Here is a 60948-nt window from a genome sequence, read left to right as displayed (position 1 = left end):
TTGCTGTATATTTGACAGTATTATTTTGTTGAGACCATGTTGCAAATCCAGATGATACTGTATATACGATGTTGGTGATATGCCCAGGAGTAACTCCAGTGGGGACGTTAATCAAACTGGTTTTGTTAACGATCTCAGGAATCCCCGCTACGATGTTTTGCTGTGTTTGTTTGATCGTGTCAATGTTATTTTGTATTATCTGGATTTGATCTGAAATACTTCTATCTGTTCTGACTACACCTAACCGGGCATTAATCGCGTTGACTTCGCTGGCGTTACCAGTAAGTTTTTCTTTGATATCAGAAAGTTTCATGTCGATGACGGGAGGAACCCCAAAGAACTTATCCACGGCCTCATCAGTTTTTGCGAAGTTTCTTCGAAGTCTTGTGAACGCGTTTACGTGAACATCATACTCTGCCCGCAACGTGGTTAGTTTACTGTCAATGGCGCTAGCGCTTGCGTCAACATATTGTTTGTTAGTGGCATCTTCCGGGGAAGTTGGATCTCTTAAAATCACTATTTTGTTACCGTTCATGCTGAGTTCACCTGTCATTGTATCACCGGTCTTCGCTACACGTCCCCCTGCGGCTTTTTGTGCATCATCTCGCAGCATCGCAATTGATATCGACGAATCTCTGAATCCGCCGCTGTCAGCGAATACAACGATGTTGTCCTTGGTAGCTCCAAGGACCCTGCGAATTATGTCATTCCACTTAATGTTACTGGTTTTTAGCTTGCCATGTCGATCTTGAAAAATTACAACCTCATCTGGGTCTATCCAGGTTAACGTTAAAAGATTATCGATTTCATCTTTGGTCGCAAATTTTGATAAATCCACATCGGCGCGTTTTTTTGTCTTTGTTTCGATGAGAGATCTTCCGTAAATATCAACCATTATTTGATAGGAAACTGTTTAAATCGACCCATAGTATACTTGTGCACGATTGTGTGAGGAGAAATCTTTGATTTCGAGATCGCATCAAGAATATTTAATACTTCACGGCCACATATCGGAGGATCGGTTAGTGTTTGTGTTGGTAACGTTGAATACCAAAACTTTGTCTTTGACTTTGTCAGGGGGATGTTTTTGGTATATCGGAGGAATTCAAATGGTGGTGCTAACCCATACAAATCAAAATAGATAATTCCACGTGGGTCGATCGCGTAAGCAACCCAGTGAGTTCCTGGACCATCGCTGTTATCAAGATTAATAATTCCGGTTTCTGGATTATTCGGTTGTTGTGGTAATTGATCTCGCATAAAGACGCCTCTGAAATTTTTTATATTTAATTGTTTAACAGCATCGAGCAAATCAAAATTTGACATCGGTGTGAAAACGCTAGCGTTTTTCAGAACACTTTGTGTTTTTACGCTAGCATTTTTTCAAACCTTTTTGGGTACCATGATGGCGGAGTTCCTGGGAGTCTTAGGCCGCGTCCCTTTTTTTGTATCCAGATCCTTTGGATCCTCCTGTGGCTTTCTTTAGTGCCATTCCAGCAGCGGTTCCAGCTGCTCCTAACGCAGCGGCTTTAGCAACAGCTGGGGCAGCAGCAGCTATCAACGCTGGTATTGCCGCGAGAAGAGGAAATATAAGACCGGTTTTAACTATATCTTTGACCGCGGCTGGAGAGAAATCAAGTCGAACTCCAGTCGCTGCTTGTTTTGCTTTACTGAAATGTTTTAGTTGGGTTTTAGTCAACGATAACTTGTTTGGACCGCCAGTAATCTGATCATTTTTTAGTGTTATCGTTGTCCCACATGTGCTCGCGTTTTTCGATTGTAATTTCTTAGCCTGACCAGGAGTCAGAGTGACATTAACGTGACTGTATGACATTTTATTTAATACGAGATTGATCTAATTGCATTGCTTTTAGCAATGCTACATGTTTTTGAAAACATTACATGTTTTCCACTGGTGCATCAACGAATCTCATTCGGCCGCCAGCACCTTCAAGCAACATTGCTTTGTCGGAAAGTATGACCGCGATTGCTCTGTAATTAGGTATAGCTCCTACGTCTCTATTCACGGTAGCCCGAAAGTGTATATCAACGACAGACTGTCTGGTTAAATCAAGATGCTCTAACGAGAAATAATAGATTGGATAATGAGATATAAAATCCAATTGTGATATTTGTAAACCAGTATCCATATTTAGATCACGCGCTAGATATTTCGTCAATCGTTGATATGCACATGCAACATGATTATTACCAAAATCCAACAGTATGTTCTCAGACGGTTCTTGATGTCCGTTTATTCTCAGAGAAACGTCAATGATACCAAGTTGATCAAATATCATATGCGAACGTGTTTCATTACCCACCCGTGCAACATCCTGAAGAGCAATAAAAATATGTCGCGGCGCGGAAACTCCCTGCTGTGATGCTATATGCCATGTAAATAAACCGTTATTGGTATTTTGAATGCTATCTGTGGTTGTTGTAAGCCACGATAACACTTTACCACCTTGATCCATAAAAGAAATCAGTCGCTGTTCTTCAGTAATTGCAGGAGTCATTACCGGTATCCACAGTGATAGTTTTGTTATGTTTACCTTACCAGCGTCATCTAGAGGTCGCCATATAGCATCATTGTCGTTGACTTTTCTAACAAGCACGACCTTATGTTTTGCTCCAAAAATTACCTTTCTGACATCTCTGCAAAATCCAAAGATGTGCGACAGCGGAATGGCACATGAAAAATTTCTACGATTACCTTTCAGCATTTGTCTACGTGCAGCGAAATCTAAATTAAATTCTGCATTAGCACCATGAACCACCGGCCACACATCAGCGGCAGCGGTGTTGCCAGAGTTTTGTGGTCGACTAATATTGTACTGGTCACTGTTAGGAAAATTAGAAGTATCCTTGGCAAACATCATTGATGGACCAGATGATCTTGTATAATCATCAGAATATCTTGCTAGACCAATTATTGTTGTAGCAACATCGACATCATTCTGAATCGATTCGATATTTTTTCCATCAATCATGTAGATAGCACTATCAAACAAGGCCATAATTCCGTTATTGACAAAACCGATTTTAACCTCAGGTCCGTATTCTGTGTTATCTGTTTTATAATTTCTCCTTCTACCTCAATAAATGCTTCAGCGGGCAGGAAATATCTACTTGTATCTTGAACCTGTAATTCAATTCGTCCTCGTTTATTTGGTTCGCGTGCGTCATAAGAATAATACTGATAATCACGCACTGATTCATTTTTAAGGACCGGTTCGTCTATGTCGAATGCTGGGTCGGATTCCCGTTTAAACATTTTATTATAAAAGTTATCGTCTAAAACGAAGACCACTTCCAGCCATCAAACTTGTGTTTATTTGTTCAGGATTTATCCCTTGATTTATCAAGGCTGTTAGTTTTTGATTTGCGGCTTCATTTATTACATTACTAACATTTGCAGGCATATCTGCGGTGGCTGGTAATTTTACTGGCGGAAGTGGACCTTTTTGGGTTCTGCGTATTAATCGTGCTAGTCTATCCTTGACTGATTGAAATGCTTTTCCGGCAAGGTCACCAACGGTTCCAACAGCTTTATCTTTAATAACATCAATGGCTTTCATCGATAATTGTTTTGCGATCGGTATTGCTTTAGGTGCCATCCTCGCAAATAAACCCTGAACAACATCGCCTAATCCGTTTCCATAAGTCATCCTGTATGCGGGTACTCGTGAATTTACCACCCTGACCATGACTGGTCTACGATGAGAATTGTGTACGATCATTTTATTTAATTAGTTATTTATTTAACTAGTCGCTGTCCACGAGTTCATCAATAAGTTCTCGATAGATGTGAATATCCATGATGCCACCGCGAAATAATCGCTGACAGATATCAGTCGCTTCATTAATTATTTCCGGAGAGTTATTCCCAGCACGTTTTCCTCCGATGAGAACTTCTATCCGTGTTACGTCATTGATGATATTATCAGGACAAGGAATAAAATTACCCCCCCCCCAAACCACTACCGGTTGCACCCGGGTAGGGTGATGGTTGTCTTCGTGGTCGAGATCGCTGCTTCATTGGTGTTAAAGTACTCTTTTTCATTTCATTAACTCGCTCAACAAAATCATCATATTCGCGCTTATATCTTTTAGTGATTTTTGGAATATCCTTATACTCACGAAATATCTTAGCGTTCCACTCGTGTTCTGGAGTGTTATAAAATTCTGGCTTTAGAAGATGATGAAGTAGTTGATATCCCGTTGCAGCAACAGCAGCAGGATCGGTCATAACTTGCATGTAACCCTGTTGAGAAAAATATTTAGTTTTTAATTCTGGTTTAGATAGATCCTCGACAATATTTTTAACATCTCCGATTTCAGCTCGTGTTTTGTCAGCAGATTCCATTGCTTCTTTGATTTGTTTTGGTAATTCCTCGATAACTTGCTGTGATGCTGTTGTAGCTTCAGCGATCTTTTTGGTTGGCTCAGTGATTGGTTTAAATAGTTCTTCTGCACCTGTCGCAAATTCAACTTGTGCTTGTTGTCGCGCTTGTAATTTTTGTCTTACACTATCTCGTACAGGAAGAAATTTTTTTATTGCTTCTAGTCGCTCTCGAGCTATTCTAGCGGAGTGTGCTTCTCCGATGTTGGTACACATTATTGTTAACTTAAATTTTTAATTCGCGGCAGCAGAAACGGCGACGACAAGCAAACCCGAAACATAAAGTGTTTAAAACAGCAGCAGAGAGGGCTAAACACCCCCGAGTGTTTTCGCAAGATAGACCCTTGTACCAAGAAATAGTTGTAAGGTAATTATTTTTCATGAGATAACTCTTCAAAGTCAGCAGAGAAGACCTATTTTGTCATGTTTTTCTGACTAGAAGGGTTTATTTTGTGAAAAATAATATCTCTGTCTAAAATGTTCTCGATAGAAGGCTCTGTTTAGCGAAATACCTTGTGGGATTCGCCCTCTCTGCTGCTTATCGCGTTATAAGTAATTTTTATTTATATCCTTCCACTATTTACATAATAATCATTCCTTGAATACGTTCTATGAATAAATGATCAGTTATTCAGACTTTGCAAATTTATTATTCTGATAGTCTTTAGGCAGGCATTATGAGAAAACTCTTTTGTACTTGAATAAATTTAGACTGCGCAGTCGTAATATATACAACACTTCTAGGTAAGAAATAAATCTATCGTTTTAAAACACACACACACACACACACACACACACACACACACACAACTTGAACTGAAATGTTAACTTCCCGATGAAGTAATTCGTTAGTTCAACACTGTAGCAAGACAAGAAAAATCTTGCGAAGACAAAGTCCATATGTAATATTGTGTACTGTCTGTATTATAATCAAAAGCACAACAGAGAGAGAGAGAGAGAGAGAGAGAGAGTTCTTGATACAAAATGGATTTTGATCCAATGTTTACAGAAATGACGTATCGTTGCGCAGAATTACCCGACGTGCAGAATTGACCGACATGGTGGGTAATTGCTAAACAGTATTAAGTCGTCGTAATTTAAGAAAGTCATTAAAAAAATACAATTTCAGACACATTTTCATAAACTAAACTTTTATATGCTTCTTTGTAATAGCATTACATGTGTGCAAATGTTGAATGAGTTATCTTTCAAATAAAAAGATCATTGGTGCACCCAACCGACGCGTTACTGGGCCATACTGGTTAACTTCTTTCTACGTCTTCCTTTTCATTTTAGAGCATGATTAAACATAAATGAACGGTCTCTTGAACTAAAGTTTATAAATGGGTGAAAGAAACTGACTTTTACTTTGATGTCAATGCGGAGAATTTAAAGCTACAAAGCTAACTGTCGATAGCTGAGAAAATAATTATGTTTTATAAAGTCATCATTTTTAACGGCGTACATTTGTTTCGGTTGGTTCGATCCGTTTCAGTTAATTGTCTCGTTTAAAAATACTTTAAAATATACCGGAAGTAAGAGTAATGAACATGATGGAGAATGCGTTTGATAATAGAGTGGTCATTTACTAGAATTGAAACGTGATTTCCGTTCGTTCTGTTTCATAATTTTTCGTTAATTTTTATCCCTGTTTTAATACTAGTATGAGAGATTGATGTTAGCTATAATTCTAATATGCTGCTCGGGACTTCTTGAACTGACATGTAGAACTTGAGGGTCCTTGTCAACACCGCTACAGTAGTGCTACGAACTATAGTAAGAAGCACCATAAGGCTCTAAAGAAATCGGGAACTAAGAACATATTTAAGAATTAAATAACATCACAAAAACATAAATGGTACTAATATAAATCGATAAATATTGATAACACTGGTTGTAATGGATACAAGCGTAATTTGAGTATCAGGAAAGACAACTCTGTCAAAGCTATGCCTAGTCCTACATCATAGTTGTAAGACCTTGACGCAGATATTTATGTTGTGGGCGTCAAGCACTAAAACAAAACCAACATGTGCTATGTCTTACATTGTAGGACTAGGCTATGCCCGACTGAAGTAAGGAATACATGTATGCTTATTAGTCTGTGTATGTAAGATAATCGATCCATAATCATCAGCACCAGGAAAACAACATTAATTCTGTTGTAATGTTATAAGTGACTGTCTCATCAGATTCTGCTGTGTGTCGAGTAGCCAGCATCATTTTCTATGTACAAAATTATTTATTAAGAACTCTAATATTTAACAACACATAAGTAGAAAATGGAGCCTGCACGTCATTAAATTTTCTTTTAAACATAAATTATTCACTTGCTTTTGCACTAAGAGTAAGAAACACTATAGTCTAACTCTACATCCCCATTTGTTTGTACCCCCCAACCGATTTAAAAAACGAAGACGTTTAATGTGATAATGTGCACAGAACTTAAGTCAATTGAATCATTGATTTATAATTTCTAACCGGACTATGACCAGAATGGCACTAATGCTGGCATCCCTTGCATCATTTCATGCTTAACAGACTTTCCATACTAACATGGCGCCATATTGCATACACTATAGGCAAGTTTATTTCCATCAGACAACATAATGACATAGTTCATCCTGTTCGGCAATCATTACGTTGAGAGTTTGGAATTATATCCCTTTGCACACATGAACATAGAAATTAAACTGCTTGCTAAATCCACGTGAAAGCAAATTTGTTGTTGTCATTATTTTTCTTTGCTTGATTCGACATTGTAAATATCGGAAAGCAGACGACTACTGTTTGTACATCTATAGTCGTGACACACCCATTTGATGAAAATGGACTTGTTCAGGAACTGGAAATGGATCCGTACATGTCCATCTGTTACATTGAAAACCTCCATTAAGCATGAAGCGCGCAGATGATCATGGTTTTAGTGCCACTCTATTCACAGTCAGGTTAGAAACTATAGGGGGTTTCACAGTTACAATGGAGTTACTGATTGTAGCACCTAAAATTACCTTCCTTAGCTCCAATGCACATGCCCACAAAAAATGTTCATTTCCGGATAGTTCATCGGTCTACACTTGGTTAGCGAAACATAAAGTCAATAAAGGAATGTATCTTAACTGTACTACATATCATTATTGTTAAACCAATGAATAAAGAATATATGTCAAACATTTTTGTTCATACTAGGATAATAATTATAGACATTAAATCAGATAAATAGATTCAGTGTCCATACTTACATTATATCAGATAATTAAATAATATTTACTTTCCATACTTAAATGATATCAAATAATTAAATTAAATACACTGTCCATACCTGATATTATAAATTCATTATCCATAATTTCAGATAATTTGAAGGAAAATTTTACTCTGCTCTCCGAATTTAAACATTTATTACACATTTTTGGTTATATAACCTTAACGAAAACAATCTCAACAATTTGCATTTTTCTTATGTTAATATATCCTTCTTTCTCAGTTATTTTTGCAAGGCTAATAGTTCGTTTATAATACGAGTTAAGAAAGTTATAACACAAGTTCGATAAGAAAATTATAACACGAATTCGATACGTCAGCTGATTTGTAATGCTGAATATTTGAAACCATGGGACACAGTATTTTAATGTATTCAGAGGAACTTAACAAAGCAATAATTACATTAGCTATCATAATGATAAAGGAGTGTAATTAATGCAGACAGAACATTTATTCATATTTGGGTGTAAATATCATACAATATTGAGATCAAATAACATGCCCAATGACTTTTTTTGGTGTTGTTTTATTTTCTTTTTGACTTTTGAAATGTCAAGTATCGAACGATACATGCAGTAACTGTCAGCATGATTTTTCTTTGCTGATGCGGACACCTAATAACTCTCAAATTTGCTGGGGTCTTTAGACAACATTTCTGATTACCACCAGATGTAAAATTGCAAACAGTATGATTTAAAAAAGAGACTGCTTGAAAGAATATACTCTACAAGTCAACAATAAATGGATGCTCGCAAATATTCATATTTGTTGTCTTTATCTATCAGTCACTCTTTCTTAGCATCATTCGAGGATATACATAGCCATGCACCAGATGAAAGAAGACATACATACATACAGACAAATAGGTGAGAGCCACAGATGTCCTATACATGCATAGTGTGTCTAACATTGATATTTCTCCAAATTGTTTACTCTAAAATTTCCAACCGTTCAAGGAAATAAAATAATCATCAAGGAGACTCGTACGTGCACCTGTCTGTTCAAGCGTGGTTGACATTTGTTCATTTTGACAAAAACTCAAGTTATTTCATGAAAAATATAATGAACATTATTAGAAAAGCAACAGTCTAAATCAATAATAATAAAAAACCTTAAGAAGTTAGAATTTTTTCTCGTCGTTCAACCTTCATTAACTGCTATGATTGAAGCTGTACAAAATAAACATATTTTCATTATTCTTCAAGCAAGATAAATTGCAAGAACTTTTTAGGCAGCAATACACTTTCACACAATGAAATAGTACAGACTAGAGCATAAGGTAGTAATGGAAAGATAATGAAGTTTTAAAATGGGCAGATAATATTTATTTGAAAGCTGGGAGCAGCGCAAGTTAGTGAAAAAAAGTAAAAGATGTACAAATAATTTATCAAATATTGATAGAATTTCTGTTTAAGATATTGAGATATCGATCCTGCTTGCATAATGTGAGTGGTCTGTCACATTTTCTTGATCTACATCTGCCATCTTAATTGATTGAACTATCCAGAAGTGAATTGCACTGATATGCCCTCTGGTGTTTTCAAGGGGAGATACTAACCGTGAAACGCCCTATAAATCAATGAATGAATTGACTAAGTTCCTTGCACTTTTTTATCACATTAAAGGTTTCTATTATTTAAATCGGTAGTGGGTACAAACAAACGGGTTTGTATTGTCAGACTATAAAGGGTATAATTTGGTACTGTGAATTTAAAAAAAAAAACTTTAGTGAAATTAAAATCATGAATAGTATTTACAATTAATAATTAACTATTGCTTTAAGATAATGGAATGTAAGAATGTACCTGTTTCACAATGCACAGTGATATTAATTTCAGCACTTGTGAAACTGCAAATGTTTATCCCATGCCTTGAAAACCAAATTCTTGTTTCATCACATTTCATGCATTTGTATATAGATAATTTGTATTGACATACAGCACAACACCATTCATTTGATACATACTGAACAATATTATTCTGTGTTCATATCTGTTCTGAGGTATGGAAGAGTCCATTTTCGATACTGCAAATAAATCAGGGAGGCAGCTGCATTTAGCTGAATAGAAAGTTGATCACTCCTTAATAAAAAATCAACTTTCCCACAGGTCATGGTTGCATAAAGAAATTTAATGTAAACACTGCATTGTTTTAGCATGCATTTAATGAGATTTGTTATGCCAGAGGTCTTGCAAGGATTTTAAAACTAGGAGTTCAGGACTCCTATTTTGGGAAAAACAGGAGTCCCACCAGCAAAAATTGCAGTCCCCTACCAGAAGCATATTAGGCATACCTTAAGTGGGTAAATTTCCAGACGAGTAGAACCAGTGGTTGCCACTGCGTTTAATTTTCTAACTTCTTTAAACCACTGACATATAGCTCTTGTTTGTCCATTAGAATGAGAGTGAATTGTCAGGCCATTTAAAGGTCTTATTCCAGGCACTAAGCTAGGTATCAAACATAGTGTTCCATGTGAAAAATCAGTTCTGGCAACTTCTAGCACTCTGCTGCCATTTAACCCCAAAATACTTATCCAAACTTGCAAACAGCATCTTGACTAACTCTCAACATGTCTTGATTTTGAGGTCACATGCACTACTGATTTAGCTACACTTGGAAACAAACACAATAATGAAAGCTAAAGTTGTTCATTTGGTGTGCTCTTATACACAAGTACATTACTGGGTATTTCTGCCTCTGAATTCAGTCTTTGTAAATATCAGCACATTTTCCCATCACTCTGCAGCTAGTCAAGTCTTTGAACTTGCCACCAAGCTATTGGGTCATGTTCTTCAGATGTACTTTTAAATGATAACATGTACATCTAGGGGTCTTTCAGCCACTGAATTTTCTCATAAATATCAGCACAGTTTAAATGATCAGTTGGTCAACACATTTTCCCACTCAGCACATGGTTGAAACAGGACTGGCGAGCCCTTGAATTTGCCATCCAGCAAATGCGTGCGTATGGAGGACTCCTGTATAAGTGATTTTCTGCATCTAAGATAAAAAAATTGCATCCAAATATGTATGATTGAGCGTTTCCAAGAGCTCTGTATGCTTTATTTTGATTCAAACGGTGTTGAAATACTTTGTTGCCAAAACAAATTAGTTACTTTTACCTACATTTAATGATGCTAACTTGAAAATTTGCTGAGCTACAGATGTTGATATCATTTGTAATACTCTCTGAAATGATCCTGTAATTTATTTTTATACAGAGGCTCTTTTCATCTACATGACGTTCTGTGAGTCCTAAATATATGACATCATTATATATATATATATATATATATATATATATATATATATATATATATATATATATCCATGGTGGTGGTTGTGGGTCTATGTCTTAATGAAGAAGTGAAGAATTACTTGTATAGATACAGTGATCTGTATTTTGATTTATTTTGCTTTGGTACAGTAGCATAAGTACATTCAGCAGCAACTATGAAAAGAAATTTACTGGAATTCATACCTTTACATACTTTTAGCCACAAGACTTGATAAATTGACAGAACAAAGTTTCATTCCCAGAATCTGTTCTTCTAATTAATACCAGTTCAAGACAGTTCTTTTCCTAGGGTTCACACAGTATTTCTATATCAGAAAATGGTTTTCCATAATGTGTTAGGGCATGTAGGTTGTAATTTAAAGTTAATTCTCATTTAGTTTTAGTGGGTCGGTGGTTCTTCCCAGGGGTTTCCCGGGTTCTTCCTCCACCATTAATACTGGCCACCATGCATAGCCTATCGTGTGCTGAAAAATGGCATTAAACCCCACAACAACAACAACAACATTTAGTTTTAATATAGCTTTTCCTGGTAATGTGTCTATATACTGTGCTGCACAGACCATATAAGATCCAATACTATCGTGAAATTTGATTGGTTCAATCCTTAAGTTGTCATTTCCATTGATAAATACACAGGTTTAATTACCAACAAGCGCCAGTTTGAGAATTTGTTAGTAATAACTGAAAACATCTTTCCTTCAGATCAGTGAATTTTGATGCAAGGCCTAGATAATTATTAACCCATTGTGGCTGATAATTTCTCTCCTCTTAGTTTTGTCGCATTTTGTATTTTTTGCTCCCACAAAGTCTGGTACATGTATATATCTTTTGGAGAAATAGTTACCTCAGACTAAGTGGCATCCTTAAGTTCATTCTTTCTGTATAGCTATGACAAATTCACTTGACAACTACTTTTAAAGCTATTTACATTTTTCTTTTAAATATAAACACAGCTCTTTAATTAGCATAATTGCTTCATTTAAAATACAGTATCACTTTTAGAAGTTGATTCTTTGTATAACCAATTAAAACTTAAACAATTATTAATGTCATTTAATCAGTTGATGAATCAGACTGACAATGACAACAGTAATGCCAATGTTGGTTGAACTAAGAATATATTTTCTTTATTCGCCTTGGTCAAAATTTATCAGACATATTTGTTTCATTAAAGAAAATATTCCACAGGTTAACCTATTTGGAAATCATTTGTTTTCATCACAGTTCAACCAAATGAAAAAGGTTGTTACAGATTTTGAAAAACCCAACCACATGATTGTGCAAGCTATACTTTGGTAAGGAAAAAGACATCATAGTAAGTTGAGTAAAATGAAAGTAATTTGGCTCCAGTCCATGGAACAGTGTCATAATAGGCTGTCAGCTATGTTTATCATCTGCAAAGGCTTATTACCTGTAGAACATTAGTCTGTGGCACATAATGCCCAGGTAAAATGGGTTTGTTGCACAATAATTTTCCTAATCCATACTGACTTTTCGATGCATTGTTTAATGGAGAGAAAAAAAAGCAGGGTCAATGGTTTCTAAACAAAACCATTGATGTCACACTTGCATGAAGTGATTTTTTGTGTGACAAGAAATCATATTTTTGCAAACTGAATGAAGCCCGTAAAAAAAGAAACCTCCATGAATAAGTACCCAGTATGGTACATTTTGATAACCAACCACTCATGGAAAATTTACTTGATAAAGTATCGATAGGGTACCTACCATATCAAAAGTTACGTCTATCATTGTGAAACCAAATATTGTTAGTACTGAAATAATTTTGATGGATCTTCTTAGATTGTGTCAGAAAACATAAGTTCCAGAAAAAAGAAGTTATGGTCAAGAAGTGTCCTGAAGTTACAAGGCATTTAAATAGTATTTTTCCCCAAAAATTTTTGTGTCAGAAAACATACAGTAAATATGGCAGCTCTGTATCTCTTTCTCGTGACTGTGTTATTGCACATGTGACAGGATATTGATATATCATTCAGTGTCAAATCTGTGTTATTACATACGTGACAGGACATTTATGTCATTCAGTGTCAAATCTGTGTTATTGCACACATGCGACAGGACATTTATATGTCATTCAGTGTCTATTTTGCGATCTTGCACACATAAGACATTTAGTTTTCATTTAGTGTTAGCTTTGTGTAATTGCATAGGTCTACCTTGTAATACAATCCTATCACTTATATCAACACTTATGTCGACATGACACCCATGTCGATGAAAATACAAAGTCATATGGGTTAGTATTACTGCCAAAAAAATGTATGCTTATGTCGACATAGAGATAGAAGATAACTGTACATGTTGACAGAATCCCTTGGTCCCAGCTTGAACAAATTCTTTGTTTTCTGATCATTTATTATTGACAAGCTGCCATTTCTGACTCGTAGTTTGCCCTCCAATTGTTTGTTGTTGCCGCCAATCAAGTATTTCAACCTTTTTTGTTACTTATCAAGGAAACTAACAACCATATTGGGGCCTAGAGTGGCAGAGTGGTCTAAAGCACTCTCTGTTACAGATCACTGCCATATCACCTGTGTGTGTGGGTTCAAGTCTTTGATTTGGCCAATGTGGGTTTGTGAGAAAGCTTGTCACTAGCATCTCGTGGGTCGGTGGTTCTTTCTGGGGTTTTCCAGGGTTCTTCCTCCACCATTAAAACTGGCCGCCATGTATAGCCTACCGTGTGCTGAAAAATGGCATTAAACCCTACAACAACAACAACAACAACAACAACCATATTAGCATAGATTATGTAAATGTTAAGGGAGAAATAATTCATGTCTGTGTTCATTGTAATAATTTATGCTCAGAATACCACATCTTTTATCCATTATTTTCTTCCGTTGTTTTTTTAATGAGATTTATTGATCATCCTATTTACTTACATAGAATGTAAGGAACATACACAAGGTATCGGGTTTGTATAAATTAACGTGTTTTTAGATGTTGTTCACAAAAACCATACTTGTAACTTGTGTATGCATTGTGAAGTTCATAATTTGACTGATGTGTAGGAAATGTGCAGATTTAGTAGTACATGTACCTGCAAATTCAAGTTACAAACAGTTTTTGAAAGGATTCAGTGGACTTCATCTATTAATGACTCTAGTTTTCTACTTAAATGTGGCCATAGAAAACCATTATTCACTTTGATCTGTTCCTTTATCAAAGCAACAACTATTATCTTTCTCTGTTTCAGCATTAAGCATTGTTTTGGATGAAATTTCTGGTGTGATTTGAACATTTAATGGTGGCACCATGGCTGCAACAAGAGAAAAGAGAAGCAATGCAGGCACAAAGATGTCACGCCTGCTAGAGGCAGAAGATGATGATGATTTCTACAAAACAACATATGGCGGCTTCAGTGAGGTAAACCTGTCATTTGTAGAAAATATGAGAAAGAGCATGTGCATGCTTCAGTGAGGTAAATCTATCATTTGCAGAAAATATGAGAAACAGCTCGTGCAAGCTTCAGTGAGGTAAATCTGTCATTTGTAGAAAATATTAATATCAGCACATGCAAGCTTCAGTGAGGTAAATCTGTCATTTGTAGAAAATATTAATATCAGCACATGCAAGCTTCAGTGAGGTAAATCTGTCATTTGTAGAAAATATTAATATCAGCACATGCAAGCTTCAGTGAGGTAAATCTGTCATTTGTAGAAAATATTAATATCAGCACATGCAAGCTTCAGTGAGGTAAATCTGTCATTTGTAGAAAATGTTAATATCAGCACATGCAAGCTTCAGTGAGGTAAATCTGTCATTTGTAGAAAATATTAATATCAGCACATGCAAGCTTCAGTGAGGTAAATCTGTCATTTGTAGAAAATATTAATATCAGCACATGCAAGCTTCAGTGAGGTAAATCTGTCATTTGTAGAAAATATTAATATCAGCACATGCAAGCTTCAGTGAGGTCAATCTGTCATTTGTAGAAAATATCAGTATCGGCACAGTTGTATTGGTTTCAAAATATTTTAGATTAGTATACTGGTTCAGGGCTCATACAAGCCTCTTAAATACTGTAGCTAATTTTGGTAACTAAATTGTCCAATAATTTACATCAGTGCAGAGCACCTGACACCTGGATCCCATCTCATATTATAAGTGAGTTGCCCATTGGGCCTATCACACATTTTATTTTATCTAATTTGCCTGAAAGAAACCTTAAACCCACCAATAAAATGGTGCATTTTTATTTTGAAATTCTGGAAAGACACTTGTAAATTATTAATGCTTGGCTCCCTATCTGTAAATCCCTCTACATTTTGTAGACTGTCTGCATAATTGTATCAAAAGTTATTACTTTTGTGTGTACAAAACGAAGCATGTTACCTTTGAATGGAAAACAGTGCTATTTTTGTTATTCATATTTCATTGGTTACCTATAAATAGCTTTCAGGGCTCATACAGACCTCTAAAATACTATTGCTAATTTTGTCACCAAATTTCTTTCTTAGTATTGTCTCGGTGTATTGGGAGATGGTTGGTACTCTCACACAAGCTAGCTATGAACATGAAGCTTCTGTTTTTACTGATTTATATTTTAAACAGAGATCAGTGCTTCTGCTTCATTTTTTTATTTTCAACTTGATCAAGAATCAAGGAGTTATGCATAGCATTCAGAAAGTGAAATTACTCCATGTCCCCCAGATGCTTTTCCCTACATACAGATCATGATGAAATTCAGACTGTACATTGACCTGAAGCATGGTCAGAAATCACAAAAGCAGAGATGTGTGCCGCACTTATTCCTAATTTATTATCTGAGAAGGAAAAACTTTTGAAATTGTTAGAAACTTAATTAGTTGTGAGGCCATATTCAGTAGAATGTGAAGGAGGGTTTGTTGACTGTAATATGACAAGAATAAGGTTTTATTTGACTTGAGTCCCTTTCAGCCATCATCAGGTTGGTCTTACATAATACAGCACTTGTCTGTTTGTTTTCATCGATCGGTTTTTGACTTTTTATTTTAACTGCATTTTCTTTTCAGTTTAGCTTTTCTTAAAATTTACCTATTTTGTTATGATTTCACTTTTTGGGTGGAGATGACTTTCAATATTTTTTTTTACTGGATATCATCAAAATGGGAAAGTATTCAATAAAAATTACTGGAAGTCATCAAAATGGAAAAATACAATTTCTGTGCAGATTAATTATCCCCATACATTTTTAGTGATTATGGATATTGTTTATCTATTTATTTCATACGATATCTCTTCCTTAGCTGGTGTTTGGAAATTCAAGAAAATTAGTAGTTACATTACCATGTTGGGCCCATCTGCGAAGTGAGAGGGTTGCTTTAGAGCTTTAGATCTCAAGGATGGGGTCATGGGTAATAAGTCACAGAAAATGTCAAATACAAAGACGGGACCTGGGGGACCAAGTGGTCTAAAGTGCTTGCCTTTACCGATTACTGCCATCTCACCTGTCTGTCTGTCTTGAATTTTCTGGCTCAGCCAATGTACTTATGTGGAAAAAGCTTGCTAGTAACTTCCCATGGGTTATTGGTTCTTCTCCACCAGTTAAACTGGCCACTATGTATAGCGCATCATTTGCTAGAAAATGGCATTTAACCAAAAACAACAACAAATGCAATGACAATTACATATATTGCTAGATCAAATTTCACCCGTGGAACTACAGTGGAATGACACATCTTATATGCAGAGGAGTTTGCATTATGATCCCATGGTCACTCTCTTGAGGGTAGGGGATGAGTACTGTCGGGTTGTGGGAGATGCATGTTTTAGAACATGCAGCGACAAACATAGGGATTTGTGATATTGGGGCCATCCATAGACTACATACACATGGAGGGGGTAACCCAAATACATATGCTTGCGTAAGGGGGGGGGGCTACTGATAATGTATGTACGCATAGGAAATGGGGGGGTGAAACCTCGATAATAATTTGTCTCATACATAACCTGTTTCACTGGGTTCAGTTGGCGTTTGAGATTTAGCGGACATTAGACAAACTTTTTAAAGTTATGCAGCTTATTTCTTTGATGCAGCCAGACATTCAGCGGCAGTGGACTATCTGTTTTATTAAACACATCAATATTATTAATCCTTCATCATTCCTGCATGGATTAAATATAGGCTGTTCTGTAGAATTGTGGTGTGTGTGTCAAGCATACATACGCAGGTGGGGTGTGTAAAAAAGTATGCATGTGTAGAGGGAGGGGTGAGTGGTCAAGCTTTGCCAGACTTTTGCATATGTACTAAATGGATGGCCCCTTAAGCAATTGTGGTTGTTCTAGTTATTGTTCTAGTTATTTATTTTGGCAACTGCATTTGATTACACATTGCTTTTAAATTTATGGCAAATATCCTGGAAAGGTAGAGGAACTAATTATTTGTATCTGTTATGGGTTAAATAATACACTTATTGATTCAGTTCATGATACCCAACCTGTGATATTATAATCATGAACACACATATCAACTGGATGTTTTTTTCTTCATCTTTTGAGGTCTGTCATTGGTTGGGTGGTGTTGTTTCATATATGTGTATTGTATTTCCAGTATGCATATTACAGACAGACATAGATTCTGTTCATATGCCATTTCATCTTTGACAAGATTAAAAAACAAATACTGTATTTACTGCATATGTTGGGACACGATAAAATTATTTTTTTTCCTGTCCCAGAACTTATGGTGAAACATTTTTTTCACTTTGGTCGTATGTCCCAAGACTTAAGAAATGAAATAAATTTGTATTGCATTTGTGCTTCCCCCCCCCCCCATGCACATTGCAATAAAATAGATAAACAAAACGCTTAATTGATAATAAAAACAAAGAAACTAACCTTGTGTTGTTATCATTTATTCCTTTTATCAACATGAGCATTAAAGAATAAAATATTTCCATGAAATCCGTATAAGTGGCATAGGCTTCCATGTTGTAGTGTGTATCAATTATGTCCGATACCACACACCACGTTGTTCATTAACATGAACATTGAGAAACTATTGTGCATGGTTGTGCTCAAAGGTTTGAACATGTTATCTGACTGAAAACTGATGCCAACAAAATCGCAAACAAGAGGGAACTTGTCAACCGATATCTTGAAGACGCCATACATGCATGACACAGTGTTGGGTGGAAAATAATCAAGACTGAATTATATCCAGGTCTACTGTATGATAGTATGTCGCAAATAAAAATCATCATTTGAAAACATATTCACTTGAGTGCAAGTGATAATCTTTTCACCAGCTCGGGTTACAAAATCATCCTTACTATTTACCCGCAGACATCAATGCTCCATTGTATTAATTGTAGCCACATATGCCAAGAACATACAAGCCCTGGTGGTGAATAAACATGACTGACAGCAAGCAGTTAACTTTTTCTTTGAACCTTCTGACAGGACATAAAAGACAAAAGGTTATTTTTATTACAAAACAAGCCGATCTCAGAAGTAGAAATACAATACACATATATGAAACAATACCACCCATTGTTTTTGTTGTAAAGGATATCAATACAAAGGTTATGTTATTGCAAAGCAAGCCGACATCAGAAGCTGACTATGGATTCTGTGAAGTGAGCAGGTTTTTTTGTTTGTTGCATATACAAAGACGGCTGAGATATGGAAGTAAACTTGGGTTCATTTTCAACTTTATTCACAGGAATTTTGAAAATAAATTGAAACAATGGAGCAGATTTTAAAGTGACACAATATAGTGCTTTGTGCACAGATGTTTATGACCCAGCAATATTTGGAGAAAATAAAATCATGTGATGAATTCGTTAAGGCCAGAAGAGAAGCAAACAATTTCGCAAACGAGAGGGAAATAATCAACCGATGTTAGGTGCAAAATAGCCAAGATTAATTTGTGTCCAGGTCTAATGTATGACAGTATCTCACAAATAAAAATCATTATTTGAAGACACATTCACTTGAGTGCAAGTGACAATCTTTTCGCTAGCGCGGGTTACAAAAGTATCATTACTATTTACCCGCAGACACCAGTGTACCTTTGTATTAGTTATTACTACAGATGCCAAGCACATAGAAGCCCTGGTGGTAAATAAACACAACTGGCAGCGAGCAGTAAACTTCTTCTTTGAATTTACTGACAGGACATCAAAGACAAAGGTTATTTTTATTACAAAGCAAGCCGATTTTGGACTTGGAAGCCGAATTTTTTTAAAAGGATATCAATACAAAGATTATTTTATTTTGAAAAGCAAGCTAACCTCAGAAGCCGACTATGGATTCTTTTAAGTGTGCCAAATTTTTTTATTTTTTTAGCTTTGAATATAAAAGGACAGCCGAGATATGGAAGCTAACTTTGGTTCCTTTCCACAGCTATTCACGAAAATTTTGAAAATAAAGTGAAACAATGGAACAGTTTTTAAAGTTACACAATATAGTGCTTCGTGCCTGAACATCGATGACCCAGCATTATCCAGAAGATTTAGAGAAAATAAAATCATGTGATGAATTCGTGAAGGCCAGAAGAGAAACAGATCATTTTGCTGACAATATGATCATTAACATGGATGAAACTCTAGTGTACTTTGATCACATTCCTGGATGGACTGACGATAAGATGGGCATCAAAAGTGTGAGAATTAGCAAGACTAGTGCAGATTTGAAAAATCTGACTTTTGCCCTTGCAGTTTCCGCTTCAGGTGGTGTGTTGCCTCTAACGATTTTTCACGGTATGAGAAAGCTAAAAAAAAAATATTCATGTTCCAAAAGAATAGATCATACATGTGCAGGAGAAGGTTTGTGTTGATGAGATGCTGCTGCAGTGGATTTTTATCTCAAGAACACAGTTTTATATTTTTTTAAATAAAATTTCAGCTGGAGTGCAATTTCCGACATGTAACTTTCGAATGATTTAAAAGGTGTCCCACAACTTACGATTCAAGAAAAACGATGTGTCTCAGAACATACAGTGCACAAAAAATTACTTTTAAAATTAATTTATGGTGTCCCAACAAATACGGTCTCCCAACATATACGGTAAATACAGTACTTCTAAAACATGCTACTAGTTAGTTGTTGTTGGTTTAATTAAACTTTTAGGCAATTTCAGGCTGTCCCATTTGATCCGAGACAGGACTCTGCTTGGTTATCATGCTCTTTGTTTCACACTGCGTAATTGCTTCAAAAGCATCTTGTTTCATGTCTTCACTTAAATTTGGAAGGCATTGCAGCCTTATCTTCAATAAATTAGAAATAGAGCATTTACCTCTTGCAAGGAAAATCTTATATAGAATAAATCTGACTTTGGGAATGGGGATGACTAACAACCATATCCATCATATTGTACTCACTGTATATGCAAAACAACTACCATGGCCTCAAGCTCTTGTTCCTGTCAGTGAGAAAAGAAATTATTGACAACACCGACATGCTTTCAAGAAATTCAGAAGGTGACTATAACTCATGTGGTTCGGAATCTGATCTCTTGCCAATTCTGTGCCAAGTGTTTCTTTATCCCGTTGGCACATATATCACTGTAAGAAGAGACATTTCAAACTTGTTTCCATGTATGACTTAAACACTTTACAGATCATTTAATAGCCACTTTTACAAGAAGCTTATCTGTTGCTTTGTATCTATTTTGATCGAGTTTTGATGCAATGCTTCTGGTGGATCACTCAGTTTATAAGCTACAATTAGTTCTGATTGGTGGTTATTGTTTTACCCTGGGCTTGAACAAACAATAACCACCAATCAGAATTTAATGCAAGATATCACTGCATAACACACCAGAATTGTAGCCTTCAGATTCAATCCAAGTAGACAAGATAAGAAGCAACAAAAAAGCATTGCATATAAGAGGTTATTAAATGATCAGTCAAGTAATTAAATCAGAAAGTGAAGAACAAGTCTGGAATGTCTCCATTATGCTGATACATGTTATCAGTGGCTGAACATACTGATGGGATGAAATAATTAGCATGGAATGGGGGGGTAGATTTCAAACCATATGAGTCAACTTATCTTAATTTGTAGAAGGTAAGTGGATGTTGTCAGTATTTATTATTTTTAATGACAGAAATGAGTACATAAGCTTGCCACAGATAATCTCAGATGAAGTCTCAAATTGAAGAATTATTAGGCAAACAACTAATAAATATTCATGAGGATTAAATTAACTTACAGAGGGTAAGTATTGTTTTATATCAATCACCTTCACCTCTTGTATTGATATGGGTATCAAGATGGAAGAGATATCAATCATTTAATCTTTTTACCTCTAGTAACTACCCTGTATACATGTACCCAATAAACGTGTATCATTGCCATCAGAACTGTATTGTTGAATATATATTTATGTTGTACTAACTCTAGAATAAGTTAAAATCGCATAACAGTAATAGAAACTATGAATGTTTATTTGTATATTCATTTGGTTAAAAAGTTTGCAAAGGGCACAGGGGTGCATTCCACTTTGAAGAACTTAAATTTGTAATAAAAGACACATTTTTCATGTGAAAACTCGATGTTTTTGGTCATATCTCATGATGATATTAGTTTGTAAAATAAGAAAATTCTTTGCTACGTTGCTGAAAAGATTACCATATATCTCTACTCATGTATAAGCCGAATAAGTTAGGAAACAATAAAGCCCAGGAAGAAGGGGGTGGTTGGCTTATCCATGGACCAATGTCTAAACTTAACAGATTATAAGTCTTCTTGTTGACTACTGTAATGGCTATAAATCTTGGGACAAAAAAATAATTTTTTCTGTGTCATAAGACATATGCATGTAAAAAAATATTTAATTTTTGGTGTCCCGAAACTTATTTAACTGTTATAAAGTACTATGATTGATTTTGTTATTATTTTACATGTACTTATTTTCTGATTTCTCCAACACAAAATTAAATAAAGGTAAATACAGACTTCATAATTTGTGGCCAGTTAATTTTACACGAGAGACCAGGCTGAACTATAATGTACAGTACTTACACAGTGCAAAGCATGCATAGCGTCGCTTAAATCCTTACTTATTCCCAAACATATTAGATACAGATTTTGCTTTATTCATTGTTTCAACCAAATTGCATTCTTCTAGATAACATTTAAGCTAGTCTTTAATAGCTATTTCATTTACATTGAATCACGCTTTCACAAGTTACTCATTTTCAATGATTTAAGCGATTCTACAAACTGAAGTAATATTTATGAAAAGGTATGCACGTTTAATAGTACAAGGCACATAACCAGCACAGCTTACATGTTCACGTAGTGTGGTAATAATAAAGACTAAAATTCTCATTATAGATCAACTAAGATCATCATCTATCTACTTTAGTTTTGTGTTTTGGCTGAACAACATCATAACTTTCCGCAGATTGGAAAGCCTGATGTTTCAGCATCTCCTTTGTTGATAGTTGTTTTGATTTGTCTTTCTTTTTCCGACAGCAGTACAGGCCAGTTAATCAGTAAAACCCTGAAACTGGCTTGTTTTAAGAGGGAATTTTGACCAGCAACTGTTCCAGTACATTGATGTGTAATTCCATAATATTAGCATGATTACCATAGTTTTGTAAAGCGGGGTGTAAGGCATACCTGTAGACTTTTCAAAATCCAAGTAGGGAGACTGAATACAAAAATAGGGAGATTGGGACCTAAAATCAGGAGGTTTTTCATTTCATTTTTAAAGCCTTGGTTTCACTCAATATTGACCGAACCTCTGGGTCCAACATGCTTGAAATTCGCAAAGGATGCACCGTTTTTCCCTGTGATACCCCTTATTTTCCCCCAGGACATAACCTGTTTTCATATTCTGGTCAACTGTGACCAAACTGCACAATAGCTAAAGGTTAGTCTTAAATAAACAAGCAACAAAGCCAGAGCGACTAATTAAAAGTTTATCCTGCTTATCGATGCAACTATTTTGTGAAAACAACTGGCCCTCCGTCATAATTCAAAGAAACCATCTTCTACACTATTGTGTGTTATGCAAGCACCAGCAATTGATTGGAAAATAAAGGATTCCCAATTTTGTTGAACTAAAGGTACCTAAATAGGCAGTCTCATGGTACTGTACATGTGGCAACTATTTTCCCTTCGTATATCCAACCTTATTTCCTTATTGTCAACTCGTAAGGCATTTAGTATTGTTTGCTATAAAACATATGTATTCTGAATTAGTTGTTTGAAGATACATGCTGCCTGTTATGTATTTTCATTCCTTCTTTTAATTTAACAATGGTAATTAACATTCGTATATATAAAATCTACAACTCAGCTTTTATGGCATTAGCATAATTTTTTAAGCATTATTTCTGAAACTTCATTATTGTATTTTGGAGATATCATTAATGTTTAGTGCAGTGGTGCCCATAATTCAATTCCAAGGGATGTACATCCTTCAGCGGAATGTACTTCATTCAGAGCATGTTCAAACTTACAATGTACATGCGCTGGCGCCATTATATAAATATGTTCATTAGCCTAATTGAGAGTGATGAAATCAAACATTTTTGTTGTTCATTGTGTTGTCATACTGAATCACATTTGAAGGAGTTAGGTATTTACAATTTCAAGGCAAAATAAAAATGTAATTACTGGTTCAGTGATATAAAATGTCCAATGCAATAATGCATAAACAAAGAATCGAGTCAAAAGGGAGAAGTAGTGTTGCAGCAACTCGCAAATGCTCAGTTCTTGTCATCATTCGATCAAATTATTCACAAATCTAATTAGGCAGAAACAGTAAGAAAACATAAAATTAAATACTTTTCAATGAAGTTTATACCATTTCTTTTTAATAATCATAGATGCCAACCCGAGAGAAGTATATGTGTAATTGATGTTAATACAAGTTTGCCTAAATAAATGCATTTAGAACTTATTGCTTGCATCTTATGATGTCACAGAGTTGTGGGTCAGCTTATATGCCAGTCATGCACTTTTTAGTGTTTATACCTATTCAGTTTGGTGGGGGTTGACTTATATGTAAGGGGGCTTAGATGGTAGTAACTAGTTATTTAAAACAAAGCAGCATATACCCTATTATAAGTAATTAAATTATTTCCCAGTGTTGGACCTAACTCCTTGCTCCACAAACCCTTAAGGTGTGGATTTAAACACTTAAACCACTCAGAAGTTTTACAAGTCATCTTTTAGTCATACAGTTCAGCCCATATTATGTGATACTCTATTTAGCCAGATTTTCTCCATTCTGTTTCCTCAAAATATTTCAGCTAAATATACACCAATACAGAATTCATTATGTAAATCTCCTGAAACTCAAACTCTTGTGAAAACCTGTACATGACCCTCATGTTTCGTAAAAGCACTATTTACATAGCATGAAGGACTAAGTGGGATTCTAAGTTCCTAAATTCTAGGTGGAATCCTGCCTTTGAGTTTGATATTCAAAGTTCTACTCTGTTAGGGTTTGATGTCTGTGTTGAGATTATACCTCTGTAGTATTATTGGTAAGTTTCATACCAATATATGTGTGGACAATGAAGTAGTGCAACTGAAATTAAAAGGCCGTGTTAAACACTTAATATGATTGGTTTGCAGGAAGCTGATGATATTGATTACCATACGGAGGATTCAGAATCGGAAGACACTGATTCAGACATCAGCATCGATGAGAATGATGAGGTGAAAAGTGATGTGGACGAGGATGAACCAAAAAGAAAGAGGGGAGTGGTGACCAAGGCATATAAGGTACATGTCTGGTAGTGTGGTCATATAGGAGAGTGAAAGAGAAAATACTACACAGTTCTGTTACAGTAGAACCTGTCTTGAAAGACCACCTCTTCTGCCAAAAAAATATTGGTGTCTCAAGACAGGTGGTCTCTCATAACAGGTAATAGCACTATTTAGTCAATAAATCTGTGCATGGAGATCCTGGTCTTTCAAAACAGGTGGTCTCATAGCAGAGGTCTCTCAAGACAGGTTTTACTCTTATTTGTATTTTGGTTATAACCTTCCCTCCCCCCATATTCATGCAGTACAATAGTCTTAATAAATAATTTGTGTCTTCAGAGATTCTTGTATATTTTGACAAAGGAATATTTTCACATTTTTAACTTTATAGTACAATTGTCTTGGAAGTATGATGAAACATGTTACTCCCTTTATTGAGGATCATTGAGGAAATGAATATTTTCTCTGAAAAATCCTTGCATCTTGACATCATAATTACCATGTTGAACAAAGAAAGGACATCATTTCTGTATTTCATGTGCCACACTGTCAGTGTGGTCTTTTCTTTGACAGTCAGTAGGGATTAAGTAGAGGATTTATTTTGCAGTCTGTACTGACTTGACAGATGTAATATAATAGCAGAAAAATTTATGAATGATGTGGAAATTTTAGGATTTGTCCAACAGTGAAAAATATTTTCCATATTTCACAGCATTTTTGTTTTCATGAAGGAATAATAATAATGCTGAGTCAGGTTTTGTTCTCATTTCATGCTTTTAGTTTTATAAAATAAACTTGTCAAGAATGTAACACAAAACTATGACACATGTACCCATGCTTCATGAATTTGTAAAATATGTTAGTGTAGTTTTGCACTACACTTCCAATCTACTGTTCATGTATTTTGCACGTTTTGCATGGTCTCATTGTAATATAGAATATAAAAACAATAAATACACCACCTTTTTGTCACTTCCATTTTAAGTAACTATGCCTGGGAAGAAATGTTGTAAAAATCAAAGGTTATTTCTGGATGACCAGCTTTGAAAATCTGGTTGCCAAGCCTATTTATTTGGTTGCCCAGTAAATTACTGCAGTTGTAATCAAATAGCATATGGTGGTTGATGGAACAGGCATTGGTGGTCTGTTCATTTTGCTTTGATAGGTAGATACATGTAAATTTATTGATTTGTAAATTTTGGGTGAGAAACACTTTATGACCACCACAGGGTTTGGTGCTTGTCTGAACGATGACTGAGCAAGCATCTGTTGGCTGTCATTAACCCTGGATTGAACATCAGTTGTACGCATGATGCATTGAAGACAAATAAAAATATGACTTAGTGGCATTTTTATATTTAGTTCAACAATAATTTGGTTAACAATTTTCAGGTTTCTAAGGAGTTAACTTCTTCAAAAAATAAGCAAGATACATTTTGTCTTCAAGAATACATCATATATTGTCAAATCATTAAAGAAAATGCTTGTTTATTTTGGCACTAAGGCTTTGTAGTGCATACAGATATTGGTGAAGCTACTGTCAAATATTTAGAAACATTCCAGGACTATGCTACATCTGAATTTGTGTTGTAACGAAGCATGTTGTACGTGGATTTCACTGTGTATTGATAGTTGGAAATCCCAAGTGATGAATGCCATATGCATTGTCAGTTTATATAGAGTTATTATACAGTCAGGTTCTCAGTACTTTCTATCTCACCATCCAGAGCTAAGTACTTTTCGGTCAGGGGAAGAACTTGAAGAGATATCCAGGATCCCAGTCTGACATGTTGCCAGTTCTCATACATGTGAGACCGACAGCTCTGAAATTGACATTTAAAAAAATCAAACCCCATCTCTACACCACCCCCTCCAGCTGCACTCCCAGGAGTGTGATAAACAAAATTCCAACACTGTTTGCACAATCTGTGCTAAAAGGACTATATTTTCGGCTCTCGTTCATGCATGTAATTTTTCATGTAGAAATGTATGTAGGTGGATAGGTCAGTCCTGCTCTTTTTTCATTTGTTGTTGTTGGAATGAACATTATCAGGTTGCAGAGAATATCCAATCAGAATGGTTTCATTTGTTGCATATTATTTGATGCAGTGGTAATCCTGAAATATTTATAGCATTACAAGTTACTTCTCTTAAACAGGAACCAGCCAATAAACCTAATGATGATACTGAGAGAAAACCAAAGGAAAAGAAGAAGAAGAAGTCCTCAGAATGGTCATCGGTCCAGATATACCATTCTCCACAAGGTAATATTTGTCCCTACCACCCAAAAAATCATGCCCAAACTAGCCTATGTATTGTTTATGGGCAAGTCAGTTTAGTACAATTGCTTCATCACTAAATGGTCTGTCATATCCTGATGAGCTGTGAAACAGCAACCAGGCAATTACTGAGTCAATCAACCTCAGTTGTATTGAGCACATTTTATATAATTCCATTGACTTCAATCCCTGCAAGAGTGGTTGTATAGAATGTGCACTCCTGCATTTTAACATAGGGGACTAGATGCATGAGACATGGTGGTTAATATGCCAGATTCGTGACTTAAAGGGTGCAGGTTTGAATCCAACCCTTGGACCATATGGTACTATGGTGCATTATTGGGTAAGGCACTTTACTCCAATTTGCTTTTGTCTCAACAACCTACTGGTGTTTCTCTGCCTTAAAGCACCACACCAGATCAAATCCATGGACTTTAATGAAGCTTTTCACAAGGTTATATGATGTGTGTTGGCTTCACTGTTGTCTCCCCCTACATACTGCAACGCTGTATTATTGCGGGCTCTATATTATCGCGACAAATAGGATTTTCCGATTAATTTTGGACATGCATCGTCTTGCGGTTGTTTACATATGTAAAGCTGTTCCCAGTAAGGACGCAAATATCTTACAGCACAATTTCCTCCAAAATATCAACATTTTTTTATAAGTTTACAATGAAGAAGAATGAATATCACTTTTTTGTAAAGTGCATGCATTTATGTTGATCATCATAAAACTTTGTCGAACTTGCGCTACCTATATTGGCTTTGATTATGAAATATACTTGGTGTATCGTCTGATGTTTGATGATTATAGGTCATATACTGATGGTGACATACATATCCTTACAAGGTTAAGGTTGCAATTTCATTGCATGGTAGCCAATATGGACCAGAATTTACAAAATGTTGCTTATGATCATGCTTCTCATATGTAGAATATAATAACAACTAAACTTTCTTAAAATCAGTATAATTTCAGTAATACTATTAATAATAGTTGTTATATTTTTACATTTCTTTGCCCATATTGCATTTAAAATTGATATTAAGGTAAATAACAATTGCTTTTAATTTGTTGTTGTTGTTGTAGGTTTAACGCCATTTTTCAGCACGCGATATGCTATACGTGGCTGCCAGTATTAATGGTGGAGGAAGAACCCGGGAAATCTCTGGAAAGAACCACCAGCCCTCGAGAAACTTCTGGCAAGCTTTCTCACATACCCACATTGGCCGAATCCGAGACTCAAACCCACGCAGAGGTGAGATGGCAGTGATCTGTAACGGAGAGCGCTTTAGACCACTCAGCCACTCAGGACCCCCATTTGATTTGTAATGTTGTTCATTGATTTACACTTGAATTACATTTGTTTGTTTAATTTTATCATTGGATCCTTTTGTTTATTGTGGAAATATGCCAGTATAAGCATGGACATTTCTTCTTATAGGTAAGTTTTATTTTATGTTTATTATAATACCTGCATGCTACCGTACGTAAGTTTGGCAAATACTGTGATAATATAGAGTTGTTCCCCCATGGTGTGTTAATCTGGGTCAGCCACCATATGCTGTTTTATTTACATTTACAAGCTTCGATTGACAAAGATTTTTTATAGGAATAGAGAAAGGGAAAGTCATTGGAACTTTACAAATTATATGTAAGGAGCAAAACAGTATTAATATGTACCAATAAGAACATTAAGTACTGCGATAATACAGCATTCTGGGCTATGCTTGTTCAGCTTATCAGTCTGGTACATTAGAATGAAAGGTTGCACAATTGTTTTCTTCTTCCGTAGGACACTGTTTGAGAAGCAAATATATGTAGGAAATGAATCAGTTTAAAGAATATTTATATTTCTTTTATTTAAAGTATAACAGTTTTCACTTTGTGTCGAAACAATAGCAGAAATAAAAATATGGATCTTTGGGGCAAGTGAAATCCTAGACCAGGTAAGTGATTTGATAAATCCACTTGCTATGGGCTTGTGTCTGAAACAAAGTGTCTTTGCGCAAAGTCTGTACAGTATGCCAATGGTTCAGAACAAAACTGGTCCTGATCTGACCTCCAACAAGGCTGCCACCGATGGCCATCATGAAAGTCTTGTTATCTCAGTTCCTCTTGAACAGATGGTCAGATCATCAGCATATGATTTTCACAAACACGTGTTACTGTTTGTAGTAAGTTCATAGGAGTTCAGTTGGTAGGGTGTCATACTCGTACTCTAAGGGTCACTGACTCTGGCCTGCCTGTGTTAGCTGCCTCATTGTGTCCTTGGTAATGTCCTCAATAGTTTGCAAGCAATGGGACCTATTAACATTGACCTTAATACAAGTTAGGGCATGAGATGGTGAGGGAGACAAATTTGCTTAATACTTATGGGATGCAGGTGGGTGTGCAGTGCTGGCAACTTTTGTTGATATGAGAATTATAGTCTCCCATTCCCACACAAATATTTGTACAGTGGATTTAACTACTGATGGATAGAGATCTTAGTCAGTTAAAGTTAATAAATTGATGACAGACTTGTAATACAAGTCAAGTTGACATGCAGTACTCATATATTCTTTCATTAAGAAAGTTGGAGTTGCCTCCCTCTCAGTATCAGACAGCGTGGATCAATCATTAGCAAGCACAGATGAAATGTAGTTTCATTGCTAGAATTACAGTCAAAACCATTGGAGACAAACCCATTATTGCACTAGTTAATTCCACAAGATGGTGGATTTTAATGTCACCATGCACATCTTCATCAATACCATATGGCAATGTCTGAGGACAACTCCATGTCACTTGTACTAAAAGTCACGCACAACAAATACACTGTTCCAGGACACTGCAACCAGACACTGTATTTTCACTCAAATACTTTCTGCAATATGTAGTTGTTTCTAAATAGAGTGGTGTTGATATTGCTACTCAGTATTGCCAACACAGTGGCTATCTTCATAAATCTTGCCGTGGCTACTCCTCTGAACACATTTTCACTAAAACCAAAATGCGGTATGTATTTGGTTCTTTTTATTAAAATGATGCTTTGGTTCCAGTCTTGAAAATCTATTCATGGATATTTTTCCTAAATAGATGTTGTTAATAATATGGTCATTTACTAATTAACAATTTGTAACTTGTCTGAAATAATTATGCCTCCAATATTGCAACCATGAAAACCATATAAAAAATTTTTTTTTTAAATCTTGTTTTCACTAGTGCTACACTTATATAAATGGTGGCATTGGCATGGTTTTTTAAAAAAAAGTACCAATAGCAAAATATAATTGTACCTGGTTAAAAATGTGCAGATCTGACCAAAAACATGTTGGCACTATGGTAAAGAAGCTTAAAAACCAGTCATACATGAGATTGGGATGATGTCATGGTAATGTGACATATTTTGCTCATCACTGAGCCTATGAACATGGTGATTTGAAAATATACAAATGTGTGTATGTGTGCGATTAAGATTTTTAATGTAGCTTTAACAATTTTCCAGTCATATCGCTACACTATTTGCAGTCTGGTAGTTTATAGTGATGTCTAGCACTGAGGCATCATGCCACAGACATGTAGCATGATGTTCAACCCAGTCACATTATCCTGATGCCAGGCTGGTCAGTCCTTACACTAACCTCTTGATGCTGAGCACCAACCTCGGCAGCTGCCTGTACCATTTTTGTTATGTCTTTGGTATGATTCAGCGTGGTTCTAACATATGACCTCCAGCATCCAAGGCAGATGCTCCAACCACACTTAGGCCACCTGAGTGGTCCATATACAAATGAACTTTATCCAAACATTCTGCTCGGTTGTTTTTCCGTAAACATGTTGAGAGCACTCTAGAACTGATTTCATTGTCAAAGGTCTCGTCTCTTAGGAATTGAATTTTATATGTATGTTTTAATAACCAACCAGGTTTGAAAAGTTTTTTTTTCTTCTGAGTTTTTACTGGTTCCTCCAGAGAGGTTAGATAAAATTGATGCAAGAATGTAAATAGTTTGTATCGGGTGACAATTTTTCCATTGTATCTCACCAAGAGAACAAAGAACATTCATTTGCTTCATGGAGTTCTAGAACACTTTCTTTGCTGGTTAGTTGCAATTACATGTCATTAGTTAATTTGGGAAGGTATTGGAATTACGACTAGCACAGAGTACTAATAAACCAATTAAAGGGACTAGTTTTAATAGTCTCTGCTTCGGCTGCTGATCTTGATTATACAATGTAGCAGAAAAGGGCTCCAGTTTGGAATTTTCCATTCAGCATCAGACTCCTGTACAATTTTCATGATAACTTAATATTTACTAGTCTTTTCAGTCATAATTTCTGTGAATTTTTCTCTTCAAATTAATACAGATTTGATTTATTGCTAAAATATGCATTTTTGCATGTTCCATTCTTAAGAATTTGTTCTTTACATTTAAGTCTAAAGCATATTACACTTGCTGATATCAGCAAATTTAGGGCAGCACACATTTTTATTGAAATCAGTTGCCATGAGGAAATTTTATTTGCCTCTGGGGGTTTAGCCAGTCACTAATGTTAACACAGCAGTAATTGAAAATAAAAATGATATTTTGAACTTAACCAAAACTTAGCATGTAGGTAATTGACGGTATCTTGGAAGGGTTCATTGATTTTCTGTCAATGATATCAAGTTTGCAATCAAAAGCCATTGCAAAGATTTTGCACTGGTTTTATCATGTGAACTTGTTAGCTCAGATATATCATAAAATATTTTTGTTATCAAACATTGTATGTTGGAGTTATACAAATTCTTTTCAGCTATTAATTCCTTGGTCCCTTCAAAAGTAACCTTTTTCTTTGGTTGCCATTAAATAGAAAAATAACATTTTTTAAATCAAATTTTCTTCATCCAAATTAGAAACTGTAACCAGCTTCATAAAGTATAATTAATATTTACAGAGCTATATTATTATTTAAAATGAAGTGCAAGTAGAAGGCCTATGGTGAGTAAAATAATCTAAATTTTTATGTGCTACTTACTCCTCCCTATTTTCTATTACATCTTCAGTTCTCTTGGTTGAGGGAGAGCTTATCTAAATCAAAAGTTTGGGACAAGTGGAGACCCCATTTATTTTTCATTAGTACACATTATTGTTTTAGACCAATGTCAATTTACAGCTTTGAATAATTTCTCTTTACAGGAAAGAAAGCAGTTCGGCAGTCTACTTCAGACCTTTCGCAGAGTGTTGCTCTTCGCCAACAGGAACGAGATGCAAGGGCCAAAATGTTGAAAGAAATAGCTGCAGCAAAAAAAGTGCCAGAGGTTCGGCGCTTGACACAAGAAGAATTGTTGGAGGAAGCTAAAATCACAGAGGAGATGAATCTTAAATCTGTAGGTAAGGTTGTCTACCTGATTTTTCATATTGTATCGATAACATTTGGTGCAGAAAGAATACAGTGGAACCCTGTCATAACAGAGATTTGCATATAAAGAACATTTTGTAGCAGACATGTGAACCTAAAAGACACTTCTTGTAACAGCCACATGCAAATCAAGGACACATGACAAGGATTTTAGTAATAGATCTGTCCATTCAGCCATGATGGTATGGCCACTGCTGGCACAAAATGGACTGCCTTCCACATGACTGGTAACTGTGATGGCCAGTCTCCTTGAAAACCAGCTAGCCATACCAATATGAAAAAGAAAATTGTCTGGAGGATCCAGCTGCTCCATACTTCACTACTTACCCACAGGGTATTTCCCATAAACTATATAGAGAAAATGGTATTACATTAAGGTAAGGAATAGTTTATCACAAAATGGAAGCAGTCACTAAGTCTTCAAAGTTAGATTTGGCTTCCTTGGTGATTTTCTGACTGGGGGAAAACTCAGCTCACCAACACAGCTGGGAGTTGACGGCCCAAATGCTTGGGTTAGTAACAGCAGTTCACAATTCAATTGCAGATATGTTAGTTCCTTCTTCCACTTGTCAATCTTAACTTAATAGGTCATAATGAGTGCTTGCGCTTCATGAAGAAAAATTTTTATTAAATAAAACATTCTCTGGCTTTAAAGATGACCCCATTTGGCTTGCCATTGCTGTTTTGGGAGCAGATTTGAAAATGTTTGGAGCCAGGCAGCTCAAGAACTATCCCTCCAACTCATTTTATAAACCATCTGTCCTTGCTGCATTGGATATGGAAGATAGGTAAGCCAAGCAAAGGGTTCTTCTATGTTCCAAGTGCATTAAGATCTCAACCTTATGCTATCAGATGACAGTGGAACCAGTCCAGGAGACAACCTCACAGGGAGGCAAGAAACCAGGTTTTTTCTGCCCCAAACCTCCTGTCTCTTGTCACTGACTTAACAACCCCACCACCGTTAGATAGACTGCTTTGGGAAACCAGACTCCTTTGATTCCAGCCATATTGAAGCAGCCTATTACCACATATCCAAGTCATTTCAGAGGGGCTTCCGGTTTCATTTTTCCCAACCCCACTTTTCTTCCTCCCTTTTAATGGATGTACCATCAAATTTAGAGAAGGATGATATTCTTCAGCGGGAGATACAGCACTCAGTGACAAACTGGTGGTGGAGATTGTATGAAAAACACAATCTCTGGAATCAGTTCATGGCTGTTTCATGTCAAAAGGCCAACTGCAAGTTGAGGTTGATCATAGAATTAAGTCGCCTCAACAAATTCATTTGGTGGATCAGGTTCTACATGGCGGCAAGTATGCCTGCCATCAGTCTCAATCTCACAGATGCCTACTTTTTTGCTCCAGTTTGCCTAACATTGTGAAAGTTTCTTTGGTTTGCGTACCACATGTTCACCAATTGCAAGTCCCCTATTCAGTCTAAATATTAACTCCTAGGTCTTTACCAGATTATTGTTTGCGTTGTCACCCTGTTCCGGTTGACTTCCTCTACAGTAACGGCAGTGTATCTCAGCGATCTTGTCCAGTAACATATGGTAAGTTCTATCCCTTTTGAAACATCTTGGTTTTCTCTTGAAATGAGAAAAATGCAACTTTCACCCATTCCAGTATTTTGTCCACCTTTGTATGGAAGTTATGACCAATCTTCCTCATGTCTGCATCATTCAGATTGTCAAACTTTCAATCATTTCCAACAGGATAGGAATTTCTGTGAAAGAAACTAGCAACTCCTCTGGTTATCCAATGCAGCAGCAGAATTTATTTTGCTGGGCTGCCTTTATATGTGCTCATTGCAAATGACTCAACTACTCAGGTGGCCTAGTGGTTAGAGCATCTGCCTTGGCTTTGGGAGGTTGCAGGTTTGAACACTGGCAGAGTCGTACCAAAGACTTATAAAAATGGTATTTACAGCTGCCTCGATTGGTGCTTAGAATTAAGAGGTTAGTGTTGGGACTGGTTGGCCTGGTGTCAGGATAATGTGACTGGGTGGGACGTCATGCTACATGCCTATCATTATAAACTGCCACATTGCAGACATCATAGCAATAGGACTGAAAAATTGTTAAAGCTACATTAAAAATCCAAATCACACACACACACAAATGACTCTGCTGGCTCAATACCACCGTTTTCCAGTCCACTCAATCAAAATATTAATATCACTAACAGGAAACAATCATTCCTGAGTCAGTGGCAAAGCCACAGTTAGCTCATGACAGGAATTCCTCGGGATAAGCTCTGGCCAGAATTGATGGTATGTACACATGCGAGTAACATATATTTGGGGAGCTGCTTGTTGCCAGACACTTTGAATACGGTCACCATGGGAACCAGGGAACTACCTCTTCACATTAACCTCCATACGAAAGCTATTCAGTTTCAAGAAGGACAGATTCTGAGAAGTCAGTCCTAATTATGGCTGACAGCTCTGTAGTAGTGACTTACCTCCTCAACTGATGGTCACCAAATCATCTGACCTGTGTGTGTTGGTTTGGCAGTTTTTTCATCGGTGCTGCCAACTTCAGATCAACATACTAATCAGACACATTCCCAGTAAACTCATTGTCCTGGCTGACTTTTTCCACAGAAAGTTTCAGGTTGGTCCCTTCATCTATCAAATTAAGGGCATCCAGTGATCAACCTTTTGCAACAAGGTGCAGCCACAAATGATCCTCCTTTGTCTAATGGATTCCATACAGTCAGGTTTTGGATGTGGATGCATTGTAATTCAGTTGGGAGGGGTTAAATTCATTTGCCTGCTGCCACCTTGATCCCATTACCAAAAGTACAGAAAACAAGGGGTCAGAGTTGCAGGATAATTCTGATCACCCCTCTCAGATGGAACAAATCCTGGCTCAGTGGTCTTCTCAAACTAGTAATAGATCTACCCAAGAACATTATGATCAAATTAATCTTTCCAAACAACCACTTTGGCAAGTTTTACACCCTTGTCTGGATCATTGTCTCTTTCATGGCTCATGTCAGGACAGCCTTACTAGAGAAAGAATTTAAAACTTTTATTGTGGAGAGAATCTCAAGAAAAAGAAAGCCGTCTACTCTGAATGATTACGAGGAAATGGGGACTTCTGTTTTCAGGGACTTCTGTTGAGTCAATAACGTAGTCCCTTTAAGTGCCTTAATCCTTCAACTTGCTGCCAACTTTTTTCTTGCGGTACTACAAAGAGAAAATGATGGCACCAGTTACCAGTAAAGGCAACTACTTCATGATATTTGACACATTCAGGCATCATGGCAGAAGAGATATCAGTCATGGTAAGGACCTATCATACCTGCTTGCAAATGTTTGTTTGAATATGCCAAAACTCCCACGCCCTGTTTCAGACGAATCTGCCTGGGTCTTATCATGGCTCAATTCAGAAAAATTTGAGCCATTAATCCAGACCTTACTGAAGCTGTTTTTGTACTAACCTGTTTCCTGATGGTTTTACCGTCAGCATGCCAGTTGAGAGACTTGTCGTTTCAGTTGACCCAAATTATCTTCACTTCAGATCAGATGGTTTGATGATCCTCATGACACACCAGACTTCATGGTCAAGAACCAGTCCCCACCAGGGGCAGTCTATGCTCCTTCTCATCTGTAGATAAGTTGAGAACAGCAGCCATGCAGGATCCAGTCCTTGCCCTTAAGCACTACCTGAAGTGCACAGAGACAAACCATGGCATGAGCAAAGTTTTTTTTTCTTTCTCCCATTGAAGGTGAGAATGTAGTTTATCACCTCTTAAGCCTTTGTCACTCAGCTGGGTTGTATATGCTCTCAGTAGATCATGAAATAATCTCTGCATGTCTCTGATTCAAATGTAACTTATTTGTCAGAGACATCATAGAAGATTTTGACAGCATTAACCTTCTCGAGCTTTTGTCTTGGAGAATTAGTTTCACATAAATAAAACCTGACTCTGATGGGTCCTATGGCTTTGGCCAAGATGACTACCAGACCCAATCAAACCAACACAGCCTCTTAGCGTCGCTGGATTTTCCTGTCAATTTTGACTTTTAGAAGATTTTAGTAATCATCATAACCTCATAGAGCAGTCACACTTATGTGACCATATGCTGTGTTGCTTTAAGCAGGAGAGCAGGTTATCATTGACATGGGGAATCCAATATTTCTTCCCTAGATTGATAAATATGGTAGAGGTTGGATGCAAAGCATTCCCTCCTCCTGTTACCTATTCTCCTAATGTTAATGTGATCATGGAATGTATTTAAAGGAGAAAGCAGACTTTTAAGTCAGTTATGTTTCTCCATTAATACATACCTGATTACATTACTTGAAAACCCTCCCAACCACCTCACCATGCAAGCATCCTCATTGTTTTATCAGCACTAGCAACACCTGGTAGTGGCTAGGGGAGGTAATGGGCAAGACTTATTGCCCTTTGTCTGTACATGATAGAAAAGATTAAGTTTGATCTTTTATGTAGGGCTGGATTCTGTAGGTAGCAGGCTTATATCCCTAACATTAATGTGAACAGATAAGTATTAATGGGAGAAACATAATTCACTTAAATATTTGTTTACATGCTCTATGACCAGTGTGTCAGCGACATGGTGATACTGGAGGAAATTGAACTGTTTTATCAAAATTATTTACATCTGGAACAAAAATACAAGCTTTGTTCAAAAAAAAGGCTGTTCTGCTGTAATCAGCTTACTTTTAGAACCTAATCTATAATTGCCAAGAGTTTTATGTTTTGATTGCAGCTGCTGAAAAACCTAATTGCTGCCATAATTATATTGATTGAGTTAAGCTTTCTTGTGGAAAAGAATGTAGGTATCTTCTTTGATCCTGTCCTCCACATTTATTCTAAGTATTAGCAATTAATAACTGAGGTTAAAGAAACTAATTAATAAATTAGGGATATGCACAAAAGTGAATGTTGGTGTAATCGTTTAATGCTGATATATGCATTGTCACTAATTATTTTATCTTTCTTTCAAATGTCAAATAAACAAAATCAGGTACTCACATAATTTTTTTTACCAGACCACAAAATTTGATACCGTAAATTTGTTATTGTTCCACGTTTAACATAATTTTTCAATGCAAGATTGGCTTTACATGGTGGCCAGTATAACTGGTAGAGGAAGAACCTGGTAAAACCCAAGACTCAAACCAGTGTTGATAGAGGTGAGATGGCAGTGATCAGTAAAGGCAAGCGCTTTGGACCACTGGGCCACCTGGACCCCCACCATTGAATTTAAAGTGATCCACAATATGTTGTATCTTTGTATCCCAGACAGAGATGTATCAAAACGTATATTATTTATTTATATAATGGATATCCAATTGTGAGTGGCAGCTGTATTGATTGCATAATGTGCCAGAAAATGAGAATCTCTCCTGTTTTTCCTGCTGAATGATTTTGTCAAACAACACAGACTCAGAACATATGGCCCATTATGTAATGGTAGCACTATGTCTAGTTTGATGTTTGATGCATATAACTGATAAGTATTGTCATTTCTAATCTAATGAAAGTGTTCAGTGTTGTGGCAGAAATCCCTCCACCAGGTAACAGTAAAGCTACTAAACCTGAACAAACTGTATAAATTATAACTATTTTTTTATTCAGAGAATTTCTACAAGATGGAGCTTGAAAAAAAGAAGGCACGTGTTCAGAAAAGTGCATACCGTGGCCCTATGATCCGCTACCACTCTACCACCATGCCACTTATAGAAGACATTACGGCAGAGATGGAGATAAATGTGGAAGGAGATGGGTAAGTAGAAATGATATCCCATTATATTACTGTCTGCCTGTGATGAGCATGGAGGAGAGGACTTGATAAATTGTTTGCATAAAATAGGTTGTATTATCATTGGATAAAGCCTCCAAAACCTAATATGTTCAGACATTTTCAGATAGAGGGTAATAGGCTTAACATTGAACACGGTTTTGCCATTGGTGTTATAGGAGTATTTAACTATATAAATTTGAGACTTATATAAAAACACAAAAAGATTAATTTATTTAGACAATATACATTATTTTATCATTTTGGTCAAACACCAGAGGCAGTTCATATAATCTCCAATTTCTTTCTTTTGATTTCTTAACACATTAACCCCTAGTGACAACTTAACGAGGCAGGAGGTAGTAGCCTACTACCAAGCTCTGTAGTGTCATGGTCGTACATGATATGCTAAAGTGGGTGGTATTATAGAAAGGTAGACAAATGTAGCTCTACAATGATACCAAATAATCTGGAATATCTAGTTGCACAACAAAATACAGATTAAAAAACCTCATTTTTTGGACCCGACTTTTTTCTACCCAAAATTAGCCTGTGGTCGGAATCCGATTTTGTGTCAGGATTTTAGACTTTTTGGTCTCAGATCTAAGGCAAACCAGTATGAACTGCAAACAGACAGATAAGCCTTTGCAAAAAGTAGGATAAGATGGGCATTTGGAATAAAGAGTGGTCTCGATACAAAAATAATAGCTCCATTTTACCGAAAAAAAATAACATAAAAAAAATATTTTTTTCCCCTTCTGCTCATGTGCGAGTCAAATAGCCAATGAAAAATGATGTTTCTAACACAACTAGGCAGCATGTTATTAAAAGATCACCGGGGATTTTGTGTTTTTGGATCTATTCAGAAATAGCTTTCAAAATGTGTTTCCTACTCAATTTTCAGGCGAAAATGACAGCAAAAAAAATGGGTTAATGTGTTAAGCCATTGAGCTTAGATTATTTACTCATGTATTGTTGTACTCTGTAATACCTTAATACTCTTTATTTTTTGTAGGTAGAATGGAATAATGTAACTCATGTGTGCAAACATTGATATTCTCTCATTTACAAGTACTGGTATCTAGTATAATCAAACTTCTCTCACTTTTATTTCCACTTTCTCACCAGCATTAGTTGCTTTCTGACAGGTGAATCAACATTTAGAAACGATTATGTATCCAGTGCTCAAAGAATTTTTTTTGTGCTAGACACAGGCTCAGGGCAGGTGACTAAAAAAAATTACAAACCCAGACTCAAGTTCAACAAGCCCAGACTACAGTAAACTGCCTCTGTCCAATACAGTGGTAATGCTTTATCAACACAAATCATCTGTGCAGTCACAAGCTTATTGTTGTCTTTCAATCCGTTTATTTCATTGCTAAAATCATCCTAAAAACCATGGGTCAATTAGTAGTTATTATTTCAACAAGATTAAGATAACAAATAATAATAAAGAGAACTAACTGCAGTATTCAGTGCAGCATTTGAATATGTTACATACAAGTTGTGTTCCTATTTTCACCGACATAGTTCACACAGGAATGACGTATGTTGTTATATTGTTTGCCATATGTGCAAAGAATTAAATGCACTCACCCCACCCCACCCTTTTTTTCCTGGCTTGCCTTACAGAGTAAAACTGTCAACCAAGAGTTCTGAAATTTATTTTTGCTTACTTTGTTTCCTAATCGCCTTAACAAAATTAATCACACTTGTGCACTATTGCAGACAACTGTAATAATGATGCTTTCCATTTTATATGTGGGGTGAAATCTGACTTGAAAGAAACATTGCCTTTGCTCACAGATCTTGTCAATAATCTTTAAAACAGATGGCTTAAACATTCTCAGTGATATGTAATAACTTTTGTTTGCCTGCGTGCATTTAGCATCTGTTTGATTTACCCATATTGGGTTGTTCCCCTTTGTGATCCTATTACCTATGCAGATAGCACATGGGCCTCACCCTCTGCAGTTTTTAAACAATTACACTAGCTAATACATGAAATGGTAGTTTATACCTGTCCCATTTACCTTTGAATAGTTTCTATTTAAACCACTCAAAGTATAGTTTTACCTCAGTTTTCCATTTTTACAACTTTGTCTAATGGGCATACATACATGCCAACCATTATGCTTTTGGCATAATCATTACGCTTTTTTCAATAATTTACACCTTATGCGTCAGTGTATTCAGATTATGCGTTTTCGATATACCCACCTCCCCAAAAATTAATAATTTGTTTTCTCATTTTTATCAACATCCTATTAGTCCCACAGACCGTATTCTAGAAGATACGGCTTCTATGTAACTACGACTTAAGAGTACACTTGTCCATAGACTTGCATGCACTTTCCTAACAGTATTATGTTCTATTTATAGCAGCTGTCCTATTTCCAAGAAACACGCTGTCTCTACTTTCAAACATTTGACCTTGGAGTCTATTTATAGCAGCTATATGGCTTAGTTACGAGAGAACAGACTGGTTTTCTAACGTGTAATCTTTGCTCGCAGATTCTTTGTTCAAATTCATATCTGGTACAGAACTAGTCTAGGTATTTTGCACTAAAAGTCAAGTCAGATTTATTCTAGTCGATGCGTGTGTTAGAGCAGAAGTGTTTTTTCCAAATAATTTCACAGATAGATTAGAAGAAGACGAAAAAATCAATTCAGAGATGAATGCATGAATTACACAATACAGCATTCCATTTTATGGCAGCTTCACGCCCCTTGCAGGCTGTGTGGAAAGGATTTTAATATTGGTCATGGTGGTAAAACAAAGAAACCTTGAATTGGCTTGTTTTACTAATTCGAATACTAAGGTAACTTCTTTTTTACAGCAGAACTAATTTGTGGACACGAATTTTATAAATGCAGAGGTATTATGTACTGAGTTCTTAATAGAACACGGACTACCCCTAGCGGTAGAAGACTATATTGGTTCTTTGTTCAAACAAATGTTAACCGCTCTGGTGGCCTAGTGGTTAGAGTGTATGCCTCAGATGCTGGAGGTCGTGGGTTCGATCCCCGGCCGAGTCATACCAAAGACTTAAAAAAATGGTACTAACAGCTGCCTCACTTGGCACTCAGCATTAAGAGGTTAGCGTAAGGACTGGTCGGCCTGGTGTCAGGATAATGTGACTGGGTGGGACATCATGCTACATGCTATAACTGCCACACAGCAGACATCGTAGTGATATGACTGAAAAATTGTTAAAGCTACATTAAAAATCCAAATCACACTGGTATCTGCAATCCCTTCTAGTCATATGCCCTGGCTTGAAATTACTGTCTTAAATCTCTCAAGAGGAATGTTTTAAAAAAATCTTTATAGATGCAGTTTTGCATGACTTGGACATTTTGTACAGTCTTAAGAGAGAAGAATGAAGATATTTCAGTTTAGTTCAAGTTCTTGTCTGGTTTAGGTATTTTATTTCTCTGTAAATGAGTTTGCATTCTCTTCCAGAGAGCAATCCAAGAAAGAGGAACCAGTCAGCAGCAAAGAGAATACAGATAAATGTTCAAGAACTTTTATCATCTTCACTGATGAAAGGACCTTTAAGGATTATTTTCCGAAGAAAAAAATTAAACCACCCAATAAACAATATTGTCCAGTGACACGACTCCCAGCAAAGTACTTTGATCCTGTGACAAACACTCCCTATGCCACAATCCAGGCTTTCAAATTGATAAGGGAAGCCTATTCTCAACAGATTCAAAGTGAAGAGAATTTGGGTGACCAGAGGAAAAAACAGAAAATTGATTCAAGCCAGAAGGGCAATAGTTAGTTATTTTTAGTTGCAATGTTGAAGAATAGCTGGGAACTTTGTGTTTTAAAAGTACACAAAGTGAGAATTGTTCATTGCATGTGGTCATAGCATGTACATTTTCTAAATGCATTCCTTGATCATGCTATATTAGGAATATATCCACTACCTTACAAAAGCAGCCCTCCTAAGCTAAGATGCTCACCATGTCTTGTGGCTTGTTTTAGTAACAGAGGTGCAAGTCATCCTTGAGTGGTCACCCTTTGTATAAAGGGATATGTGCCAAACAGCCATAGAGATACAGTTAATAGTTTTATTAACTTGCAATGGCTGAATTTGTGTGGAAATGGATGTACTCCTAATTTATGATTTGGGAAGTATAACTGAAACAACATTTTACCAATATGAACATGTGTTAATTTGTGTATTTGTTTCTTCCTTTGTTAGGCCTTCAGTGAGCACTGGGTATCGGCAGCTCACTTCTGATATGATGCGTATCAAAATACATAACTTCCAATACATGAAATATGTTGATGTTCCAAACAATATTGGTGTGTAGACCATATCTGGATAAATGTGTAAAGTGTAATACATACAACTATGAAATAAAAAAAGTGTATACCTTTTTTTGTTACAATCCCTTGCCCCATGTTTCATACATATTCATCACTACATTTGGAATACTTCTAAAGAATGCTGAATCATGCTGTGTTGGAATAACTAAATCCTATTGACATGGGGTGTCTCCATATGACTTTGTATTATGTCTAGTTGGTCCTAAATAAAAATAGTTCTACTTGAATATCTAATATAGCCAATTTAGTGGCCAGCAAAAAAATATTGTTTTCTCCTCCTGAATGTTCCTTTGTTAGGCCTTCAGTGAGCACTGTATTGGCAGCTCACTTCAGATATGATATATATCAAAATACGTTACTTCCAATACATGAAATATGTTGATGTTCCAAACAATATTGGTGTGTAGACCATATCTGGATGTGTAAAGTGTAATAGATAAAACTATGAAATAAAAATTGTTATACTCTTTTTGTTACAATCTCTTGCCCCATGTTTCATACATATTCCAGACCTGTCAACTCTGATGATTTTGCCATAAGTCTTACGAAAATTACCCTTAAAATACGGATTAGGGCATACTAGCAAAAACTTTGGAAAAATGATCGTTGCCAAAAAATTTGGATAATTGGTTCATGTGTGTTTTATTTGGATCCGGGTTTCATTTTAGAATTAGTACAATTACAGAACCAGACTAGCTTTACAGCAGCACCCCAGTAGCGTTAAACTGCACCTGTTTGTTAATGCAAAGCGTCTACGTGATCAAACTGTTGATTATAGAATTTTAAAAAATGGCATCCAGAAAGCAAAATCTGGCAAAGCTTGACCCTTTCCCCCCCCTCCCCCCGTACACATGTGTACTTGTTTACACCCCCCACCTGCATATGTATGCTTGATGCCTCCAAAGCCGAATTCTGTAGAACGGCCTGTATTTAATCCATGCAGAAACGATCATGGATTAATAATATTAACATGTTTAATAAAACAGATAGTCCACTGATGTTGAATGGTTTTCAGCACAAGATAGGCTATACATGGCAGTCAGTATAACTGGTGGAGGAAGAACCCTTGAAAACCCAGGGAAGAACCACCTACCCACAAGAAGCTACTGGCAGGCTTTTCCATGTACCCACGCTAGCCAAGCCTCTCTCCAGATTGAAACATGGGGATAAATGTCCATTATTAATGACACAACGTTTTGAATTACTGCAGAATACTCTGAACAACTGACAAATAGATTCCCTAAAGTTATATGATTTCAGGGCATTCTCCAGAATGTCCCATTTGACTCAGTAAAAAGCTTTTATTAAGTCTATCAGAGAAGACCAGATTCATTTCTTTTCCTCAAGATATTGCATCAGGTCATACAAAATTCTTGTATTATCACTAATGAATGTGCCTTTGATACAAGCCTTTTGACTGTCACTAATAACAGAAGGGAGGACTTTCTTGACCCTAGAATCAATTGATGCCGAAGTAATCTTGTAATTTACATTAAGAAATGAAATTGGTCTCCAATTTTTTTTTTTTAAAATCTGACTTTATCTGTCCTTGGAATGCAGGTAATGATTCCCTGAGACTGAAATGCTTAAAAATGTTGCATATCATATCCAGCATTTAGAGACCTAAAGAGAAAGCTGCCTATATCTTTCCAGAAGAATTTGTATAATTCAAAAGTAAATATATCAGAACCAGGGCTAGTTTAATTTTTCAGTGCTAAACCACATTATTCAAAGGTTAGTTAGCTTACCTTCATACATGCATCTTTCAAAATCTGAAAGTTTTCTATCATTATTTAAAAAGTAATTAAGAGTTTTTAAATTGTTTTGTTTTGTTTTGATTTTCATAAAATCTTTCTGGTGATTTAATATCCATTTCTGACCTATTAACCTTGTTCCATCCTCCATAATGAACTCTTATTATTTTGTTTGTGTAATTTCTCTTTTCAGGGTTAAGGAAATAGAATGTTTTCACCAGACTCGTATCACTTTGCTTTTGATCTTTACATTACACCTTCCACCTTTTTTCTTCTTCATATGCTTCTAAATCTACTTTTATTTTGTTTTATTCAGTTCTTTCATAATAGTGTAGTTATTTTTTTATTCATTAGGTAAGTTCAGCTTCAATTTTATTTAAATTTTGTTTCTCATGTTTTGCCATAGCTTGAGAATAACTAATAGATTCTGATCTTATAATAATGTTAAGGATTTCAAAAAACAATTGATCATTACAAGTTAATTTTACCTGAAATGGGTTTTTGTCATCTTCACAATATTATTCTTCTACTGTGTTAGATATACATCGTTTACCCAACTGAATATATTCATCTTGCTTTAATAGCTTTAAAATGAATTTCCAGGACCTCTGGGTACTGTGGATATTGATAATTTTAGTGTTATTGCTGAACGATCTGTTTTATAGCTAGGAGTAATAGCTGCATGAATACAATTCAAAAACATATCCTCGGAGATTATAAAATAGCCTAGTCTGCTTTTGTTTCACAGGATTTGCCTCTCGCCAGGTAAATATTCTACCCTCCGGATTGACAGCTCTCCATGGATCCATTAGCCAAGTTAATACTTGATGTCCTGGACTGCGGCTGTTTGTTTGTTTATTATTTAGAACAGCTTTCACTTTGCCTGCAGACTCCCTGAAGGGTTTTGGTTACAAAGGATTATATAAAGGAAATGAGTCTTTATCTAATATACTTAATCACTGCAGCGATGAAACACATATTTTATCATAAAATTTCTGTGATTGCTTAGTTTCAGCAGGTGATCACTCATGATTGTGTTTATATAATAAAACGAATCAGTACATAATACATACATAATACTTATGGTTGTAAATAATAGGTGGTCACTCTTTAGGAGAGTTTGCTCAAGATAGTTGTTCGGCAGGGAAGCAGGGCAGGGATAGGGTGTTTTGGACATCTGTAAGAAACAGTGTTTGGGATTTTCAGTTATGAAGCATGATTCCAATACATTGACTTTAGTGATTTCACAATTTTATGAGAAAGTAATGGAGGTAAATGTTTTTATATGCAGAGTATTCTTGTGTCGGTTTCTTTACACTCCAAGGAATATATCATTTTTATGGAATGTTCAGTAATGTTAAGTACTGACCTATTGGCTTGTCACGTGTGGAAACTTAAAAGACAACCAAATACTTTTATATTGATCTAGTTTTCAGACTAATATAGTCTTCATGCCCAGTGTTATCGCCATTTCTGTCGGCTTCAACTGTGTCATTCCAAACTGTATGTTCCGATCTTCATTGTGGCTAAGTTTGGTGATGAGGGCTAGTCATGATTTTGTTGTTTAATCTTTTCTATCACCAAACAAATGGAACATTTACACATTTAGTTTATGGACATGTTTAAAAAAATGTGCCTTTAATATCAGTAATGTGCCACCAGTCACTGTTGTTATATTTGCTCATTCTTTAGTGGAAAAACCTCTTCCATGCTAAATACACCATCCTTCTGTTCTAGAAATTCCTAGAAAGCACACAGACCGAGCCTGACCTATGACATGGACTCATGTGCAATAGTATGTTCACATTCTTTTTTTTAATGACATCTCAAGTCAGATGTGGAAAAATACTTGCGTGAAGAAAAGACACCTATTGTGATGGGTTTGTCTATGACCTATAGTGATGGGTTTGTCTGTGACCTACAGTGATGGGTTTGTCTATGACCTACAGTGACATGTACAGTGATGGGTTTGTCTATGACCCACAGTGATGGGTTTGTCTATGACTTACAGTGACATATACAGTGATGGGTTGGTCTATGACCCACAGTGATGGGTTTGTCTGTGACCTGCAGTGATGGGTTTGTCTATGACCTACAGTGACATATACAGTGATGGGTTTGTCTATGACCCACAGTGATGGGTTAAACTGTGACCAACAGTGACATATACAGTGATGGGTTTGTCTATGACCTACGGTGACATATACAGTGATGGGTTTGTCTGTGACCTACAGTGATGGGTTTGTCTGTGACCTACAGTGACACATACAGTGATGGGTTTGTCTATGACCTACAGTGACATGTACATTGATGAGTTTGTCTATGACCTACAGTGATGGGTTTGTCTATGACCTACAGTGACATATACAGTGATGGGTTTGTCTATGACCCACAGTGATGGGTTTGTCTATGACCTACAGTGACAAATACAGTGATGGGTTTGTCTGTGACCTACAGTAGTGACATATACAGTGATGGGTTTGTCTATGACCTACAGTGACATATACAGTGATGGGTTTGTCTATGACCCACAGTGATGGGTTTGTCTATGACATACAGTGATGGGTTTGTCTATGACCCATGGTGATGGGTTTGTCTATGACTCATTACTGTTATTAACGCAATTCATCTTCTAATGAATTTTAGTAGAGATTACACATTCCTCCATTTTTTAATGAAGCTTTTAGCATTAGTTAATTCATATATGATGATTCTGTGTTTATATTTCTATATATAAATATAGTACAAATAAATTCTGACGTTTTTGATTTCAAAGAAATTAGTAGCAAGGATAACAATGATGCTGATCCAACCCGTATTGTTATTCATCACCAGTTGTTTTAGTCATCCAAAAATGTCTTGTTTAATAAATGTATGCTCATTTGTCATAAGTAAGGGTATGTATGGGCATAAGTAAAGCCCCATAGGACACTCATACCACATGTATTGCATGTACAAAGTGTACATAAATGTACAGATGTCCAGTTTCTACTATTCTGACAATACAATCGTACATCATAACAGGAGTAAAAAAGTGCATTCATCTTTCTCATGTTATGCATCCTTTAGATTCTTAGAGTGTATATACCACACCTGGAGTGGACTGCATCTTCTTGGAAAGAACTACTAGACCACTGTTAATGAGGTAACATCTATTGCTGAGATAACTGGTTGTACTCCCCTGAATAAAAAGGTGGAGGAGCAGCAGCATTTCCAATAAGATAGTGAACCGTCTAGAAGAGGGCAGCATGTATCATTAGAGGCTATACGCTTGCTGGGATTGAGTACACCTGTCCCGTTAACTACAGAAGAGTGGGGAAGCACATTCTTACCCAGGTTGGGGTAGAACTGAGCCATATCATGGAGTATGGTTGCACCATCCCTACCCGCAATCCAGTGATGGCAATGCATCATTCTAGCTTTTCTAGTTCTGGGCAACATTATTTCCACAGATTTAGATCACCGTTGACTTTAGATGGTCAGTCATTTACCGTTCATCTTATCACCAGGTACAGGGAACTGGGCATTAGGAACACTTGCTGAACCTAGGTATAGAGTCAGGGATCGAATTGAAAAACTCCATGCCTCCACATTACCTAATTAGTCAACTACAGGGACAGGACCTGTTTTTATTCATGCTACTGGGAAAGGATATCGAACAAATGTACTGTTCTAAATTATGTTCCCCATTAACCCTTTTGGGAATTAAAGTTTACTCTTTTAAGATAAATCATCCTGTACCATCACTGATATGTTCTGCATGACTCCCTGCAAGGATGAATACTTAGGTTCGAAGACCACCACACATTATTCAGCACAGAAGAAGGGGTTAGACCTGTTTCCACTAAGAGGCCTAGGAGGGAAGAGAAAATCATCCTTTGGACAAAGGATTAATTACATATGGTCGATTCGCTCCCCTTAAAGAGTCACAGAACACCTATGTCCCTATTTCCCAACTTTCCCTGGGTCTAATGCTCCTGTATTCCACCAACATTCGGAACAAGATGATAATGCCTTGTCTGTAATAGTAGATTCTCAGAAAATTGCAGATGGTTAGAAAGAGATGGTACACACTCGCCTCCTAGATCTCCAAACCCCTTACACCAAACGTCTCACATACTTGACCAAAAGCTGTCATTCGACATGGCTGTAAATGACGTATGCTACCCCATCTCCCACAATATGTGCCCAAAGCAGGTGACTCAAATATTATTTTTAGACTTGGACAGACCTGATCCTGACTCTTTAGACATCTATGATAAGAAAATTGGCGATGCAAACTAAGCGCTGGTCAGACCCCTTTATGCTCTAAGATCTTTAGTATCAGCATCTGGTTATAGGATTCATTGCCTCTACTGGCTTATAATCCCAACCCCTTGGATCATGCAGGTTCGCAGGAGGGGAATCATTGCTCGTCCACGTGTTAAATTATTAGAGGTTTTCGGGTCGAATGCCAGGTCCTTAGTGACTACAGCGTCACCTATTGACCTGTTCTCAACGACTTCTGTCTTTTGAAGGAAGAATCATTATTTGCTCAACAGTTATTGAACGCTGTGTAAGACATTAAGGCATGCATTGTCTACGACAATGGCGTTGTCGGCGGAGCTAATCTACTAACGCAGAAATGTCATATTGGACACTTCTTAGGACTACATAACTGGAATCTGAGACTCGATTCAGTGGTTTCATTCCTGACATTTCGTATCGGGGGTTTTATGGACCACCAGCAAAGGTACCTTTCTTCGGTTACTACTCCATTGAAACCGGCCAATAAACGAACATGATCTAATCGAACCTTGGGACAAACCACTTTCCAGATTCCAGATATGCAACTCAACAGCAAAAAGAAGCAAACCCTCCGATAAGCCAACTCCACATCAATCGTACAGGAGCTAAAGAAGCTGGAGAGTCAAAGGCAAGACGATGAAGACTACTGTCTTCTCTCATTTTCCCAAGAAAGGAGGTGAAGTTGGCGTCTCACCTCTCATACAGTGCACCCCATTTTGAATCAAGTAGATGTATGCACATCTTCGAAGGCCTGGGTGATCATATAGGAAGTTTGGAGTTCTCTTTTCCATCATGGAGGGTTTACGTATGCGAATTACAAAACATCTTCCTCACTCAATGACACATATCCTCTTTCACATCAAGCAAATAGAAAGGAAGCATATCCTTCTTTAGAAGGTGCGTAGAGAGGGTTCAAACATCTAGCCAAGCATCCTGCTTCCGGCTATTTATGGCCCCCAAAATGACGGGAAATTTAGGCTGATATAGATCTTTCTCACTAAACAATGTCGGCGAGAAGAAACCTTTAAGATGAAAACTGTAGCATCAGTTCAGAATAATATCGGATCTTTCCACTGGGCAGTTTCCATCGATATTTAGGAATTCTTCCGGTTTTCGGCTATGCCGTTTAGTTTGTCCATGGCGCACAGGGTCTTTACTGGAGTTATGGGAGTAGAAGCTACGTACAATAACAGCAAACAGTCCTTATGACATCATATGACCTCCTGTTATTCCGTAGAGACTTAATTGGGACTTATTAACAGTTTAGAGAAATCAGATCTCATTCCATCTCAATATTTCGTGTACATAGGAATGAACTTTCTTGCCAGTATGGGTAGGGTTCGTGTTGCGATATTGCCATGGGGTGTTCACCAAAGTTCCAATAATATCAGGTTGTTTCTATGTGAAAATGGTGCCCCAGAGACATCCATTGTAGCCCCCACATTGCATATATTGAATATACTGTCACTAATTTTCCCGAATTGATGTTCATCCTTGCATAGTCTTTTCACAGAATTGTTCCAATGGCGTCTATTTTGTCCTAAATGAAAATTGTGCCGATCTTGCATCCAATATTGCTGCCACAATAATTAAAAAAGTATCGTTCAAGAATACCAGATTATTTATTCAGATCATTAGCAATGGAAGTAATCATGTTTACGTATATTTTTTCACTTGGAAATTACTAAACTTGTTGACAACGTTTAATGTTCTAGACAGGAGACTTACATCATGGATCTATATTGTTTCTTAGTTTTTTTAGATAGTGTCGTTCATTTGAGCCATTATTCATTCTTGACTTAACATCTGAAGCAGAACCAGTCTTATTGTTGTGTTCATTTTTTTTGGGGTGGGGGGGTGGGGTGGGGTGGATTTATTTGTTCAAATTATTATTCACTGGAATTAAAGTGCTCGGTAATATTCTTGGACTAAAACATTAATTTGGAATTACTGTGAATCGAGACGAGAACATTTTGGATTATATTATTGTAATACAGCAACAAACGGTTAACATATCTCCACAATCCAGGCCAAGAACACATTCGCACATTCAAGAATACAGGTACATCAACGCATTCAATATTGGAATTTATTTAGAACACCACTGGAATTCAATTGGACTTGTGATAGAACATATGACTATTTGGGATTTAATTCACAGTACTGTTAAGTTCTTTTAACTTTTCTCTTTCTTTTCTAGGGATATATATTATTTGTTGCATTTTAGAAAACTCGTTTCTTGCGCTCTTTTCTGTTGCTTAGTTTAAGACCATTGAGTCGTAACAGAGATAGCATACTATTATGAACGCATCTAGTTTCAGTCTTTTTTTTATAACTCGTTTTCAATCTTTATACATATTATGGTCATCGTCCAAAGATACACGTTTCAATAAATCGCCGTGCTCATGCGATAATTGTTAGAGTTATAACTCGTCTTTACTTACAATTGGATGTAGCATGTAACATAATCTGTTGAACGCAACTAATCTCACGGATATCACTGGGTCGCCATGAAACCTTGGAAACATCACGGTCATTATTTGAAGATGTGCTTATGGATGATCGAATAGCTGGTCGTAACGGCATTTAGTTACATAGCATGCCGAGGAGCCAAGTACCATAATCCCAATCCCCAAAAACAGACAAAGACAGTCGACCTTATTTGGCATGAGTAGGTATTGGAACCGCGATGCTCGAATAACGACTCCAATGCACATATGATTAAATCAATTTGCTCTTGTCATATTTTGATAAAGTTATTACCCTATTTGACATGGAAACTGATGCAGTGCATACTAATATTTTGTTAACGCAACTAGTCTCACAGTTGTTAGTTGACCGCAATGAAAACTTTATACTTGTTCTGCTCATCTTTTGAAGATGCGCATATCGACAAATCGTTGAGCTTGAGATCTTTTAAGAGTTTTTAACCATTATAACTTACCGCCGGAAACTATATATGACAAGATTTTGCGAATGCAACGTCTCAGTGGATTTCTATGAAGTGTAGTACATATCGTCAGAAAAGATGCATATTGACGAGTCATTTTTACTCGGACAATTTTCGGAAGAGTTATGTGCTTTGTTGACTGGAGATATATTTCCGTAATGGAAATAGAAGTGAGGTGTGAGAGGGTACATTTATGTAAGAACATTGGTCACCAATAACTCTCATTCTTTTCTATTTGCTTCCTTCTTTACTGTTTTGAATGTAGAGTGTATACAAAAATAATATATGGGGGAAATTCGTATGCCTGTTCGCATGTAGAAAAGCTTCCATTGATACGATATGTAGATCAAATCCTTAAGATACACGTATGCTAGAATCAACTTACTACTGCTGATTTATATCAAAATTAATCAAATTAATGTGATAAGTAATCGTTATGAGGATTATTTTAATTTAATTATTTTGAGGGGACAGGGGTATTATCGTTTACTGCATATACTAATTTTCCATAGCAAGATAGTAACTGAGAAGTCCACATTAGTTTCCGCTTGTTAAAAATAAACCAACTACAGCATCAGATGCAAGTAACTATCTTTGCGATAACCGGTCAAGCAGTATCCTTTGTAAAGATTGTTCAACCAGTCAGAATACACTTGACTGGCTAATAAGTGATTGTGATGTTTGTAACACTGTTCTGAAGTTTATAGAAGTTTAAACCAGTCAATAGAACCTAAACCTGTCAGCTTTATTTATATCTCTAGCTAGAATTCTGGGGGCAAACGTTCAGTAACATTTTTTCATTTAGAATCAGTACACAATTATTTTCCCTATATATTCTTTACATATATTTTTCAATACTGAACATAACATTGTGTCCAAATCCAGACGAAACATATGTTAACCAAGAGTATTTGCCTATTCAAAATTTCAGTTACTTTTTTGCCAAAGGTGACCGATTTCACTTCCGGGGCAGAATTGGTACGTATTTGCTCCATGGCACAATAGCAAAATTACGCAAAGAGAATCACTCCATAACCATTATAATGAAAAGAATAAAAAGTTTTCAGTACCAATAATGCCTAAATCTAACCCAAGGATAACCACCCAAACAAAGAGAAGGAAACAAACTCTTAAACTAGATACGGACTACATCGTGACTCCTGACTCAGAAAGTAACCATTACTGACCTGTAAGAAACAACTGTGACCTGAGCCCCTTTACACTTAGCTGATCTATGTAGACTGATGATGGCGCATTGGTCTTCACTGTAGATCACCCAACACCGGAGTAACTGTTATGGATACAATAACCATTTGATGATTCCGCTCAAACTACCTCGGAATACGCTCCAAGCATGTATCAAAACCGATAATGGAAAGTTTCGCTTATCTTTACTTCAGACTTAAGACTTTATAAAAACGTTGAAGCTCACTAGTCACTCTAGTCTCCCAAAACTCAAGGGTACGATGTGATAGCCCTATCTACACCTGGGCGTATAGAGCAGGTATTTCTAAGTTTCGGGTCTGTGAATTTCATTGGATGCGGCGGTAAGCCAACGTATCGAATCAAAATTAAGAAGTTTAAATTTGAACAGTGTTCCTACCTGATCGAGACAAGGGGAGCACACAACTTGAATGGACTGATAAATAAGCAATTTTCCACTTTCACTCAAACAGACCTGTAATGGTTTCAGTGTGATATGTAGTAAAACATTTGATGTTTAACTTACAAAGTATCCATTTTAGGTCAATTGCCGCCACAATTTTTGGCCGATGTACAATGCATACCCAATGGATGTCGCTAAGACAAAGCACCAATATATCTGTTCCATTCGCCAAGGTGTGGATAGGGTTATCATATCGGAACCATGGCAAGCGAAGATGGCATTTGTCCAGAATTCGTATTTCATATATTACATCTTTGTAAAGTTATAAATATCATACTGTACAACATATCTTCTTAGTTATTATTGAAAGTATACTGCACGACGTTGTCAATTAGCTTAAGAAAGATTGGTAATAAGTTCTACTGGTTATGCCAAAGATCTCGTCAATATGCGATTCTGGGTTTACACTATTTAGGATATTCCTTAATTCCTCGAAATTATAAAATAAACTACATTAAATATATATTCATTGCTGTAGACTATAAGCTTTTAAAATATTTAGTGTGTTGACCAGATTCATGTGCAAACATCACCCATACTCGTACGAAGCAAATTGGTGAATTAGGGCCAAGCAGGCGAGTTAAGCAATCTTTGTTGTAAGTTATGATTCTTGGTGGCATCAAATAAGTTTTTATGAATCGACCTTTCTCCACAGAAATGTCGTAATATTCAATTTTTTAATGTAATTAGGAAATATTTCTATTTGCGTTTAAAATGCTTGGAATTTGCATTGCGTCGGCGTAACATGGCTAATAATGTGCTGAAAGTGCCGTGAAAATCCAGCTACCATCGATCTGTATTACACTACACTACCATCAATCTGTATTGCACTACACTACCATCAATCTGTATTACACTACACTACCATCAATCTGTATTACACTACACTTCCATCCATTTGCATTACACTACACTACCATCCATTTGTATTACACTACTTTTATTTTACGTGAGTCGGTGATTAATACCGGTATTTTTGCCGGGTTCGTCCTCCACCAGTTATACTAATAGTCATGTATTGTCAATATTCTGCTGTTATGTATATTTGATTTAATTATATCTGATTTAACATATATTTATTTCAATTTAATTGTTTGTCAGTTTTAAAAAAATTATTATATGATATTGTAATGTAAATTTATTCACTAGAGGTTATACTTTTTTTCAGAAAATAGTTTGATCATGACTGTTAGTTTATAAACACCAGGTGTTGATCTAAATTCTGACCTTGTTTCAGAATTGTAGCAACCTTCGTAAACAAGTTCAATTTTATTTTAAAATGATTGTTTTTTTTTTAAAAAAAGTCATGATGAGACTTTGTCTCTAAGGTAAAAACAATTTTTTTAACTTTTTATTTCTTAGAGTAAAATGATTGGTTTTCGTCAGGGTCACACTGGGTAAACGTGATCTGTAACAAGTGTTTGCTTCTATAAACTTCCAGAAGATGATCACGTGACCCTTGTTTATGTTTTAGAAAACCCATATAACCCATGTTTTAGAGAATTAATCAGTAGAATATGGGCTGTTAAACTGTTAGCTGTATGTTGTGCTGTTTGGAGCTATTTCAAATTACTTGGTTTGGAGTTATTTCAAATTACTTGGATTCGAAAGGATTAATTCCATTATTTTTCTGGAAAATACGTGTGCTCATGTGAGATTGTGAAACAAGGATAGTTTTTTTTTAAATAAAAATTTATTCAGCTATCAGAAACCGGAGTGATAATTCTTATTTCTACAAGGAACTGTAGACTTCAATACTACATATTGTAGCATACGTCATCGTCTTCTATCTTGGATTCTTCGTCGGGATTTGAACGTGAAATCAGTAGAACATTTTGTTATTAGGACTACTAAGATTTTATTCTTGGATTATTTTTGGATCATTTTTGGATTTGATTCTATAAAACCGTAAGTTCATATCTTTTAATTTTTAAGGAATTTTTGCAATGAAATAAATTAATGTATTTTTAAAAGCTTGTTGTTTTCACTCTTTCTTGTGTTACTGTTTGTTCGAGCCTAAACAGGTGACATAAGAAATTGGGTAGCTCGTCCCGTTTAAAAAAAAAATTGGATAGAATATTTCAGAAAACTTGTTATTTGAAATAAGAATTCCCCATGTTTTTGAAATTGTTAGTGAAATCGGCAAGCTTTTTCTAAAATTTCATCAAAAGTAAAAATCTTTCTTTCAAATCCTACCCAGGAACAATTAGATCTTTTCAAAAAAGATGATTTGATTCAATTTGCAAGAAAATACGATCTTTCTGAGGTAAAGGATTTCTTAACGAAACAGGAAATAAGAGATATTTTGGTTCAGTATTTGGTAGAAATGGTAGTATTTGGTAGAAATTAATGTTTTGGATAAAAGTACTTTGGTTTCAGTCTGTATCAGACTCTGACACCAAACTGAAGGAATTAGAATTAAAATACAAGATGGAATTGGAGTTGAGGAAGCTGGAGTTTGAGAAAGATAATGAAGAAAAACAAATGCAAATGCAGTTGCAATTGGAAAAAGAAAAAGAACAAATGAAATTGGAGAAAAAGAAAGAGCAAATGAAATTGGATAAAGAGAAAGAACAAATGAAATTGGAGAAAGAAACAGAACAAATGCAGTTACAATATGAGAAAGAGAAGAGAGAGAGAGACAGGAAAGAGAGAAAGAAAAACAAATGCATTTACAAGCAGAAGAAAAAGAGAAAGAAAGACAAATGCAGCTACAAAAAGAACAAATGCAAATGGAAGAAAGAGAGAAAGAGAGGGAAAGGAAATGAAACTGGCACGTGAACAGCACATTCATACTTCAAATCCAGATTTAAGTTTTGACCTTGCAAAGAATATAAGATTAATTTCCCCTTTCAGAGAATATTAGATTAATGTCCCCTTTCAGAGAAAAAGAAGCAGACACATATTTTACTCGTTTTGAAAACGTTGCTGAAAATTTGAAATGGCCAATGGAGCATTGGACTCAGTTATTAAAATGTGTATTCACTGGTAAAGCTAGTGATATTTATAATTCACTGTCAGTTCACCAAAGTTGTGACTATGATACGGTCAAAGAATGCATCTTAAGGGGTTATGAGTTAGTCTCAGAAGCTTATCGGCAAAAATTCAGAAACTATAGAAAAGAATCTGGACAAACTCATGTCGACTTTGCTAGAAAAAAGAGCAATTATTTGATAGATGGCGCTTAGCCAAGAATGTTGAACGAGATTATGAAAGTCTCAAACAACTTGTATTACTTGAAGAGTTCAAGAACAGTGTCCATAGTGGCATTAAGTCTTATCTTAACGAGCATCAGACTGAAACCTTGGAAAATGCTGCTCGTGCTGCTGATGAGTAGTCTTTAACTCATAAAGTTCGTTTTCTAAATAAGACTTCTACTCAACAGTCTTTTGGCAGAAAAGTATTTCAGCCTAATACAAGCCCTTCTAAAACATAAACTGGCACAACTTCTAAAAATCAAACTTTGGAGAAGCTTGATTTAAGATCCTTGTCTCTTCCTACGTGTACCTATTGCAAGAAAAAAAGGACACGTTATTTCCGATTGCTACAAATTGAAAAATAGGCACCAGAATAAAGACAGACCTATTCCAAATGCTCTTATTTCTAAGAGGTCAAGGTCACGATTATGTATTGAAAGCAATACATTTGTTGGGTCTAACAAACCCCAGTCTGATCTGATTATGGAGAATTATGAACCATTCATATCGAAGGGTTCTATGTCACTCTTGGGTGATTCGGCCAATCCTATCCCTATTAAAATTTTAAGGGACAAAGGAGCTCCTCAGAGTCTTTTATTGTCGGGTACTTTTTTTTCTGAGAAGTCTTTTTCTAATGAAAGTGTTCTTATTCAGTGAGTAGAGTGCGGCTTTGTTAATGTTCCTCTCCATTGTGTAAATTTGTCATCCGACTTAGTTTCAGGACCCGTGACAATCGGAATGGTCTCTGTTTTACCCGCTGAGGGCATTCATTTATTACTAGGCAAGGACCTAGCTAGAGACAAGGTTGTGGTTAATCCACTTGTAACTGACAAGTCTTGCTTGGATCAGAAAGTCGATCCAATTTGAAAAAGAATTCCCTGATGTATTTTCAGCTTGTGCAGCTACCAGAGATATGGCAAAGAAAACTCTTGAGAATGATGACGTTGATAAGGAACGTATTCCTTTAGCTGACACATATATTAGTCAGGTTTTTGATGAGGTCACTTTCACTCATTGTTTGGATCAGTCAAAAGGTATTGATCACAGTGATCTTCTTTTAACGACTCATTCTCTTTATTCTAATCAGGGTGATAAACTACAATCACTTCTCGTCGAAGAGAAAAAAGATCGTGAGATCTCCTGTTTGTTTCAAAAGGATATTAGTGAAACTGAAGCTACTGAAGTCCCTGTCTGTTATTTCATTAAAAATGGAATTTTTATGAGAAAATGGAGACCTCCCAAGGTACCTGCTGATGACGAATGGTCAGAGATCTATCAAATTGTAGTTCCAAAACCTTGCATACATGAAATACTTAGTCTGAGCCATGAAACTCCATTGCCTGGTCATTTAGAAATCAATAAAACTTATCACAAGATCTTAACTCACTTTTATTGGCCAAAAATCAAAAGTGATGTTGGTAAATACTGTAGATCTTGTTATACCTGTCAAATGGTAGGAAAACCAAATCAGAAAATTTATACAGTAGAATTATGGTAGACTGTGTTGGTCCCTTACCTAAGAAAAAGTCAGGTAACCAATACATGTGGACCATTATGTGTGTGTCAACAAGGTTTCCAGTGGCAATTCCCTTGAGGAATATAAAATCTAAAGCAGTAGTAAAAGCTTTGATAAAGATTTTTTTACTCAGTTTGGCCTTCCAAAGTCCGTACAGACTGATCAAGGCTCACATTTCATGTCTGGAATTTTCCAGCAAGTTATGTACGAATTAGGCATTCAACAATTCAAATCTTCTGCTTATCACCCTGAGAGCCAAGGGGCATTAGAAAGATTCCATCAGACTCTGTAAAATATGATTCAGTGATATTGTTTTGATACGGGTAAAGATTGGGATGAAGGCATTCGTTTACTATTGTTTGTTGTTAGGGAATCAGTTCAACAATCTTTAGGTTTCAGTCCCTTTGAACTGGTTTTTGAACACAATGTGCGTGGACCATTGAAGTTATTGAAAGAGAAACTTCTTTCTAATGAAGATTCTGAAATTAATCTTCTTGATTATGTTTCTAATTTTAAATACAAGTTGTCAAAGGCTTGTGAGGTCGCAAGAGCAAATCTACATTCTACTCTATCCAAAACGAAGTCAAGATATGATAAAAACTCGAAGGAAATGAGCTTTCAACATGGTGATGGAGTCCTGGCTCTCTCGCCAATACCACAAAATCCTCTTCAGGCCAAGTATTATGGTCCCTACAAAGTTAACAGGAAAATAAATGATTTAAATTACATCATAAATACTCCTGGGAGGCGTAAACAAAAATAATTATGTCATATTAACATGCTAAAAGTATATTGAAAGAGATAGCATGGTTAAACATGCAATTTATTTAGTTGTAACTGTCCCACTCGGTGAAGATTTAAGTGAAGGAATATTATCAGATTCTACTGAAATTGGGTGACAAATCGTCAAAATTCAGAAATTATGAAATATCTGGACCAGGAACTTTCACATTTGCAAGAGCAAGAAAGAAATGAACTTAAACAGTTATTATTTGAATATGAGCACTTATTTCCAAATGTTCCTACAATTACAAAAACAAAATTTCCATGACGTTGAAATTGTAAATTCCAAACCTGTCAAACAACACCCGTACAGGATGAACCCTCTCAAACAGCAATACTTGAAAAAGGAAATTCAATATTTGCGTGGAGAATGATTGTATAGAGCCCAGTAAAAGTGACTGGAGTTCGCCATGCATACTTGTTCCAAAACCAGATAAAACTTTCCATATGTGTGCTGATTATAGGAAGATGAATAGTGTGACAAAAACAGATTCATTCCCATTACTAAGAATCGATGACTGTATTGATAAGATCGGAAATGACAAGGATGTAACCAAATTTGACCTGATGAAAGGATTTTGGCAGATTCCACTAACGGAAAGAGCAAAAGAAATTTCGGCATTCGTGACTCCAGATGGACTTTACCAATATAAAGTGATGCCCTTTGGGATGAAAGGGTCGCCAAGTACATTTCAATGTCTCATGAATTTGATTACCTCTGGTCTAGACAATTGTGATGCTTACATCGATGATGTCATCGTGGGACATGGACATGTTAAACCGATAGGTTATCTATGAATTTCCCGTGCCTATTAATAAAAAGCAACTGATGCGATTTTTAGGTATGGCAGGATACTATCGAAAATTTTGTTCCAATTTTGCTATAATTGCTGAACCCCTGACAAATTTATTGAGTAAGAAAAACATGTTCCTTTCAACTGAAAAATGTCAGCAGGCTTTTGAAAAGTTGAAAGCCATACTTAAAAGTGCGCCGGTTCTTACAGCTCCAAATTTCAGCCGATCTTTTTAACTGTCTGTTAATGCAAGTGATGTACGGGTTGGAGCAGTTTTGGTTCAAGAAGATGAAAATGGTATTGATCATCCAGTGTCCTATTTTTCCAAGATATTAAATAAGCACCAAAGGAATTGTTCAACAATCGAGAAGGAATGTTTGGCTTTGATATTGGCATTACAACATTTTGAAGTTTACCTTAATTCACCTCGTTCCTCGATTATTGTATTTAGTGACCACAACCCCCTTACTTTCATCGGCAAGATGAAAAATAAAAATCAAAGACTATAATGTTGACATCAGGTACGTCAAGGGAAAATATAATTTAATAGCAGTCGCACTTCTCCGTGTATAACAATATATTATTTCATGTACACTGTGTAATTTATATGAGTTCTTTAAAACCTCATGTTTAATTAGTCTGTGGTAAAACGAAAGCTTTTTTGTATAAATCTTTCTTTTCATTTATGGGGCTAAGTGTTATGTATATTTTTTAAAATTATATCTGATTTATTTTATATTTATTTCAATTTAATTGTTTGTCAGTTTAAAAAAAAATTATTGCATGATATTGTAATGTAAATTTATTCACTAAAGATGATACTTATTTTAGAAAATAGTTTGACCTTGACTGTTAGATTATAAACACCAGGTGTTGATCTAAATCCTGACCTTGTTTCAGAATTTGTAGCAACCTTCGTAAACAAGTTCAATTTTATTTTAAAATGACTGGTTGTTTCCAAGGTCATGATGGGACTTTGTCTCTAAGATATAAACAATTTTTTTTTTTATTTCTTAGAGTAAAAATGAGTAGTTTTAGTCAGGGTCACGTGATCTGTAACAAGTATTTGCTTCTATAAACTTCCAGAAGATGATCACGTGGACCTTGTTTATGTTTTAGAAAACCCATATAACCCATGTTTTAGAGAATTATTCAGAAGATGGGCTGTTAAACTGTTAGTTGTATGTTGTGCTGTTTGGAGTTATTTCAAATTACTTGGTTTGGAGTTATTTCAAATTACTTGGATTCAAAAGGATTAATTCCATTTTTTTGGTGGAAAATAAGTGTGGTCATGTAAGATTGTGGAACAAGGACAGTTTTTTTAAAATAAAAATGTATTCAGCTATCAGAAACCGGAGTGATAATTCTTATTTCTACAAGGAACTGTAGACTATAACACTAAAGATTGTAGCATACGTCATCGTCTTCTATCTTGGATTCTTCGTCGGGATTTGAACGTGAAATCAGAAGAACATTTTGTTATTAGGACTACTAGAATTTTATTCTTGGATTATTTTTGGATCATGTTTGGATTTGATTCTATAAAACCGCAAGTTCATATTTTTTTTCAT

At 36.0% G+C, this 60948-nt stretch overlaps 1 protein-coding gene across 4 annotated transcripts; it reads left to right on the top strand.

The window, feature by feature from the left end:
* The first annotated feature begins 5917 nt into the window (after nucleotides 1–5917).
* On the top strand, nucleotides 5918–42899 carry LOC149807600 (vacuolar protein sorting-associated protein 72 homolog). Of its 4 annotated transcripts, none has more exons than XM_089968631.1 (7): nucleotides 5918–5985; nucleotides 14185–14354; nucleotides 24510–24659; nucleotides 26800–26905; nucleotides 32087–32281; nucleotides 37926–38073; nucleotides 41555–42899. In XM_089968631.1, the coding sequence occupies exons 2-7, from the start codon at nucleotides 14244–14246 to the stop codon at nucleotides 41874–41876; spliced, it is 1032 nt and encodes a 343-aa protein (XP_089824757.1). In that variant the 5' UTR covers nucleotides 5918–5985; nucleotides 14185–14243; the 3' UTR covers nucleotides 41877–42899. The 4 variants fall into 4 exon arrangements, with proteins under 4 accessions (XP_089824757.1, XP_089824765.1, XP_089824748.1 ...); XM_089968639.1 differs by having other exon boundaries at nucleotides 5935–6006; XM_089968622.1 differs by having other exon boundaries at nucleotides 5942–6181.
* Nucleotides 42900–60948: the final 18049 nt, after the last annotated feature.

Source organism: Sinohyriopsis cumingii, chromosome 1 (assembly GCF_028554795.1).
Source record: "Sinohyriopsis cumingii isolate HCF-2022 chromosome 1, ASM2855479v2, whole genome shotgun sequence".
NCBI classification, from domain to species: Eukaryota; Metazoa; Mollusca; class Bivalvia; order Unionida; family Unionidae; genus Sinohyriopsis; species Sinohyriopsis cumingii.
The sequence above is the reverse complement of the archived record's forward strand: the minus strand, read 5'-3'. Positions and strand labels throughout refer to the sequence as shown.

Bases quoted from the DNA above. Each gene is read 5' to 3' on its own strand.
- LOC149807600 (XM_089968631.1), top strand. From the start codon at position 14,244: ATGGCTGCAACAAGAGAAAAGAGAAGCAATGCAGGCACAAAGATGTCA. The intron at 24,660-26,799 runs GTACATGTCTGG...TCTCTTAAACAG, and splicing joins TGGTGACCAAGGCATATAAG to GAACCAGCCAATAAACCTAA. The intron at 26,906-32,086 runs GTAATATTTGTC...TTCTCTTTACAG, and splicing joins GATATACCATTCTCCACAAG to GAAAGAAAGCAGTTCGGCAG.